The sequence below is a fragment of the Coloeus monedula genome, assembly GCF_965178545.1.
Source record: "Coloeus monedula genome assembly, chromosome: 7".
Taxonomy (NCBI): Eukaryota; Metazoa; Chordata; class Aves; order Passeriformes; family Corvidae; genus Coloeus; species Coloeus monedula.
Genome location: NC_138787.1, coordinates 9,043,679 through 9,114,614, shown reverse-complemented (window position 1 = coordinate 9,114,614; position 70,936 = coordinate 9,043,679). Strand labels below are relative to the sequence as shown.

The window sequence follows — 70,936 nt, the reverse complement described above, 5'->3', positions numbered from 1 at the left end:
GAGTTACACGAGGCTCCAGTGCCAGGGCCATGTCACAGAGCCAACGCTGTTGCTCAGGATGAACTTTAGCCTGGCTATGGCACGCACACCCTGTAACCCACCCCAACCTGTACCAGCTGCAGGGAGGCAGCACCACCCTGGGCAGTTCTTTCACTAAGCCACTGCCTGTGTTCACTCATCTGGCTCCCACATTGTCCGGTGGGGCTTCTGACCCCAGAGTTTTGTCTCCAGGGACAGCCCTTGTGATACAGACAGGCAAAAAGATTAATCATCAGGAGCAGATTTAGTAAAACCAGGTCATCACAAAGCTCCAGGAACTCTGCAGCTCTGAATTTTTCTCGAAAAGCACATACAGCTCCACTGATACATCAGCTCATACCCAATGAAAATCAAGCACAAAATGAATTGGGGTAACACTGGCATTGAATAACTTGGTGCTTGTAAGAATTTTTTAAGACACGCTGCTTTACATGCATATGGCAAGTTTGCAAAGAACATAAAGTTCCTTTGTACCGAGGCAGAAGTATTATCACACGAGTTCTCAACAGTCTGTTTTTCCTTTCATAGCTGGACGTGTCAAACAGACCACAGCCAGCAGATAAGAAATGCCTACAGAAACAAAGTGCAGATTAGAGAGGCAGCGGCAGCAGCTGAGAGAACCATCTACCGCAGCTGTGAGACAGATCAAGGGAGCTGAGAAAAGCTAAGTGCAGATTCAAACTTTACATGACATTCAATCTATTACATAAATAAATAGGGCATTACAAGGCTGTGAAAACACTGATTTTTCTTTCCTGCTCGTTAGCCATGGACTCTGTGACATCAGTTGTGGCCAGCACTGCTGCTCATGATGCCAAAAGGCACGAACACAAAGCAAAAATAAATTGGCCCCTTTCCTCAGCTTACAGCACAGTTTTCATGTATCAGTGTTCGTGAGGATACATGCATCTGTTTTCAGCAAACTGTCACAGCAACATTAAAACCTGGAACTATCGATATTGGGGTGCTCTGTGATTCAAAGACATGCCTGACGTGTAAATCGCTCCCTGCAATATACACGCTACCTAGAGCTAGCACAAGGACAGAGTTTGCATGTCCAGGAACAAATTTATGTCACACAGTATCAATGTAAGGAATGCAATAAACCATGCATGGACAAGGCCTGCAGTATTTTCCAGTGCTTTAGAGCTCCAAGTCAACTCTTATTAGGAATCCTGTCCTAACACTTTGTGTAAAGGAAGCTACGCAATATGAAGGGGTCACCAGTAGAGACCCAAAAAAGGCCAGGAGATCATGAATTTCCCTAATTCAGACAAACAGGGCTCTGATCAGGCATCCTTCGCCCACAGTGGTGAGCACCTGAGGCAGCAGCATCTCCCACCAGATGATAATCAGCATTTATGGGTACTCTGGGGGCTTCAGGCAAGCAAAAATGCTGCATCTGTGGCAAAACCAAAGACAAGCATCTGCTGACTGGGGTAATATGGGCAGAAAGCAGCACCAGCTAGGGGAACTTGATTCTCTTTAATAATGTATTGCTTGTTAAGACAATTGATTTGTGTTTGCAAGGGAGGAAAATTAGCTTATTAGGCATCAGGTAGTTCGGTTTAATTGTCCTGAATTTCCAGGTGGGAACTCCAACAAGCATTTAACAACAAATCCCTCTCTGTTTAATCTGGGTCCGTGAGCTGGATGCCAGTCGGATTCTGGCAGGTGCTTATCACATCTATGACAATGAGAATATCACCTGACAAACAACGCTCTGTGACCCCAGCTAACATTAAAAAAACTTATGACAGCCATTGAGATTTCTTAGCTGCTCCCCAGAAGAAAGGGCACAGAGCCTTCCTATTTTATCTGGGCTTTGTTCTGTTTAGGGACAAGAGCACCCTGAATACAAATGGCAGAAATCAGACTATGCAATTTTTTACTTTAGTGTCAAAAATATTGTTTAACAAAAACATATTAAAGACCACCTTCCTCTTCTTCAATATTACAGTCCTTTGATCTACAGCAATCCCACCCTCTGAAATTCACTGTTTCCAAAGCACATTCTTCTTGGTATGAGAACATCAATTCAAAATGAAAACATCGCATGAATGCAACTGTGTCCCTGATGTCAAAACAGGAACAGCATCTAAGAGTAAACACACAAGAGGTACATGTCATTTGTCCTTTCCTGAAAAAAGGAGTGGTATGAGGCTCTGAAGTCCATAATGCTCCTTGCAGCACAGCATCTTTTTGTATGGCTTGAACCGCTCTCAAGGACATTTTTTACCCACTCACAATAAGCCAAATAAAACGGTTTGAAATGAAATTGCCAAACTTAACAAAAAAACATTGTGGCAGCTTCAAACCTCCTCCCCCCCATTTCCTACTCCATCTCAATGTGGCTGCAGATACGTTTATGTTGTGATGATGAAACTCCTACAATGTACAGACAGTACAAGAGCTAAGAAAAACATCCAGGGTGCTATTGAATTTCAATTGAAAATGTTACAGCACTTAAAGTATCCAGTTATTTTTACCTGGGGTTCTGGTGATTAACAAGCTGTGAATGTCAGATCCATCTAACTCACCCTGAAAGCACTGGAGAGGGCACCAAGGAACAGGTCCTTAGCACCACTTACTGAAACAATACAAAAGCAAGAATTATTATTATTGCTAGTTCCACTATTGCACTTCAATTCAACTGAAAATCTGCCCTCCCATAACACAAAGGTAACTCAGGTGCCTCGGGAGATGAAACAACTAGCATTTTCTCCAGCTTAGCTTATATCATACCCCACAAGATGAAACTATAAGAAATCAACTTTCTCTATACGCCTCACATACACAGGTGTTTTAAGTCACAGCTCTGTCTTCTCCTCCCCTCCCCATGAAAGTGTCAGAGTGTTATGAATTTCAATTAAGATAAGACTGTGGTACTAAAGGCTTAACATGCCTCACTACCTAATATCACTGCACTGCATGCCTGCATGGCTAAGCATCAGGCCAAAGCAGGAGACAGTGTCTGCTTCAGGAAAAAGTGTGTAGTTGGGAATTACCTTCCAGTGGAAAATATTTAACCAGATGGGACTGTTATTTATATATGATGCGTCCCATTAGCAGTGACTAACATTTACGGTATGAAATATCTCCTTATTACAGCACCAGAGTTATGACATGTTTTTAATACTTAGCACTGTTTTTTTTTTTTCCTTCCCCAGCCCATACTTTCAAGTCATCTATGCAAGAATTACTGAACTATTATGGTCTGGTGACCTGCTTAGCACAAAGCAAGGCAGCAGCCAGAAGATAAGGAAGGGAAGAGAGGTAGTGGCGGGGACTGGAGTTTGTCACTGTGTTATGATTCATCACTAATTTATGTAGGATGCCGCGTAGCACAGGCAAAACCCAAGGACACACAGACGCATTTTCTGTCCTGCATATAGGTGGGGCTCAGTTCACAGGATTTCCCCTTCCTCTGACATTATAGATCTTCAAGGTTGCTTATCCGACAGGGAACATGGTTTGGAAATGCTCTGGGAAAACCCACAGTTCACCCCAGCTGAGGGCGGGTCAGTGCTATCTCCTCAGGACAGCTCAGGCTGCAAACGCCTCAGGACAGGAATTTTCTGGACCCGCAAAATTTAGCATGAGTCAGTGTGTGTTCACGCAAAAGCTGTATTTTCCTTCCACAAGATCTTGTGCTTAAAGTTACAGTATGTCCAGTGCATGCGTCTTTTTTAAAGAATATTTATTGCATGCCCAGCAGCACAAAGTCCTGGTGCAGCCATTTTGCAGGCAGGCAGTGCCCAGCTCCCACACCTGGGATAGCCTGGCCCCCATGAGGCCACTCCTCGCCCAGCTCCAGGCTGGCCAGCACTGCCATCTCTCCTCCTGAGCCCACGGACTCCGGCAGAAGCCAGCCTGCTCAAACGCAAGCTCCCCATGCCGTGACATTGAGGGGTGGCAGCCACGGCTGTGCCTCAGGATCGGCACTCGCTCTGTCCCCACAGCGATGGGAGCCCAAACATGGCCGCTCTGTTGCAAAGCGTGGAATATGTAAAAGCTTTCTCAAGAATTTCTTTGTTGTTTGAGCTTTGTATACTTCCAAGCCCAATCAACAAGAAGGGAGATATAATCTCTGTGAGACAGCAGCTAGCAGGCAAGCTCTGGGTGATGCCCAAGTGTTAGAAAGACAAATTACTTGTGGGCAGAATTGCCCTGTTAAGGTTTAGGGCTTCACATGTTTCAATGATCTCTGACCCAGGCAGATGTTACCAAAGCTTGGGAAGAACGATGTATCCTTGATAGTGCACACAAAAAATACAGAATTTACAGGCCACAAGGACATCTGGCAGAACCCCTAAGATAAGGATGAAAATAAAAAAGCCACCACAGAACTGGACTGAATCAGCTCCATCTGCCTAAAAGGTAGTTCTTGCAGGGACAGATCACAACCACCAACTCATGGCCACTCACCCAAAAAATGCCCCAAGCCAAAAGAAGAGAAAGACTGAGCATATGGACCAATTAGCATGGGAAGCAAGAGATTAATGAACCAACGGAAGATATAATACTAATTAATAAGAGAACTAGGTAAGTTGTAGCCAATGAACATTGAGGCTTTTGTTTGCTAAAGTGTATAAATAGTGAAAAGTTTCGGTAGTTGTGCTGGCCTTGGGGATCTGCCACCCAGCTCCCCTTTCTGTGCAGAACTGCAAATAAATCAAGTATCTCAAATCTCTGTGTGGATTGGCCTCTTGCTCACCGGGGGAAAGAATCTAATTTGAGAGAACATCTCCACAGCACCAGGCTGCTTGCTCCCATTGCCCAAACCTTCCCCAACAACAGCTGCCCTTACAGGCTGGCACAACCCCAGAGAGGGGCCAGGGCAGATCACCCAGCTGCATTCCACTCAGGATCTCTTCCTCAGCCCTTCCTGACTCCCTCAGGCTGCAGGCTGGCAGGGCAGAAGCCCCTCTTACCATGGCAGGCGCTAAAAGGGCACAAACCAGCTCTCCAGCACCCATCCACCCATCTGCATTCCCCTCATTAAGCCTCCTGTCAACACAGTCCTGCTGAGACAGTAGCTTTCAGAGCTGGTTGGTTTTCTGGCGGCACCTCAAGCCCTGGTTGAAAGCAATTAAAGCTGGTGCTGTGGTGCTGTGCTCCCGAGGGCCAGCCCTTGTTCCGGAGGTCAGGGCTGGCAGGGCGAAGCGAGAGCATGTCCAGCCAGCACGTCCGTGCTGGGGGTGTGTGCGGGCAGCCTGGCCAGGAGGCAGCACAGGACCACACCGAAGGAACCTGTCTAAGCTCGGGTCATCCAGATCCCAGAGAGCTCAGAGGAAAATAAATATGGAAAGGAAATTCCCCTGTGCCCATTTCTTCCTCCTTGGCCTGTCCATCAAGTTTGTCCCTGCTTTAACAGGATCGTATAGTAGGACTGGACAAAACTTGCATGAGTATCCATGATCATCTGGTGCTTCTTTTTAAAATAGGGGTGATGATACATATTTTGCCTTCAGGAAGGCTTTCTTTGCAGACATAAACATTAAAAAAAAAGGAAGAAACATGACCTAGACTACAGAAGAAATTCTGTTCTCAGAAAGCAATATCAGTGGTTCACTGTTAAATTGAAAGGATATTTTCCATGATGATCTGTCTGGGGTGACTTGAACACTTTCACAAATAATCTGGATGATGGAAAAGAGCATGCTTACTAATCCTGCAGATGACAAAAGCTTTAAGGAAATTTGACAACAGAATGAACATGATTTTGATAAAGCAGAAGAACAAATAGTTTTAAAAATGTAATCCAGTGAAGAAAAATGCAGTGGTCTACATTTAGTAAAGATAAGCACCTGTGTGAAATGAGGGCAAGGCAACGGCACAGGAATGTTTCTGGGATGTTTGTAAGGAATCTTTAAGATGTGTCAAAGTTATATTAATTCAAAAAGACTTAGATCATAAAATGCAGTATCTGTAAGAAATCCCTATGGAGCAAAAATAACAGAAGAGCCAACAGTCCTTAGCCCTTGGCTGAAATACTGCCCTTACAGAGCTACAGGCCAGTTGGAGAGAGCCAAGAGTATCAAAGGAACAGAAACTATGACAATGATGCATTTGTCATAATTCTTTCAGCCATCCTGCACAAAGTGCAGATTGAATGAAAACATAACTAGCTGTCAGGTACAAGGAGAACCTTCCAAAACTAGGAAGGAATCATCTAGGTATTACCTCCCGAAAGCAAGGGGGAAAAGTAATGACTTAAGATGTCAGTAGTGAGAGTTAGAGTGAACATCAGAAGAGGTGAGGGGATGCTCTTTAGCCGCAGACACCACGAAGCTCTAGTGAGATTGCTTGGGGAGGCTGAGGAGCCACCATCATCAGCTGTTAGTTAAAGCACGTTGGACAAACCTCCGCTAGGAAGGACGTACTTGTAGCTGGCCGAGGTGGTGGGACCAGACCCTTGCAGCACTGAGGCTCCAGTTCTGTTCTCTGGCAAGGGTGGAAGTGAGGGCGTTGCTGAGTCAAGCCTCCCCAAGTCACATCAAGCATCCACTCAGCTTTCTGCTACCCTCTGCCTGCAGGAATGGAAACACCAGGCAGTTTTAAGAGACTAACCAGTCCTCCGAACAGCGCTGCTTAAAATACCTCCCTCCCTCCCGGGGCTATAAACAATCTCGGCATATGAAATGCAAACCTGGAGTTAAGTCTCCGACTGGCCACAGGAAATACAAAATTGTATATTCTGACTTGAAGGGTTTATGCGAATCCAGTCAGAACTTTCTGAAGCGGATGCCTCAGATCAGGCCATTAAGTCCCTACACAGAAGCCTAAATCAGTGGCCTCATTTTCAAACACACACTGAGCACTCAGCAGCTCCTGGAGCATCTAAGAACAGATGATGATTGCTTGTCACATCTGAGAACTCATGCCACTTTGGCTCTGAAATGTCGACCTGAAAGCAATTTTCTATGCAATTTTTCACAGTCCTAATCTTGGTGTTTTGTGAACACTTTCCCTAGATTTTTTTTCCCCCAAACCATTATTTTCTTTGTAATGTAAAAATAAATATTTCACATTAAAGCAACTCCAAAGCTCTAACTTTAGAAATCTTCAATAGGTGCAGAACTTCAGGCTGAGAACTACAGCACGCTGAAGATTTTACCATATCAAACAAGAGTTTGCACTCCCACATCCCCTCCTGCATTCGTAATTACATTCTGACTCACATTATAATCACATTCGGGTCCCAGCCCTGCTTTGGCAATTTCATGGCTGCAGGCAGGGACATATCTCCCAACACACAGCACACATCTCTGGGTAAGCCGTGTGGAATCATTATTGCCACAGTCAAGGGACTGACTCCTCACCATCTGAATGCACCAGCTCCTGCACCTGGACTTCTGGCTGCAACAGCCTGTGGTGCAGAATCCTCAGCAGCCTCTTTAATTAATGGAGGTGCAAAAAAAGGAACAATGTTCTAGCATCAAATGGAGAGATTTTGTTACTGTCTCTCTGAAAGAATGCTGGATTTTTCAGAGCTTAGGGATAGGACAGCTATGCTCTAAGAGGGATAAGAATTTGTTACCTACTCTTCTAGTAGAACAGGAAAAATCAATTTTACACCCAAACTCTTCATATTTTTTTTTTTTTTGATGCAAAATGCATCAAACACATGCTTCAAACTGGAATTCCCAATTTTTCCCAGAGTTCATCCTCCACAAACTGTAAGAGCACATTTTGGGAATTTAGCCAGGAGGATGCACAGCCAGTAACAGATGCTTGCAATATTAATTAATGCTCAAAAATAGGAGAAAGGGACTCACTAAAAATGTTACCCTATTACTATGGAGCACATGAGTTGGGCCAGCTTACCCAGGGTAGCAGCATGTCCACAGCAGGAAAAGGAAGAGCTCCCGCTTGCTTTAATGACTGGTTTTCCTTGGATTATCAGTTGGCTTTCCTTAGTCTACTGAGTTTATCTCAGGTGGTTTATTTTAGAGGGCTGCAATTCATACAGCATCAAATTTGCTCTCCTTTCCCTCATTCATCTTCATAAACTTTACAAACAGTTAAGAGATCTATAGGGAACCACACACGTACCAGAGAATAAAAACCCTTACCTGACCTAAGCTACTTAGATTTCAGCTATTTTAAATGAAGTACATGTTAATTACAAACCCATTTATAGTATAGTAAAGATGTATTTCTTAAGAAAGCTTTATTTTATGCGTGTTTATGCTGTCCTCTCATTTCTCCACCTAGAAATCAAAATATCCCAAGGATATCCATGAACCATGCTGAAACTGGAAACACAGCCAATGAGTACCTGCTGAGCCCTCCTAGGTCAGATGCAAACGTCAACAGCTTCCCTTATTTCAGTAATTTTCTCTTCACAACTATTAAAACATGGGGGGTTTTGTCTTCACTTTAAAAATCCTACCTGACAATGAGAAAAAATCCCCTTCCAGTGAGTAAAGTCACCTTGACATGCAACAGCTCTAAATTCAGAAGCCGTTTCCCACTGTCACACGTGACACCTCCAGTTTCTCAGAATGAAGTCAAGCACCATCCTGCAGCCCCAGCTGCTCCACCTGAGACAGGAGATGGCCCCCATGCCTGTGTGAGACAGGTGGGGAGAGCCACGTGCCAGCACACGAGGTGCTGCACTGCCACACATCTGCCCAGGCCACCCTGCATGCTGCTGACACAGCCTGCCTCTGCAGTGCCTGAGAAGGCAACAACATGCAGAGCCAGTAAACATTTCCCCAGTCTTAGCCCTCCCTATACATATTCTAGTACCTTCTGAAAACAAATCAGGAGCTGAAAATAAACCTACAAAGGAATCAACACCAACAGGCTGAAGTAGCCACAGGTCTGAAGATGCAACAGTTCTGCAGGAGGCTAATAATATGAATATTATTTTAAATTTTTATTAATTATATATTTCAGGAAGTGATTTTGAATGCTTCATCTCTTACCGAAAAAGCTTTTGTTACTGTGAATTCTTTTGTCTGAAGTTATAATTATTTGGATCCAGACAAAGAAGAACCAGCAGTGCACTTCTCTTTTTAAAAATTTGGTTGTATTTCAGGGTGAATAAATAAATCCTAAACCGGACATATCTATTAGCTAGTCCAGTCAGAGATGTTCAAAACAATATAGGCAATGATAAGACATTTGAGTTTGCCCTTAAAAACAAGTCCTAAACACTGAGCACCATCATCAAGGAGCTGCTTTGAGCAGAAGGGTTGGCTTGTGGGTAAGTCCAGCCTGATGGCAGGGCTCAGTCTGCCCGGAGCAGCCACCGTACAGACCTCTTGAATATCTGCTGTCAGCCACAGGAGGGCAAAGCGAGCCTAACCAAACTACAGAGACCACAGTAAAGCAGCCAAACGGAGGCAGGATCACACGTGGGGAAGGGGAGAAGGTATCAGGACCAACTAAAGGAAATACAGACTCTTCCTAGACATGCTCGAGACCAAAGGTTTTTTCCCACTTATCATTAGCAGCAGGAGCCAGCTCAGGAAGGGCCATCAGACAGTCCAGAGATGAGCAGCCAGTCACCAGCAAAGGGTTTTGAGGACCAGACCCCACTTTGTGCAAGCCTGGTCCCAACTGGCAGCTCTCTGCACACCAGAAAATTAGGCCCAAAAACATCAATAGCTGTGGAGCCATTTGCCAATCAGAGCCCCGAGCGCTGATTTCCAAGTAAACTTATTTGGCCATGGCAGAGACAGCAGCTATTCATAATTCACCCTCAATCAAAAACAATTTTGTGATTTGAAAGAATACTCGTTTTTCATAAGCACTGGCATCTCCCCAGCAATCAGTGAACTCCCTGGCAGCCAGCCAGCCACATCCACTGGTGGCAGCAGTAATTCCTTCTCATTATAATGTTTATTTGTGCATAGATGTGAGTCAGGTGAATTCGCAGTATGCATTAGAAAGACAAATGTATCACATACAGCAAAGGGTTAGGAAGGTGACTCTGGAGATTTATCTTTCTTTTTGTCACTAGATGAAAGCATGATCCAAATACACAGTTCTCAAGATTTCGGAGCTCCCAAATTTATTGCCAGAATTCTGCTAGACCTTAGCCTTTTACTTTGGCCATAGATTTCTTTCAGTTTTCATTAAATAGATGATAAAGGTAACCAGTGTGTGATTTGTTTTGTAACTCTGTTGAATTTTATTTTTTAATTTAAACACTCTGGAAACTTGTTTTAAAAGTCAATCTTATTTTTACCTTAGATAAGGCAGATCATACCCAGCTTTGCTGCAGGACCTGAGAGAAATAAAGGGTGCTTTTTCTATGCATTTTTCATCCTAACTTAGGGCTGCTATATACTGGTATATTTTTTCCCCTCACTTGGACACATTCTCTTTTCTTACTATCAAAAAATCAAGTCTTGAGGGGACCCAACAGAGCACAAAGGATGCTGTGTTTTAATTTGTTCCTTGTGTGCTTACATCATCCAAAGGAAAAATTACTTCAGCACACACATGACCATGACCAGAAAGATAAAATGCTGCCTTCCACCTTCACTGGTAGCGCACTTTAACCAAGGTGAACTCTTCTCAATGTGCACGAGTCAACAGCCCTGGCCAAAACAGCTTGGCTAAAAATCCATGCCTTCCAGTCTAAAAAAAAAAACCCCAGTATTTAAAATGTAAAAGTCATACAAAACAAAAAGGCTTTTTAGAATGATCCTTTTCACCTTGAGCTATATCTCAAAGAGGCAAATCCAGGGGAAAACATTCCTTCATGTGCCACCTTAAAAATAAAAGACAGCTGGGAATAGTTGCCAATAGCACTCCAATATTATCACTCTGGTTTCCTCCAAAGAAATCACGGCCTCTAAAGCCAAAAAGCTTTATAATGACGGGTTATGTATCTTTGCCTTGTGGTTTTCAAGCCAGATGCCCACCCCCATTGAACACCCCTAGGCTTTCAGGCCAATTTTATTTGATGAAAGCAATCTGATCACAAGACTGGAATCTTGAGGCCTGAGGAAAATACTGACCATCATGAGACTGCCTTGCAAAGGAAGAGGGGTGAATTGTGAAGGGGAGAGGTCTTTAAACATAGAGGCTGTGTTTCCTATCCATGCCACTTGCGTGTTTGTGCAGGAAGCACATGCCTGGCTTCTCCCCTCGGGTGGCAGGCAGTTCAGCTTTCCATCTGAGAACTGAATTTGCAATTTCCAGGTGTATTTCAAAAGGAATTTGAAAGAGCCTCTGCTTGTCTGCAGGTATTTCAAACCCATCACTCGGAGAGGAGCTGAACAGCTGCTACATTAAAGGGAAAGCCCGTGCGTCAGAAGCAGAAAAGAGGAAGATGCTACAAGCAGACCTGAGCAAAAGGCAGCTTATTATTTAGTCATGAGAACGTAATTAGGAGTGTAAGAGCACTGGAATATCCTAGCAGACACTTTCTTTGAGGCCTCCACCTTGGGAAGGCAAGAGGGTCTGTTGCAAATGTGTCAAGAATCGATGTCAGCTCTTCCTTGTCACAGATCCCTGCAAACTTCCAGGGCTCCCACACGGACACAGGCTAAAGTAGGACCTCCTGAAGTAAACTGGTGCCACCATGCAGATTTAGTGTCAAACTAAACCTGAAGAACAGTGAAAGTAATAGGGAGGACTGACTGTTACAACACCTGGGAAAAGGTATTGAACCTGAGGTAGCCTGTCCTGATGCATTCAGGCCTGCTATTAAATTGCCCCAGTTGCATCTTCCCGGGTGGGGATTTTTAGCTCACAGTTCAGTGGGGTTGCAGACAGGCAGGAGAAACGCCTAAGGCAAGAATGGAAAAGAGGGATGAGGCAGTAGCTGAGGAACCAGGAAAGTGCTACTGGACTGTGGGATGCAAGAACATGCACACAGGCAGAACAAAAGAGTATTATTTCAAAATGATGGGAGGGACAGGAACGGCTGAGCCAGAGATAACAGGAGTCAGCAGGAGAAGGAGCTCGGGTCAGACAGAAGCAGGAGGACTTCACCACTGGAAAGTTTAAGTGACAAAGAGAGATACTGGGGGTTAGCAAATACAGGAAAAGAAGGGAAAGTCAGAGTCTTTCTATACAAGGCTGCTTTGAGGAAGGTCAAGCTCCTTGCATTTGGTGGGCGGGAGGGGGGGATGGATAAGAAATACTTCTTAAAATCCTTGAGCTGCTTTGTGATCTTTTGAGTTACCTTGGGTTGAATTTAATTCACTATTTGCTTATAATTAGTTTTTGCTGCTAGGCGGTCATATTTGCCATTTTGAGTCTAATTAATCATTAAGGCACCTGGAGTCTTTGTAATGACATTTGAGAGATTCAATATATAAAGGCAGGTTTGCTTTGGTGCTTTGGTTTGTGTCTTTGCTGAAAACAAAGCCGGGGCAGATCTAACATCATCCTGCATGCTTATAACACTGCATGCTTATAACCTTCAAACCTTGACAATCAGGAATCTTTATAAGCATTTCATGTGTGCACTTCTAAGTCAAACTGTATACTCAGAACATCTTTCACTGTAACTACTCATCTATTTGGTGCAGAAATAGATTTTTAAAAGCCAAATACACTACAAAGGATGTGAGGGAGTAAAAATACTTTCCTGTCCATACGTGCTTAATCAGGGAGCCTTCTCAGGCTGTCACAGCCAGTGAGATGGGCCTCTTCAGAGTAGGATTCAGCATCATCAGGGTGAGTTTTCTGAACATCTAAGACAGCAAACAAACCCTGGGGAATGTCATAACTCAGGGACTGACAGCAGGATAGAAAACCTTGGACTGTGTGCTCAGTTCTGCCCATTTTTACATGGAGCAGAATGTAGTGTCTGCTAAAGCAAGGTGTTCCCAGGGGGACAGGGTGCAGTCAGTACAAGGGGGAGGAGAAGGAAGAGGAGACTCAAACCCAGCTGGACTCAGACCAGCAGAAACCTTGAGGCCACACCCTTCACGAACTTTAAGTAGGTAATTAAGCATTTTGAATAAACACTTCGTCATCTAAGCAGACAACAGGAATTAAAAGGGTAAAATTTGTAACAGGAGAGTCTGTGAATATCAAAACTCACAAAAATTTCAGTTCTCACTGAGTGAATCAGACAGAATAAATAAGGCACATTTCTAACACTGATTTACCAGAGCTGCACTTTGCATTTTTGCCATTATGATTATAGTAATAGTTTTGACTGACAGAAGCTTTTTAATTAGCCAGATCAACCAAGGCACAACATCAGCATTTCTGAAAGCATCTGAAAAAGAAGCCTACTTTGGCAAGAAAAGCTTATTTTCATTTGAAGATTACAGGTTCTAGACAGCAGTAATATGTTTCTATCTGCCATTTCAAAAGGAAGACTTGAAAACATCAGGCAGTAGCACATGAAAGATTAAAAGATACAAGAAGATAGCTCAGAACCAATCCTGCTTCTCACAGGTCTTTCTTCCTTAATCCTGTCCAGCAACAGCCTTTAACAAGAACAGTATAACCACATTAATCAAGGATTATTAGCAAGAGATCTCAGCGCAGTGTTTTCAGCCATCCATCTCAGATGCACTCTGTGTTTCACTGGAAAGTGAACCCCCGAAATCGGCAACCGGAGAATCACACAATATAAAGTGAAGAGGCCCCTCCTGCTTGGCAGAGCAGGTTGTGTGGTGGGCCAGAGCCAGCAGAGAAGCTGGGGACCAGGGCAAGGTCTGCTCCTTCGTTACAGATCACTGCCACTTTTTCTTGTGGCTTGACTTCAACACTGTGCCGTGCAGGGAGGGAAGCTGGGAAGGGAGAGAACAAATGGCAGAAATACCAGATCTACCTTAACTTTTCTCTTCCAACCTGAGGAAGGCCTTAATTAAACCACAAACCTGGCAAAGTAATAGCATAGTAGAAAAGCTGTCCAAAGCCCATTATCTCCACTTCTACCACAAGCAATGTTCTTGCTGCTTGAGACCTGTTTGACCAAGTGACATATTCCTGAAGCACACTGCTTTTCCAGAAAGCATTTCTGCTTGCAGATACACTGCTTTCAATTAAAACTGCTCAGGAGAGCAGGCAGGAAGGCTGGACAGGGGGCAAGCAGGCACGCACACACACACACTATGGGTTCAGCAAATCAGTGCCACAGTGACCATGGGGGAAGCTAGTGGTTGCACCTAATGCTCTTGCAGAACACGACAAGCAGAAGCAAAATGTGCTCTGTCTTGAGAACACCACACACCTGGCTATTTTTACACCCAAACCAGATGTTTCCACTTTGATGAAAACAGTCCAAAATAGTTTTTGTTTCAATGTGAAACAGACACAGCTAAAAACTTTGAAAGCTGCAGCAAAGAGAAATCGTCATTCCCTGGACAGCTGGGACAGGGTGACTGCCAGCTAAAAGGCACGGAAACAAACCCTCATAGAAAATATTCCCGCAGCCAGACTGCACCACTTAAGTTTCTTGCTCCTCAGCTTCATAGTCTCCTTACATTGGGGTGTCTATAAGCATTAATTTCTTCTGTTGGGTGGACCTACTAACAACTACCCATAGGGACCTCTTTTGAAGAAAAAGCTAAGCCAAATACTTCCATATAATAAATTTAGACTCCACAACCACACAGTTAACCACTGGAAACACTAGGACAGAGTTCCTCTGGCAGTGGAGATCCTGATGGCCTTGTGCTCCTGCACACTATTAATTCTGCCTCTGATTTATACCAGATTTCCCCAACTGGCAACACAACCATTCACAAACCTTAAAGGATACATTTACAGTCTGATTGGCAAACTATGCTATTGTACATTCAGCATGCAAGGACTTGTTAGACACCCAGCTTTGGTTTAAATCCTCTTTTTCCTTTATTTTTAGCAGTCATAGCTCCTTTAGCTGACACCAGGGGCTTTGTCACTTCTGCTCAGCATGGGCAAGGTTTTCACTTTCCATCATAACCATTTAATGGCCCGCAGAACATGGAGACCAACAGTCTGATTGCTTTGCTGTCCTCCCCTGTTTTCTCCAGAGCTCATTTTGAGCGAGCACAGCTCACCCCTCTTGCAGCAAACCCGGGGCTCTCACCGACCTGGTCATTACCCTGGGGCATCCCTCTGCAACACAACCTCTCTAAATGCCACCTCCTGGGCACAACCCCGAGTGCCCATGGACGTGACACACATGACAGGACACTGCCTCTGCTGTTTTGGTACTAGCTAGATATTGAGAGCCATTATATTTAAGATTTAGCTTTTACTTCCAGCTGGCACAGGGCTCAGCCTTTCCTTCTCCGATCCCTGTAGCCTCACATGGACTGCAATCTTTGAAAAGCTGCTCCAGCTCTCCAGAAGCCGTAGCAAACTTGCACCACCTATCGACACAACAGAGCCGCTGGTTTAGGGCCGGAGGGGCAGTACAGAAATCCATGAGTGCTCCGTAGTACAGAAACTCATCACTGTACTCCCGGTATCCTACTTGAAATTAACCTTTTTTCCTCCTTCCCATGTATCCAATATCCCAAAGGCAACATCTTCTCCGATTTAATTTATTCCTACTGTATCGCAAACTCAGTTTACTGCACGGACCCCGCAGGGAAGGGGTGCCCATCCCCTGTGCAGGTTGCAGACATCCCTGTGGCACCTCTCCTGCACACTTCACAGCAGGCACGGACAGATTGCTATGATCAGAAATACTACATTATATAAAATTTTCTCCCAGCATCATCTCTCCTCTCTGTGCAGCAGAGAGCTACAGATACTTTGGGAGGCTGTCCCAGGTGGTGACACCTGCGGTGACTTCTTTGAATACCAGTCACAGCTATGAGCACTGAACACAATAGCCACACAATGCCTGCCAGCAAACAAAGGATGCTATTTCTTCCTCACCTTTGACCACCACTCAGTGCCCTCAGGTCAGGGTCTCTGCAGAGGAGGAATCTCAGTGACCTGAGAACACAGCAGCCTCTCAAAGTACAGAGCTGGCGTGACCGAGATGGACACGCATCCTGCCCAGGGCGCAGGAGCTGGGAAGCTTTTCTTTTGCTGCTCCTTGGAACCGGAAGGGAGAGGACAAACGCCCTCAGAACAAGAGCTCCACAGGAATACAGGGAGTCTGGCCAGGCTCTTCCCAGACGATTTAGCTGCTATTCAGCATGCCCCATGCTTTGACCACAGAAATGTACATTAATTCCACCGTAATGCGCTGAGCTTCCTACTGTGGGTATTGTGGATTTGCTCCATATTATAACTTGCAGGCTACAGCATTACCAGTGCACATTACATTTTTACTCCTTCAAAGCTCTGCGCTCCCTGGGAAAAGCTGGTTTTATTCCCATTTTTTCCCCTTGTACTCAGCCCACGCTCTGCTTTCTTCCTGCTCCGAATTCTTTTCCAAGAATCAAATCAAAGCAATGGTGGTTTTCAGATTAGATTTTTCAGCATTTTCAGATTAGGTCTTTAGAAGGCATTAGATTTAGGTCATTAGATGTCTATGACCCTCAGGGATTGATTTCACCTTGTTCATAAAAGGAACATGGGGAAAATGTTACCATATGAACACCAAGGATTTGAACACCAAGCACCTCCCCATTCCTCATAATAAATCCTTTTCTCAGACACACATTAAGTCACATCAGTTCCTGTGGAGATAAAGAAACAGGGGCAACATCCAGCAGATGAGACTTTGCCCAACAATGATAAAACATACAGAGCAGAGGGCAAAAACCAGCTGCTGTTTGCTCCTTTTGGTGGTGACACCATTCTCCACCCTCTGCAGTAACAGGGGGTTCCTTCAGCCCCTTCCAGGACTCATCCTTCTCTCCCACCCCTGCAGCATGAACCTGCTTTGATCTCCTTGCCAGCGAGCCCTTTGGCTCCCAAGTCTTTTCCAAGCTCACTAACAACATCCTGAAGCACACGTAGCTGATGGAGGATAAATGCCTAAGTGGGCACTGCTGCCGTCAGCTCGGCCCACGGGCTCGCAGCAGGCAGGATCCAGCTCCAAACCTCCAGTCCAGGAGGATAAAGCTCTGGCCACAGGGACCACACCTGAAGCCAGCCCAGAAGTGATGAGGAAGGGGAAAGACTGGAGAACTCTTTTGTCTGAGTCCTGTTCCAGAGTCTAAACATCTCCAAGAGCCACAAAACATGCACAGCAAACCTCAGAGACAACCAGAGAGGGGCCCCACGTGGCTTCAGAGTTGGTGCCATTTCAGAAATGCTCCAGTGGCCTCAAGCTCAGAAATTCTATGTTTTAGGTCATTTGGACACTTAGAAATAAGGTGGAACTTCCTTTCCTGACTGAAATAACACACAAATTCCAGGACAATCAACACCTGGGGGAAAAAAACCAAAAAAACACTGACTTGGGAAAGCTTGGGATTTCAAAGTTTAAATTTGAAGTTTATTAAGGTGTAAAACTGCTTCAAACCTGTATCAAGTAGGAGGCAGCCTGCTGGAGAAAGCCAGAAGTACAATCCAGTTCTACTCAGCACAACGTCCAGCTGCCTCTTTAATAGAGCTGAGACCATTTCAGTGTTTATGTTACACTGATTCATCACATTAAACTACGATACAAGAGATGCAAAATTTAGAAACTCCTTTTTCTGGCAGTCTTCAAGTCAGAAGGAGAAACCCCCTTTCACAACAGAGATTGTTGAAATGAATGAATGAATAAATGATTAAATAAAAAGCTATTTTAACCCTACTGGCCTGATCCATCAAACCTTTGAGACCCCAAGCACCTTAGTTGTGTGTTTTATACACTTACACCCAGGGTATATTAGTCAGCACTTGGAAGAGAAACTGCTGGCATCCAGAGGCAAATTTATTTCTTTTTTGCTGAGACTCAGCTACATACCATCTTTGACGCTCAGTTTTACATAGTGCAGCATCTGCCAAATGACAGCAGTCTCCAAGCACAGGTAAGAACCTCATGCCAAGAAAATACAGCAGTTATTTCATCGACAGTTTTGAACAAACATGTCTTAGCTTTTCAACGTACCTGCTAGTATTACCCAGTCCATTACTCTGCATGAGCTCTACAGCTTAAAAGGTCTGTCAGATTTGAGGTATTTTAATCCATTTTTTTCTAACTCTTTGTTTGATATTTGGAAAAAACGACACCATTGTCTTTCCTCATATATTGTATATCACTAGTTAATTGCAGAATAACCTACTGTAACCTAGAAAACTTTATTATTATTATTGACTCCTTCTTGAATGTTCCTTGCCCAGGTCACTCCCTTGACTGGGATAAAGTAAGCACCAAGTAACTGCAGTGATCCAGAAAGTACTCACCAACTCACGAGGGCCAGATTCTCATCTTTATTATAATACTGTTTCTTTCCAAAAATTATGTATGAGACAAGTCTTTTGATATTCAATAACCTGTTTACGGGAAATGACTCTACACAAAACATCAAATGACTTGACAGCAGATTGAATTTAAAATATGATTTTTTAAAATGCTTATGAAATTCATATTGCTTTAAATATAAATTAGCAAGAGTGCCAGAAGAGATGAATGTATTTCCCTTCCTGACTGCAGATAATTTAAATGTACAGTTTTACCTACATTACCTCTATTCATTGTTCTTTCCTGTTAAGGGATGAACTAGCTACTCTGCTGCCTGGTCCCATAGATTTCCGGGGAACATCAGGAGGTGAAAGGAGAAGCCTTTGGACAAGCACACTGCCATACCAGTGCCAGATCAAACCTGGCTATCCTAGATCCACAGGGTCCCAAGAGGAAAACAACATGGCGTGAGGGGTGGTATCATTTTGCTTTTCCAACCAGATTGTCACCTTGGTTCCAAGAACATTAACTGCACTACTGCGATGTGCCACACCCTTAAGGAGAAGGCAGAACTCAAGATTCACAGATGCTTGTGGTTGAGAAGAATGACAAAAATCAGAGGGTCAGCAAAAGCTTACAAAGTTTTATTAGTAAATTACTCACTTGGCATGAAAATTGCTACAATAGCCCCTGACCACCTCTGTAGGTACACACAGTGGGGTTTGGATAAAGAGGGAGCGTGAAAGGGAAGAGAGACAGAGAAAGATTAATTAAAGAGGAGGAGAGAAAAAAAGATTACCAGCCCCAGCATGGATCCAGCTGATGGGGTGTCCAGGGTCCTTGGGGTACCCACACACCTGGGCTTGGTGGGGGTAGATTTTCATAGGTAGGCTTTCCCTGCCCTGGAAATTCTCTCATTTTCTATGGAAATTAGTTATCATGCACAGTCCATTCTTTCAAACCTTTCTGGAAACAGGTCAGAGGGTTTGGGTTGTCTTGATTCCCCCTACCCCCTATGCCCACTTCTCAGCCTCATGCCTGTGCTTGTGCTATGCTGGGTTGTGCTTCTCCCCAGGAGCCAGAACAAGGATGTTTGTCCCAGGAAAAGTGCTGCCCTACCTCCGTAAGGCCCCTTCTCCAGCCACATCCTATTCTTTCTCACAGTGTGTTATTACCAACAACCCTTGGCTGTTACTACCAACAGTCTTTGGTTGGTTCCACAGCTCTCTGGCTATCAGTGTTTGAGACAAACACATTGGCCCCTTATCTTCTCAGTTTCTGCAACTACTGAACATGCACGTGTTCAAATTAAAAGTGAAAGCAGATCCTTATATCCTCTGACCAGTGTTCACCCTATAGTAACATCCCTCACCTAAAGCAGTATTGTGTTTCACAGGGCAAATTCCAAACCTAATAATTATAATATTCCAGTGTGAATTCTTCCCACAGCTTTAAAATAGAGTTGATATTCTTTATTTTCTGCTCATAAATACTCTGTGTTTTAAAGGTTTGCTGCCTGCTACTCCAAAGTGAAGCTAATGGTATATGTGCAAATTATTTTGAAAGGCCTCTGAGCTCTTAAGAGGAAATATGCTCAATCCTCAGAATTTTACTATCATTAACAAATTCATACAGGAAGTAACAACAATACACATCTGATGGTTCGTACTACTTTGACAGAAACCTTAATACTCACACAGATATACAGGCTTGCATAAAATCACATCCAAAATTTCACTTAATATTTGAATTCAACCTCATCCATGAGAAATAACCATCCCATTGGTTGCTTGTTTCCCATGCACTCAGCCAAACACCTCCGGATTTCTATTTTTGCAGTGGAAGTAAACCAGGAGGCAGCCAACATGATCAACCAAGGATAAACCTAACTGATCTCCACAGCCAGAATCCACATACTTGAGACAGAGTCCTCAAAATCCCAGCACCTGCACAGCCGTGTGCTATCTACACATCGGTTCCTGTTTCACTCTAAGTACAAAGTATTTAAAGACCTGGTAAAGTGCCACAGATGTGCAAAGATTAAGAGTGCTTCAACAGAGAGTGACAACTAAAATAAACCTCTCTGCATAAAATCAGCTCAGTGTATTTTTCTAGCCTCTATCAAATTACAGCATCCCCAAATTATGTTAAGAGAAGCCCTGTCTAAAATGTGAGGTGCTGTATTTCATCAACTATCTGAGATGACTCAGGATTACAAGCACTGAAATAAAATGGACATCCTGTTCCAGTTCCTTTAACTAAATTTTCTCCCTCAAATAGCATCAACAAGTGACTCAGTACAATGTCATAACAAACAGTGCTTGTGCTGCAGCAATGTACTTGGCAAATAGCAACTCTCACAAATAAAACAGCCACATTTTACTGTAGTCGCTAATCAAAAGATCTTCATTTTATCTTGGGGGGAGGGGAAAAAAGCAAATCATGTATAATAACCAAATGGCAAGTAAACAAATTATTTTCATAATAGTGGGAAAACTATTTGTCTGCATTTGGATGAACCTATAAACGATGTCTAGGACTGAATTTGACTCCAAATTGTGACACCAATTTTATAGTGAGAATGTACCGCTCATCAGTCTCACCAAGACCAGCAAAAGGGACATCCTTTTCTCTCTCAGATTTTTGTTGGAGTATTCCAAGCAACAATGCCAGCTAGGCCAGGGAGAAAATGGTTCATGGCACAGCAGGACCAGCCTGCGTTAGATCAGAATCCCTTGTTCAGGGAATTAACATCATTTGGGGCTGCCCACAAGCTGCACCTGTACACTGTTCTGGGGCTTTCTGACACACTAGAGACACAGGGTATCTCTCCCACATGTCCAGCTTCCAAGCACTGACTTTATTGCCACATCACTGCTATCAAAGCATCAAATATCTCCATGCTAGTGTCTGCACTGTGAGTTTCTTACATTTGGGAATCCTAGTAGAACACTGGAAGCCTCTTCTCAAACAGCATTCTTCACTCCTGAGCAGTCAGCCAAGTTACCACACATTACATTTTGCATTGTATCTGGAAGAAAAACAACAAAACAAACCACAACCTACATCACTAGAATACCCAGTTCTCAGTAAAAAATTCTGAATGCAAGAATAGGCCATTTGAAGAACCCACTCATTCCCATCAAACAAAAATCTCATTTAAAATAAACTTCTCACCTGTAGCTAGCTCAGTAATTAGGTGCAGATATATTCATTAGTTATAATTCAGAGATTACATGGGATAATAGCAAGCTCTAATAAGGAAAAATGACACTTGGCTTATGAACATGTGGGTTTGTGGCAATTTCCTTAAAGAGGAGCCTGCTTTATAAAAGCTATGGATACAAACAAAGTAGCAATTTTAATTGTTTACTGTGAGAAGTGAATATGAAAACAGTTCTCAGAAGCCCAGGAGACCAACCTCGCTGTTTCTTCCAAACATCAAGTAGTCATTTTGAAGCTCTTTTTTTTGAGTAGTGGGAGCCCCAGGAGATCTGTGCTGCCCCAGCCCAGCGAGGAGAGAGGCTGCAGCCTTTGGGGAGAGACCAGAGTACCTGCTGAGGCAGAGCCTTCACAGCAGACAGGTGAGACCCGGGCAGCCAGCACCATCTGGCAAATTGTGGGTTTGTTTTCTCATCAAGGGTGTTGCAACCCAGTGGCAGGGCTATGACTGGGTGGAGGTTTCTTTTCTTGCTGCAGACTAGAAAAATCAAAACCCATTAGCTTGTGTTTGCCTTCTCTGCAGCCCTTAATAACCTCCCTGTGAACCTCCCACTGACAACCTTCAGCTGTCCCTTGCCTGTCAATTCATCTTCCTGATCTGCATATTGGGGTTAGCCCAGTCATACACACAAAATTCCAGAAATACACAAAATCTTCCATTATTGAACACCTTGTTTCACCCTGACAAACAAAAGCAACATCAGTACTGCTTCCCCACATGACCCACCAGTTTTCTAGTAGATTTTTCAGCATCAGAGTTTCACCATGAGAGACAGACTGCACGGCAGCCTCCCTCAAAAATTAAACAGACAGCAGGGCATTGGATTTCACCACAAAACATAAAAGTACTAGCAGTGAAAAGTGAGCACAGATTTCGGGGAGGGTGTTGCCATATTTGAAGTGGATGGAGCTGCCTTTGTTAGGTAATGACCTATCCTTATGTGCCAGTGAAAAGCATATTGCCCCCTAGATTCACAACATTTATTTTTTTTATATCTAAAATCACATGGTGATGATGGTTTGGACATTCCCATGGATAACTACTTAAGTTTCAACCCAAGAAACAAAGTTGTAGTCTTCCAAATAGTTTTACAGTGACTTCATATTTAACTTGCTGCCCAGCAAGTCACAGAGCTTTTGGTCACCTCTAATACACTCATGTGGTTCAGATATGATGATATCAAAACAAAGGCAGTACTTGCAGAATGTCTTCCTCAAGTCACATGAAAGTTAGTTTTTTTAGCTCAAAAGAATTATTTGTTCAAACCCTCACAAACTTCATGCTACAGAACTACCAGAAGAAACATTTTGAACACGCATCAAGTAATTTATTCTACCACAATGCTACTAAAGTGAGGTGCTTTCTTAGCCGATTTTAGAAAGTCAGATGCATAGGAAAAAAACCCCAGATCTTTGTCTTGTAAAATTAAGTATTTTTCTGTTGGAGAGAGAGAAATACTGTTTTTAACGTAGATCTGTTATGAAAACAACACAGCTGTTGCTCATTCACTTACCCCCGCTGCTGCCATAGTCCCCAACAGCTGCAAAACCGGGCTCTGTCTTGGAACATTCCGATTTTGATTGTGACCCTCAATTGGGAATGCCCATGAAAGGGGGACTGCTGCCAGGGCAGTTAGCAGCACACTAGGATACCACCAGATTGCCCAAAACTTCCACATCAAGTGCACAGTCCAACTTTTTGACAGCTCAGATATTTCAAGCTACCCTAGAATGGCATTTGAGGTCCTAAATGCTGCTGTCAGCCCGTTGTGCTATTTCTGAGTCTCACCCACCCCTGGGAGAGCCCAAGAACAACCCCCTACTCTGCTGTCTACTAAAGTCATGCTTTTAATGAGTTTCTGCAACAGCTCTTTCTGCTGAGTAGATAACAAAAATCACCTGAGATTAATTACAGTAATAATGAAGAGCTGACCTTCTGGCAGTTAAGCCAGATACCTTCCCTTCTGAAAGGGCCCATCTCACAGGTGCAGGATGATGCCGTAGTTCTTCAGGGTAAGTTACTCTTCATCTGCTTAGAGATGTGCAATTTGCCTTATTTTATAGTCATAGTCTCAAAACAACCCAAACCAGTCTCATTTTCCATTTGCAGGACTCAGTGCTTTTTCAGAAGTAGAAAAACATTTATTTCCATGGTAAAGGGAGAGCAGACTTTGTTTTCTCCAGTATTAATGACTTCTGTCCTTGCAAAAAAAGATATAAATCTAGATGCTAGAGATAACCAGGAGAGGCAAAACTTACCCACCCTAGATTTAATTATTTTATAGCACAGATTAGGAAAAGATCCTGGAGTTGAAGTGAGACTGACATCCCCACTTCCCAGCAGAGACTCCTGGTGCCCTGGGCATGGTGAGGAGGAAGAACAGCAGGTGGCCTGACCCGTTGCCTCCTCTGCCCTGGTCACGCACTGCCTTTCTCCACAGGGCCTCACGTACCCCATGAACATCTAAAAACCTTCTAAGTATCCAGCACCAGAGCACTATACGGTTTTTGGGATGGCAAACAGCCACTAGCACAAGCCACAAGTCCAGCAGTCGCTCCTTCTGCCTCCTTATCCATCACTTCCCTCAAAAATTGGGATAGGAATAGGTATTTCCAAATACAGCCAGTCTGGTGAGACAGACTCCAGGCTTTGGTATTCAGAACAGCTCAGCCTTGGTTTAAGCAGATATTTTGTTGTTTGTTCAGCTCTTTTCCCTCATATCTTGGCACCTCATTGAAATGGGCTTTACTCGGCACTTACATAGCAGAGCTGTAAAGAAACCAGCTGGTTAATTTAAAAGAGTGCAGTCCTTACAGCTTTCCCCTCCGGGAATTTCTGGAAGCACACACACAAAAAAATTTATATTGTAACACTTTTTCTACCACATCATAAGTTCTACTTCCAAAACCGTACTCTGAGGGAAAAAAAGTCTCACTATCACTCTGCATTTTGCAGGGGCAAAAGGAGATCCTAAATTAAAACTAAAAAGCCATATAAGAGCAGGATTATGGTCTCACCTCCAATCCAAAGCCACAAAGAAGTTACTGTCTCTGCCAAGAGAACGTTTTGTCACTAAAATAGTTGCTGCTGCAGGCCAGTGTTAGCCCAGATCGACCACAGATCAATAGAGAACACCTGACATTCAGCTGGACAGGCCTAGGCCACAGCCCCCTGGAAGGGACAGGGACAGGTGGTGCCAAGAAGTTTTTATGATAAGGGACAAGCTTTGGATAGGGCAAGGCACGGAGCTGACACAGGAGAGAAGGAACAGACAGGCAGGGTCCTGAAAGCCCTTGGAAATGGCAGAGTAACAAACAGCTGAACCGCTGGAGCCACAGAAGTTCAGACAAGCCACAGAGCAAGGCCAGAGGCTAAGGAAGGCAAAAATAGTCTATAAACCTATTTCAGCTGAAGACATGAAAGCAAAAAGAATTTGAAGGAAGAAAGGGGAGTATTGCCCTGTGGGAACAATGCATATGTAGTCATACAGCTATTTCAGTGTTCCCTTTTTAGTAGGATCAGATATTGTTGTTTGTTGGACAGCAAATCCTTCCAAGGCCATGAAGCCAACCAAGAAATCCTTACCCAACCCTCGCTCCCACAAACTATCCATTAAAAAGCTACTCCACAGCTCTCCCTTGGCATTCTGCACCCCACTGCCCAGTGCAAGGCATGACGGTGACATTCCAAAGAAATCCAGCTCCACGCAGGGCCAACCCGCCAGATGCCAGAGGCACAGAGCTACCCCAGCAAGTCTGCAGAGTATTTACGAAGCCGTTTGCTAAATTATACAAAGGGAATAATTTGCAACGTAATGGTGTGTTTGCATTCTGAATATCTGATTTCCTGTTCAACAAATAACCTAAACACTCCCAACCAAATGAAATGTAGACAAGACTTTAAATGTTTGTAGAAAAGCACTCATCCAGAAAATTAAGGTCAACACAGAACAGATGGTGCCTCTGAAAAATGTGGCTTCAACATTTATCTTTATGTAAAATAAAAATCTTTTAAAAACCTCCGGCTGTTTGGTGACAGTCCTACTTGAAATATTGGATCTCGCACTCCATGGATAATAAAGAAGCACTAAAAAATGACTTCAAAATACTAAATCTAAATAAAGTTCTCTCAACTACTGTGCAATGAGATTTTTGTGGGCACGTAAATACATATCAATAAAATATAGATTCAAGCTCCTCTGTAACTGCCATAAATATTGCAACCGCTCTCTCCATTTCCATAAATATGACCCACAACTCCCAAGTGAGAAGCTTTTTCATTTGGAGCAGTCAGAAAAAAATGATCCTTTCTTCTCTATCAAAGCCTTTTGAAAGGCTGAATTTGAAGCCCAGCACATGGGGAGCTGTGAACAACTCGTTACAGTGATGCATGAAACACCTTCTCCAGCCTCAGCAGATTCCATCAATGGGATTGCAGCAAGATCATGGTTATTCTTGAGGGCAGGCAATGTCACACCCAGCTGGGGAGGGAAACAGGGGCTCTAATTGGGCAGGGCTGTAAATTACTTTGGTAATACAGAAAGGAGCTGGAACAAGCAGAAATAATGAGACAGACCTGTCAAACACCCAAAGAGTAATAACATGTTAGAGACAAACGAGAAGAAGTCGAGCACTGGCACAAGCAGCAGTGCAAGTACTCCCAAGGCAAGGTAAACAACAGGCAGAGAAGGCTCAGCAGGACACCAGGTGAGCACCTCCACTGAGAAGATCTTCTCAGGACAGGTAAAAAAGAAGACAGTCAAAGAAACCACAGAGCTGCACAGCAGGCAGCTCTCAAGTTTACAAGAAACAAAAAAAAAAAAAAAAAAACAAAAAAAACAAACCAAAACCAAACCCAGAGCCCTCATATCCTGAGAGAACCAAATATTTTTGGAAGATAAGACCTGTGGTACCTAAAAATACTTTCCTGTGGAGGCCTCCTCCTGTGCATCACCCTGCTGACAGCTGGGCCCCTCTGACAGGCTGTTACTTCTGGTCACAGGCTACACACAGCACCTGAAGATAATCCCTTAAGCTAATTCCTCAGGGGCCACCTGCGTGCCTGGACTGAAGAAGAAGCCTTACCAGCTTTGGCCATCAAAGCAGCCACAGCCGGAGCCATTTGCTCATACCACCCAAACTAAATCACAATTAGCCCAGTGACAACAGACTGCTGAAGCATATCCCCAAAAACACAAGGTAATTACAGATCTACTATCAGTTCTTGTTTCCCAGTCACCAGACGTCCAACAGAACAACCATGATCAATGCACCTCTTTTTTCCAGTGTGGCTTCCAGACATTTACATCTACTAGAAAGACTCAGATTTTTGTGCCTTATGCCTTCAGGTCCAACACTGATGAAGTTGCACAGAGAGCTCCCGCAAATCCTCTTGGCTAAAAAAACTACAGGAAGCTTATTGCAGCAATTTTCCCGAGCTGACACATCCTTCTAATTGGCTTCATGATACTGACTTACTGATGGTTTGGGTCCCACTTCATCTAGAAATTACCTCTGACTCCCCATACTACTGGGGAAAATAAGCTCAGCAAGAACATTTAGACTCACTGTCCCTAGCAATGGGCCCTGCCATCAGTAAAGCATAGCCAAAATGAAACCAGACTGGGCATTCTAAGGAAGCACTTGAAAGAATGGCTTTTGCACAGAAGTTTCTTACTTCAAGGTCATCCCAACCCACATCACAGACAGCTCTGATAAGCAACAGCACAACAGCTCACCAGGGACTTAAAAATAGCAGAGTTTATGAAGTTCTCTTTCTCTCCCTACCTAAGGCTTTTTAAAACTAAAATAGATATTTTATTTTCTTCTAGAAGAAGATTGTGTTGATTTTGTTGGTCCTGTTGCATAGCCAAGCGCTGCTGCTGCACATAGAAATGTTTACTTGCACCAGGCCTCAACTCACTATTTCTAAAAATAAAGTAAGTCATATTAATTTGTTCCTCAGCACCTGGTGTTTAAAGTTATTTCTTGGCAACTTCTGCTCTCGGCATTTAAACATTTTTCATATTCACCTTAAGTCTGACAGCGCTATTGGTTATCCTTCTCTGCCTCACTAATAATTTGGTTGATGGCATGCAGGTGGATTTCTCATAATTAAAAAACGCATTTGCAAAGTTTGCATTAGGTGATCTGAAAAAATAGAGCACTCCTTTCAAAGGTTAAATATAAGTAGGCTGCAGAGCTCCATGAAAATATTGCATAATTTAGAGATAAAAATAGTTTTGCTTTATTCAATCTAGGCTGGATAGGTAGATTTTTACTGCAATCAGCCTAAACCTCATCTCTCCAAGTTACATGCTCAAGTTGATTATAGAAAATTAAATTTAGTATTAATCAAGCTAGGAAGAAGGAAATTACAAAAATTAAGCTAATGCATAAATCATAGAAAAGAATGGTGGAACCAGCTAGAGGAGGTCATTTAATGTATCTTCACACTTGTCCCACACCAGAATCAACTCCCCCTCTCCCTAAGCCACTCCAGACAGTTATTGTCCAACTCTTTCAAAAAATTACCCACAACACAGGTACCAAACTCACCAGTCAGAGCCCTGCTGGGCCCCACCAGCCCTTCTGCTACAGGCCTTGCCATGGCATCCTCCAGCTACCGGGATTTGGGGTATCCCCCACCCCTGCCCTGGCAGGCACGGCCCAGGAAAGCAGCAGCCCCTCCCAGTCACACATGTCACTTTTGCTGCAGTTTTGGGCACAGAACTGCAGCACTTGGCACCACTGGACAAAAAAAAGAGCAAATCCAAAAGGGCAAGCCCAATTACCTAACTACAAAGGATCCAGACTTAGAAACACATATTTTTAAGAGTTTCCTGATTTAGAAAGAAAGAACTCTACATATTGGGTGTGGTTTTCAGCTTTTCCACACCATCCAGCGTCTTCCTAAATTATTAATTTAGCATCTGACAGATCTGCACTACCACTTTATCCCAGTTTTACCGATGAGAAACTACTGCCTGCACAGGACCTGATCCAAATTATCCTTGAAGTTGATGGGATCTCCCACTGACCCCCATGGGACATAGGAAGAGCTGGACAAGCATGGTTCCAAATTTCCCAAATAGCTGTCCAGTACTTTGCAAAGCCATTTCACCCTCTGGACATGAACCCAAAGAAAGCTTGGCAGAGGGCTCTGCTGACACACTACAACTGTGCTCCTGTGGAGTCGCAGTTGATGGCGTATTAAACAATTTTGTCTTTTATATGCAAATGTATTTAACATGTAGCAGGCAGTCAGCCCTACAATCCACTCTACACAGCAGATACCATCCCATTTAAACTTGTATAACAAGGAAACATTTAGCTCTGAAGGTACATTTAGAGCACAAGAATTTTCTTCTCTTAGCTACATCCTGATGTTTTCCTCCTTCCCTAATCTTACTTCCTAGGACAAGTACAAATCCAGACAGTCTTTATCAGCTGGGGGTGTGGGAGGGCAGTTTTAGATGAAGCTCTTGCAACTGCATTGTTTTCTTTATGAGAAAAAAAACCATCAGCAACTTTGAGAAATTAAAAACCCTAAATTAAGTCCTTAAGAGTTCCCCTTAGTCACTTCCAAAGTTTTTTCCTAATCCCTTTGAACTCTAGCAGTTTAATCAACAGCTTGTTTTGGATTAATCTTCTCATCCCAGTTACACACACACACACACAAATGTCCATCACAGAATAAATTAAAAAGCAGAGTCCCTATAAAGAGCCATAACAATTTCACATTCTCTGGAATCAAGAATAAAGGACTTAGTAGCATGACTAAGGCTGAAGTCAGAAAGAGCATCTCATAATGAACTCCTGGGACGCCTGGGGCCCCTGTGCTCCTCAGCAGGAAGGGCCAGGCTCACTCCGCAGCACTGCACAGCCAGGGGAGCACCTGGCTGGGGCACAGCTCCACTGTGGTCATCACCAGAGCTCATCAGCCCCGGGCTGGGCAGTCACAGCCCTGCAGCCTCCTCAGGAGCATGCACAGGTGCTGGACTGAGAGGTAATTCCCCAAATTAACGGACTGCAGCTCCTGAGCCAGCCACGGGCAAGGGCTGCAGGGAGACAAGGCACCTCCCGGCATCCCGTGGGAAAGCAGCGCTGGACACCACACACGCAGTGCAAGTAACTGCTTGGCTCAGGGGCTAAGAACAAAGAGTGTCTGACTGGGCAAAGCTACAAGCACTTGAGAAGCAAGGGAACAACCTGGCAGGTGAAAATACATGGGCCATGAAGGAGCCCAGGAGACTTCCCCAGAAACACTCCAAACCCCATTGCATTTACTAATTCCTAGTCCTATAAAAGCACTTCAGGAACTTCTGAAGAAAATTGCCTTCTGGTGGGGAAAAGATCCCTTGTTTTGGGAGTACGTACATAAGCTGCAGAAGACGGCCATAGCAGCCAGGTCATGACAAAACACAAGGTTTAATGTCTATGAAAAACAAGGGGTTTCAGCACCTGTCTACTGAAAACTCCCCTTCCAGAGAACATGGTGTACAGCCCTGCAATGCTGCCAAGGGGGTTGTCTGTGCAGACACTGCACTGAGGTATAAAAGGTGTTTTGTACCACCCATCACCGCTTTGCAGAAGCAGCATTCACTGCAGACATCGTTCCTGTGATTTGTGATGCTGAAGAGCAGCATTATTTGGAGAGCACAGGACTGCAACCTGCCAGTTCCAAGTTATGGCCAAAGCTAATTCAACGAGTTGTGAAGGCAGATTACATTTCACATGCAGCACTTGGTCCAGCATTTATATTTGTTCTTACAGCACCTTCCCCTTTTCACCGTGGACACGAAGTGTATGACTTTCCCCTGTGCCCAAAGTTAGGACATTATTTCACAGTACAAAACTGCTTTGCCACTTTTGAATCAAGGGAAAAGACTCATGCAGAGGATGGACAGAAAAACTACATAGATGACAGCAGCAGAAATACAGCAGCACTCTTTCCACTGCCACTTTGCTGCAGTCTGCCATCAGTCCTGGTGCTGGGGCAGGTGAGAGAGGGGGAGCTGCTGGTGGGTGCTGAGAACCGGGCATCTTGTGATTCAGGCATATGGGGGCTAGTCAGCTGCACTTCAGCACTGTGCACTTTGTGCCTGGATACATGAACACCTTCCAGTGTCCTTCTTCCTTTGGAAATTATCCAGAATGAGACTACCCTAAGTGCAGCCTAACCTTTAATAGGAAGACATCTGTGAAGAGACTCCCTTGACCTAACCCCTGGGCACCTGTGAACTGCCTTTTAATGTCAGTTGTTCACAACTGCTTGCTTGCATAGAGAGATGCATGTGTGTCTCTGTGAACCGAGGTGGTACAATCCAACAGCTGTAAGGCAGGCTCCCAGATTCCTCTGCAAGCTGAGAGCTCACTATCTTGACACTGATACCTCTGAGGGAAACAACTTTGTCATAGGTTCAGTGGAAGATCAGAGGACCTTGAAAAATTATTATATTTAAGTCCATGTCCATTTCAGGGCACAGATTTCCCCTGCAAAGAAGTAAAAATTTATTAATAAACTGCAACAGTTTCACATAAGAAACAGGAAAGCAGGAATGCTACTAACCTTGAGAACATGAAGACCAGTCTCTTGCTTTTTTCCTCCCGAATGCACATCAATCATCCACTTGACTGCAGAGTTTTAATTTTAGGCCACTTATTAGCATTAATCATCTCAATTTTCACTTGGAATTTGTGAACAAGTATTCTGTTTATTAGCTTAATAAAAGCTCAGATGCATAGAGCTACAAATATCAGGCACCTCAGCACACACTAACACAGGGTTGCCCTTGGTTTTAACTTCTTTATGCCACAGAGAAGACCACCAGGACTTGAGATCCACATGGGGGATAGTCCCCAACATGCAATCACCTGCACATATCACTTGCTAACTTTACAGCTACTACTGGGCAGCGTGGCTCTCACACCATACTTACATCTTATGTACCTCTGGAACACATCACAGGTACTTCCCGGGTCTAGAAGTCCTCTTGGCTTCCTTCTCACAAGCACATCAAATGTCTTAAAGCAACATTGCAGAAGAGGTTGTCCATGCATCTAGACTATACATCACATTTATTTAAACAAGTAAGCAATTTAAAAGTCCCTGAGTTACACGTCGCCTCCTTACACCATTTCCCCAGAAGTGACTGCACGCTTTCTGCTTCACCAGTGAGCACTGTTCTTCCACAGCAGCACCCAGAGGGGAACTCCTGAGGCATGCCACCCTCTTGTGTCCAGAACAAGTTTCACTAGTTCCACCTGCAAGTACCAGGAAAGCACTTTACCAGATTAGAGACCAACAGCCCTCAGGTGTCTGGGCACACAGGTCTCTCTAAACCTCCCTTCAGAAGTTTGTTGCTGCTGATGCTTGCATTTCAAACAAAGTTCAGTATTTCACACCAAGCAAGGAACTTGCACCAATTAGAAGCAAATTTAAACAAATCATGACAGAGTACCAAAAGCAAAAAGTATCAAATGTAAACAACTTGTAAACATTAGTAACACAGTGGTAGATTCAAACAACATGAATGACCACAGAGACAATTCACAATTCAGAAACAGCCTTTTGTCATGAAGTCTTTATGGCTTGACAGAAAGAAAGTTAGATTTGTTTTTGATGTGGTTAGTGCAATTTTTTTTTATTTGAGAGGTCAGTTAAGAAGAGTTAAACAGATGAATCCAGTAAGACACCTCAGTTTCTGAGTTGTTTTTGAACCTGATCTGAAATATGGCACTGGACTCTCATCTAGAGTCAAGGCATTTGTGATCTCAGAAATAAAACCAGCTATTTGCCCCTCAGGACATGGAGGTTGTGGGGCTCTTCAAGGGATAATTCATATTTCATATAAAACAGAGGAAGGAAAGCTTAACAGCATCAGAAGTGCAGCTGTGTGCTCAGCCAGTACCTCTGCAATCCACATACACAGCTTCATCTAATACATAATTCATTTGGAATGAAGTGAACAGAGGAAGGAGGAGTAGGCAGACTCACTGAAGAGACGGGTAATGCAGCATTTGAGAACAGTCCACTCCTGGAAATTCAGACTCCTGAAAAGTAACCTTGGGCTTTTACACAAGGAGTGACTACAAAAAGCATATTCCCAAACACTGTCTGAATTTAGGTCCTCCTATTCTGCTATCTCATGCAAAGCAAGAACAAATATCCAAGCTTCTATCCAAAGCAAAAATCAGTATCACTTTCCTTGACAGTGATAATGGTGTTTAGAGAGGATTTTTCAAGTAGTGTACACCCTCCTGGAACCAGAACCAAGCTTCAAGACACTCACCACATCTGCAGCTTTGTTCCAAGTTACCCCTTCCCTGATTCCAGAGACACCACTAGTCTGGCACCACCATTTCCTTACACTTATTGCTTTTACAAGCCATATTCATTCCCAGGACACCTGGCTCACCAGAGTTTTTGCTCTTCCCCTTTGTTTCTCTTCCAATAGGAAGAGCTCCCATTTTCCCTAATGGAAGTCAATGCACACGTGCACAGGACAGAGTAGACCTATTAAGGCTACATGGCTGACCAACAGAAACAGAAATACATGTATGTAACTGAAATTTTCTTCTGTTTAGCAAAGGGCACCAAGTTTTAACTGAGACACTTCCACATGTGACTCTTACTTCTTTGTATCCACCTTCTCCCCCTACCCCCTTTACGTATGGGGAAGACTTACTGTGCTTCCCTGATGCAAAACAAGAAATAGATCACATCAAGTTTGCTCCATACACCAAAAGGTAAAAAAAAACACCAAAGGACAAACTGGTTCACAGTTAACTATAAATAAAAGTGCAGTAAGTGTTCAAGTAGAGTGTAGAGTTTAAGCAAGCTGTACAACCACATTTGGCATAGTCATCTTTTAAAGGCCCTGCGTGGGTCCCTCCCATTACTGACGGCAGGGGGAAGAGGCTGAACACTATTAGCTGGTGCTGGATTTACAGGTCCTCGTCCATTGCCTCTCCCACTACCTGCATAAATGTGGCCGTGGTTATACGTGAACGGAAATCCACTTGCTTCAGGTCCAGTTTGTAAACCATTTCCTAAAAAGACAGAAGAAAGGTTATCACAAGTTCCATGGGTTGAAATCACCGATTCCTTACATAAGTTTAGCAATAGGCAATACATGGAGTTTGCAGTAACCACCAACCCCTGAAGACCAGAAAGAAAAGCCTCTCTGACACTGCAAGACCCCAAACCACAGCTTACCCTTCCTCTCCTAAACTACCTTCCCTTCATTCCTACACCACTTTCTCAGCTAAAGCAAAAAGGGTCACAATAGCAGCTTTAGAACACCAGCTACTGAGTACGGGAATTGTGTAGCCAGGCCAGAACTAAGGTTCCCCCTCAGCTTAACCTGTTCAAGGCCTTGAAGCATTTTCATATTTAAGATTCTATTTTTAAATACAGCACAAAATTATCTGGATAAGTCAAATACTGGAATTCAGATTACCACCACTGCCGTTTTCGGGAGCTAACCTGGCAGGAAAGCCATGGTGTCTAGCAAGACTGAAGTAATTTTTAAAGCCAATGTCTCAGGAAGTTTAAAAAAGCAGAATTTCAAGTCGTGAAAAAACTTTTTGAAAGCATCAAAACAATTTAAGGTTAGTCAAGACCCTTTACGTGATATAGGGACCCCAAATATTCTCATGTCCTTCTCTCCTACAGAAGAAATCCTGAAAACAGTTTCAGGAGATGTTCATGCTTACATGCTTGAGGTTCAGGCCCCTGTCTGAATGACTTTTTAGAGCCTAGTACACTTTTTTATCCCAAGAATGGAGAACCCTTGAAATAAATTTCTATTCCCGTTAAGTGCTTCTTGTCTTTTCACATCTACAAACTGAAAAAAACTTACCCAGTGGCCCAAAAGTACAAGTACCCATACCACTTGACGCAGAAATATTATTCTGTTCACCCTGTGCCTTTGGAGAAAGTTAAAAAAAAAACAAAAACAAAACAGAGACATGGATCAGAGAAAGAAAATTCTCATTTTCACAGAAAGGGGATGATTTTTCCCCCCCATGTTCTTACAGTGGCTCCACATGGAATTTATCTACTACTTCAATTACTGGCTCATTTTAAGCTATGTATCACTGAGTCCATTTTACCAGAAGAGTCACATCTGATCACAGACTAGTGTGAAATACTCAGAACAAAGAGCACTTTAGGCCAGAAGCTTCAGACAAGTTTAACGTACCAGTTTGTTCTGCCCGATGTGCTCCGAGTTGGGTTCGCTGTAGTTTGGCACTTCTGAGTACACCATGCAGAACCTGGGAAGAAATTAGGATTATTAGGAAGTTCTAAAGCCATTTTTTAACAGAGTTCTCAACTCCACAATTCACAGAGCATATGTTCTTGACACATCCCATCACCTAGAAGTAATTAAACCAGACCCCATGGTTCAGAGAATATCTGTAGGTATTAAAAGGCTCTTTGATCCCTTTATTGGCTTGTGGTGAGGCTGCCACATCGTCCTGGTGAGGGCATTTCAGTCAAGCAGAGGCAAGTATTCATTTACTCAAGGAGGTAAACTGGCCTAAATAAAACAGAAGGTGATGAAAGGGTTCCCTTTGTCTCTCTTCCAGCTGCACAATCTTGTCCAGCACCCACTCACAAGGTCACCCAAGGCACTGAGTCATCCAGCCTGCTCCCAGACAGGGATTGCATTACACCTCTAGAGAAAACTCAAACTCCCACATGCTCCCATGCTATGCAGTACCCCATTAACAATAACAGCACAGAGGAGTCCAAAACAGGCAATGAAATTCAAAGCATCCTTTTCCACTCAAGAAGACTATGGCAGAATAGGCCCATCAACTCACCACATGGAAATTATGGCACAGAGGAAGAAAGATCTGGATCATTGCACTGCTTGGAGTGGTTAAGCAGAAGTGGAACTCCCACCTGCTGCTGGGAGGCACAACCCAGATAAGGACTCTCATCACTCCAGCCAGCTGGGTGACGCTCTGAGGTAATAAATTCTGTACAAGAGAATCTGTAGATTTTTCTTTGTGTAATTCCATCTGAACACTGGGCATTTCTGAACCATACAGCAAGAGATGTAGCAACCCCAGAGCCCCACTTCCCTGATGACTGTAAGGTTTCCCACAGCACTTTGTGCAACAGTGGAAGTACTCTTCTGGTTAGAAAATGCTGCTATTTTTCCTGTTGCTCAAGTATGTTACTCATGTTTGTTCTTAGGCAGGAGCTGTTGCCCCAGTCTGTGGGCAGTTTAAAGCAGGTTTAATGAGGCTTGCTTCTGCTTGGATATGATTCACTGGAATGACCTTGCTCATCCTTCTCTGCATTGCCTGTCCCTCAAGGATGACACACATACAAAAGGCTTCCACCAAAATGAAGTGGTTAATCAAGATAAGGCCTAGGTAAGCAATGCAGATTCAGTCCCTTGTCATTTATCCACTTCCTCCTCCATGGTGCCAATGATAGAAGCTGATTTTCCTCAAAGTACCTACAGTCCAGAGAGGGTCAGAGCTCATTATATCCATGACCAACTGAGAACACACTTTTGCTGCCGTAAATTTCATTTCCTAAGAGCCACCAGGTCTCATACTTACCATGACACTCTGCTGAGAAGGGAAGTATGAACATGCAATACTTACTCCCCAATTTTATGCAGCTCCCCTCCTCGTCCCGTGTAAAGTGTCAGGCATCCTTTCCACAGAGATGCGTACCTGGGCAAAGAAAGGAGAAGTGAAGCAGTTTCCTAGTGAATGAGCTGACAGAGGAAGTGGAAGCATGCTATCTTCCAGGAAGTTGACAAGTATTACAGATCAGCATAGACTAAAAAAACCCCCAGGGCCCCCAATGTCACCAACACTAATGCTGTACAGATCCCCATGTACTACTTCTAGCAAAAGGTACCGGAAGCTCAGCAGACTCCTTTGACAATTCCAGGAAAGCAGCCAATTATTTTGAAATTGGATGATCTTTTGTTGACTGGAGCAACCCTTATGACTTGTCCTGCAGAGAACAGGCATTTTGCCAAAAGCAGTATCTGTGTTATATTCGGTGACAACTCTCAGTTCTGCTTTCAGCAGGAGCCAGGAAGAATCGCCTTTGCTTGCTGGAGAACTGCTACTGAATGCATATGATCAAAAGTGCTTCCATTCTTAATATAGGTCCTTACCAGATTGGGCTTTTCAAAGGCACAAGTTTGGCCATCAAATTCCAAGTGACATATAGAAACACACTGACATAGTTTTTCAATTGCAGGAACATTCCCTTACAAAGACAGTGTGAGTGCACTCTATTCTTTATAGTGGCACTTGACTTCAAGCACTGAAATTTGAGCCATACAAAACTTTCTGAGTAATTGTTCCCTTCAGTGAGGGGCATCACGTATGTGCAGAGAATGAGGAAAATGCAGACCAGAAACACAGGCACAGAGCAATGGAGTTAAAAGGAATGTGTGTGTCTTCTAGCACAGGAACAGGGAGCCTCAGCAATTGCACTCGCAGAGTCACCAATCTGGACAAGTCACCACTTCCTTATGCTCCACGTTTATCTCTGGAACAGAGATAACAAACCTTCCTCTTGCCCTTTGCCTTATCTGCTGAGACTGGGAGACATCCAGCCACACACAGGGCCCTAAAGAGGCACCAGGGAGGAGGCAGGTTGGCAGGAGAGGACAGCACTGCCAGTGCAGTGATAACCTTCTCCATACTTCAGCACCAGTAGGAAAGCACAGGCACTGTAACTGTAGATACCACCTTGGGAGCTTTCCACCCAGAACCAGGATGAGTGTTCTTCAATTCAAGTGCTACCTTTCACTTTAAGGATTCCCTCACTGCCTAACCTTTAATCACCAGCTAGCTGGGCAGTCTTGTGGCAGAAAACAAAAGAAAAGCACTACCAAACAATAAATGTAAGTCAAACATACATTTACTGGGAAAAGACCCAGCAAGTCATGTGACTAACAACCCCCAGCACAAAGTTATTCCACGTATGCAAGCATTTGTTTTTATCTCAAAAAGAGCTGGGCATAAAGCACTAAACTCCAACACTAGTTTCAAATTTACAAATATTAAGTGTAATGGCTTCCTGTAAATGGGTTCACCACCCAGTGACAAAAGTAAGCATCAGTGTCTGCATTTCCAGAAGAATGCATCTGCAGCTTGAAATTCAGCAAGGGGGAAAAAAAAGCATGTTTACAGGGGGGCCTGGATAAGCTTTTCTGCTTGTATCAGAGGGCATTCTGCACTATGAAGTCAGATTAGCCTACAGAGCTGAAATTTACCTGCCTTGCAATGGCAGCATCACACACTCAATTCTATTTAAATCTAAAATTGTGCTTGGAGAACCCTGTATGCCAGCATGAGGGCAGTTTTTTGAAGATGAGAGCCAAACCAGAATGCATTTAGCTTTAGCCATTTCACTCCCTCTGCAGTCCTAAGGGAGCATGCAATTCATGTAAATGAAGGCATGACTTTGCCACCCACCAGAAATAGTGATGTCAGCTCATAAATTTAATACATACAAGCCAAGCTCAGTTTTTCACATTAGAGGATGCCATGACTCCCCCATTTGTTGCACAGAAAACACCAGAGCAGCTACAGTAAGCCAGTCACAGAGGGGAGTACAGTAACGCTGCTGAACAGCATCGCTCTTAATTTGTTTTAATGTCATCTACACACAAGGCTTTGTGCTGGCCCAGAGCTCTGGTTTAGTTCCACCCATCCCTGCACTCCACGTGCTCTCCACGCAAGCAGCGTTCCCCAGAACCACCTCTGCTGAGGAGTCAGCCCATTTCGTGTAAAAGGACATTTGCATAGGAGGAAGCAGCTGTAGTTTTCGTGGCAAGGGTCATCCAATTTAAGTCCAGAACTGAGAATTACACTCAAATGAACAACTTAAGAGCAGCTCAGTTAGCAGCCTCACTGAGTCACCTTTCACCTACTTTTTCATAAAAACAAATTAACAGGACCTTATACACACTGCAGTTCCACCATGTCCTGGACTGCTGTAGGCCAAAGGATCAGTGTAATGGATTTCTAAAAGTGTAACCTAACAGGCATGGAGAACTCAAATCAAAGTGCCTGTAACTTTGCTACTGACAATTTAAATGACATGGAAAAGGATTTTCAGATTGACTCTAACATTCTTTCTCACAATAAGTTTGGGGGTTGGGTTTGTTCCTTTTTCCTCGTTAAGTTACCTCTGAGAAATTATTTGCAACTAACCAAATTAACACACTCTACAGTGTAGCCCTACCATGAATTCTTACAGTGAAACTGAAAGGGTTCTCCTCTGCCTGTCATTTTTGTTAAACTCATTCCAATGAAAAGCAACTTTTCTGCGTGATATGTAATCATCCCTTCCATTCATTAACGAGCTCACTGCCAGAGTAAAGAACTAGCTGGGAAGATAAGAACATACTTTGGACTTCCCCTGCTTGATTTACAGACCAGGACTGACTGTTGCATTCCCCCCTGCCCCAGAAGTATTCTCCTAGGAAGCTAGTCTAAAGCCAACCCAAATCTCTTCACCACCACGTCCTCATTACAAACGCAAGCCCCTCCTAGCCTGTACACTCACACTAGGCATGTTCTGGCCTGGGAAAGGTGGGTTCAATTTGGCGAGTGACCTTAGGGCGCTGGCTCGGTAACAGGGAGAGGGTCGGAGGGGGCAGCCGTGTGCCCCGTGGCCTGGAGGGGCCCCGCGGGTGACAAAGGGCTGCGCGGCCCGGCGGGCGCGGGGCGGCCCCGTACGCACCCTTTGGTCAGGCGGATGATGTCCCCCGGCTGGATGAGGCCGCCGATCTCGTCCCACACGCAGATGGTGATGCTGCCCGTCTTGTCCGCCACCTTGCAGGACCTCACCTCGTGCCCGTCCTTCGTCTTGGTGACTCGCCCTGCGGGGAGAAGCGCGGCTCAGGGGGGGCACAGCGCCGCCGGCCCCCCCGCCCGCCGTGACACGCGTGGGCGGCCCGGGGGTGGGGCGTGCCGGGCGCCACTTACCGATCTCCAGCACAATAAAGATGACATTTAAGTTTTTCAGTCCCGGTTTTATGTCTTTTATGAGAAAATACGTGTCGCTCGCCGCGCTCATACTGCGGCCGGCGCGGGGGTGAGGGCTAGCGGGGCGGGCCGAGCCCGCATCCCGCGGGGGAGCAGAAGCAGCGCGGGGCCGGGCAGGGGGGCACCGGCGACCCTCACAGGGGACGGGGACACGAGCACAGAGGGGCTGTGCAGTGACTGTGCGGCACGCCCGACCCCCACCGCTCCCTCTCCACACCGACACTACCGGCACAGAACCCACCCCACCTCCCTCTCCCGCCAGCACTAAGGCGCACACGTGCGCCGCGCTCCACTTTATACCGGCTGGGCGCCACCAACGCGGGAGCTGGGAGGGGGCGCTTGCGGCGAATGGAACCGTCCGGGGCACGCGGAGCGCCAGGACTGGGTAACGGGCGGGCACGAGCCGGCGCCGCCCGCTGATTGGCCAGCGCTGCCGCCGCCATCTTCTCCTTCTCTGGGCGCTGCCGCTGCTGAGCCGGGGCTGCCTCCTCGCCTGTCTTCCGCCAGCTCGCCCTGCCTCGCCTCACCCCTTCTGCCTCCCCTCACCCACTCTACCTTGCCTCACCCCCTCGCCCGCCGACTGACTTCCCTCCGGGGAACAGCCCCGCGGCGCCCCGAGTGCGGCTGGTGCGGCACAGCAGAGTAAGGGAGCGGTTCGCTGCCCTCCCACGCCATTTTAAGCGTCGGCTGTAACACCGAGAGGAGCGTTGTCACAGGTGTCCCAGAGGGCGATTTCCCAGTAGTTCCGCCCTCCTTCATTGGGATTTAAAAAAAAATACAGATTTGTTAGGGAGAAACTTTTCCGGGAGAAACGTGATCTCCACCAAGCAGAAAAGGCAGCTGTGGGGGCTGCGGGCACTTCAGGGCTTAGTAGGGCTGCTCCACATCATTCTGCTCCTGGGACCGAATGCTCGTGGCATGTAGGGGAAGCCAGGGATTGTACAGTAGCCTGCCTTGAGCCTTCCCGTGCTTAAAATGTGAGCGTAAGTCCTGATGAGTACTAAAAAGTATCTAAAACATTCTGAATTCTGCTAGCAGCTTCTTGAGGAGATGTGTTATTCCCTTGAGCTTGGCTACGGGTACGGTGTAAAACATGAAGGAGGGGCAGCTTCTCCAAGTAGGAAGCCATCGAGGTGGTGGACAAGCCCCCACAGCCTTGTGACATCCTTGGCTGGCTGGTCCCAAGGAAACAGCTCCATGCCACAGAACAGCCCAAAGATGTGCAGATGGTCCTGTAATTCATCTCTTCCCCTTAGGAAGGGTAGCATATCAGTGTACATGCACTTAGCTGCTCCTTGTCAGCGCCAAACCTAGCTAGCTGGGCTTTCTATTTGTGTGAGCAGAAATCCATAGATGACAGCAGTTGTGAAATGCCTGGCCACATGTTCTGCCACAGAGGAGCTCTGGCCCAAGGAATGTTGAGCAATGTTTGTTCGTAGGCAGCAGAGCAGCCTTGCTGGGTGCCGCTCAGGGCTCGGAGTGAAATACACTGCCTGCAGGAATCTGAAAGGAGGGTTTGCTTAAAGCCCCTGAGAGCTTAATCCACTTCTGTCCCGAATCCTTCAGTGAGAGCAGATGAAGGGAGTGACAGACTTCCTCAGGGGCCTATTTCGTGGTAGCATGAAAACTTTCATAGTCATCAACTGTATTTCAGTACATTAATGGCTTTAATTTAGTCACTTGGGAAGGATTTCAAACCAAATTCCAGGAATGACAGTGTCTCTGGCAAAGGTTGGGCAAAAATACTTTTATCTTTATTTAAAACTGGTAAAATTTTTTCATACATAGGTAGTTTTTCTGCCTTCACTTCTTCCTTTTGTCTGCCACATTTATTTAGAGCTGTTGGAAAGACTAATTTTGTATCCTGTGTTTTCAGCCCTGAGCACAGTAGATTTGGGGAGAACCCTTCCATTTTTCAAGAGGAAAAAGCACAAAACAACCAGTTAAGAAAGTTTATTCACCTCATGGCAAGCCTCGGGCAGAAAGGAAGTCACGAGTGTGATTAGCTGAAAAGCAGAAAACACAAAAACACTTCACCAAGAGCATGCTTCTGTCATGTGTCACTGGTAAGATGGTTTCAGGTGAACATCTGTCCAGGAAGGCAAGTGCCAGTGCTCCAGAGCAGCTGGAGAGGTGCAGAGGACAACAGATGTGGGCTCCAAGCCACCTTGCAGCCAGTATACCTGGAAATGCTGCACCAGGCCTGCAGCAGGGAGCACAGGGACCAGCAGAGAGCATGGAGGGAGATGGATTTATTTTATACCAAGGTTCCTTTTGAAGCTGGTAAGAAGAGGTTTAAACTAGAAATGACAATACAGCAGGAGGGGCCCAAGGAATCTAGGCAAGTTCAAGAGCACACTGACAACTCCCTGGCATGTTTGATTGAGGAACTAATAAGCAAGGGTGCTCTGTTGGACCTCAGAATCAAGGAAGAACTGGTTGGAAAAGTGAAGGTGGGTCAGCATTCAGTGCAGTGCCTTTGAGATGGTGGAGTTCAGGATCCTGAGAGGGAACAGTAGCACAAAAGGCAAGACCACAACTCTGATTCTGAAGAGCAGACTTTGGCCTCTTTAGGGATCTGCTTGTGAGATGGTCCTGGAGATCACAGCGTCCAGAAAAGCTGCCTGGCTTTCAGAGATTGCCTGCAAGTGCTGCAAAGGTCCATCCCAAGCACACGCAACAAGAGGGAGGCAGACTCTTCAGTAGTGCTCTCTCACAGGGTAAGAGACACAAACTGAATCACCAGATTCCACCTGAACACAAAAATACTTTTTTTTTACTGTGAGAGTACTCATAAACAAGTCAGTTGTGCAGAAAGGTGATGGAATCTCACTCCATGGAGATACTCAAAACCCAACTGGTTCACCATCCTTGCCAACCTGCGCTAGCTCACCAGCCAGTTTCATTGATTCTGTGATTCTGTGAAATATTTCCTGTTTTCTCAAATGCAAGACACAGCTGCAGAAAGCTTGATGTGTGTGATAGGAAGGCAAGGTTACAAACTCCTGTAAGGGGCTGGGACTGTGCTGGAAAGGCAGAGTTGGTCATCTCTTCCCTTACAAGATCCTTTCAGATTCATTAAATACATTGTTTACAGTGTCTGTTCTACCACTGATGAACAATTTTGCTCTGTTTGTTTCTCAAAGAGACACTTAAAATCTTGCTCATATTTTTTTTAATCATTCCAATTGCCAGCCTCTGAGAGTGCCCTTGGTATTATCTAGCAGTGACTGAAGGATTCCTGTTTGCTGTGAAGGTGACCTGCAAAGCAAAACAGTTTTCTCCGTCATGCTTCTTTATAATGTATAAAGAGAGCAGAATTATTATTAATTTATTTTGGTTTTCCAGCTCTTTTTTTCCTGTTTTGTTTTTGACCTCAGAACCATAAGGTTATGAAGTCACAGCTGTGGGTAATGGAAGCACCAGCTCTCTGACCTTGCTGGGGCTGTAGTCAGTCTTGCACAAACAGGAGTGCAGGGACTTTGATGCAGGTCTGTCTTCATCCTCAAGAGCTTCCAGCAAACACCCTGTAACAATGGATATGCCTGGAAAAGGAGCTGGGATGCCAGGACAGCGATATACACTGTAAAGAGAAGAGAGAGGTACATTGTCAATATCTTGGGTTCCCGACATTAAAAAAATGTTGATGAGTTCTGACTGCATGAATGGGTCACACTGAGAGCACCAAAGCTTTGCTCGTGCTGTTCACAGGAGTAACAGGGAGCACATCCAATGAACTGTGACTGCAGCCAAAGCAGGAGCCCTTCCATCTCTGAGGGAGATGGGTGTCTCTGAGGCACTCAGTGTCTTACCACACAAACCAAATTTAGCCTGCAGTGAATGTCTACAGCAAGGGTTCCACTGATGAAGTTAAAATAATTTCCAAGCTCATTTGCTTGCTGCAGAACATTTTTCTTCTGTATGAAAGATGCAAGTGTTTCTAGGCTGAGATCCACAGGGAGGTTTCAGTCCAAAGCAAAATCAGGGTTGAGTTGCTAAAAGAGTTCTCAGCAGTTGAAGCCTGGCAGAAGTCCCGTGCATCTCAACAGGGCTGGGATTTCACCCTCTGGCTGCAATGGAGTTACGCCAGCAGAGACATTGGTCCAAACTCCCTATTTCTGTCAGTTGCTCAGTATTCAGTGCTACTGGAGTCCCAAAGTAGATCTTCCCACAAGAAATCTGCCAGCAAGAGCAAAAGCTAATGTGTAATATTTTATTGTATACAGAGATTAAAAATGTACAGATGCCTGCAAATGCCACCTTTAACCAAGCCTTACCAGCCCATTACCATATGTCTGACAAGCCCCTAAATTAAGCTGCAGGTTCAGGTTTTTAACATTGATGACACTTCAGCTCCCTAATGGCACATCAGTGTGTGTTCAACAAGCTGGCAGCCAGTCTGGCAGTCTGGAGACTCCAGCAAACAGTAGTTTGGTGTCTTCAGCATCTCGAACACACCATATTCTGCCATCAGGGCCAGTATTTCTCCAGGGAAATATGGATGACGCCTGGGAATGCCACACAGGTTTGAGAGGAATTTCATCCAGAAGTCGGTGGGGCAGATGCATTGGGGAATCCCTGCTCTGTTGGGGTCCTGTTCCCAACACAGGAACTCATCCAAGCTGCCTGCTACCCTCCTGCCTCGAGGCAATGTACCTGCAAGATGCCTGAAGCAGGAAGGACTGTCAGGTGTCTGATGCCAGGATTCCAGGCAGCTCCATCTACCTCCCTAGCTGTTAGCTAAGAAAGCTGAATGAATACCAGGGCACTGTAAATACCGCAGGGAGGAAAAAAAAAAGTGCAAGCAAGCAAAGCAAAGAATCAGAATTTGCAGCATTCTTATTCTTTCCAGAGGAGCCACATGCTTGTGCTGCTGCACTAATGTAGCCTTTTCTCCCTGGGTTCCACACATTTTAGCAGATGTGTTCATCTGAGAACCCAGTCCTGCAAGGTGTTTTTGGAAGTTACTCATTTCCCTCTTTCGATGAATCCCACACACATCATTCAGATGACTTACATTAGATCGCTGATGTGGGGCAGTTCTAGGGCAACCTTCCTGCTCAGCTGTGAATCATCTTGAACCAGAAATTTGGGTCTAACTCTGCCTCATACAGATGGAGCGCATAGGAGCTAGTGCCTCTTCATCTTTTCCACTAGAGCTCCAAAGGACACGTCTCAAAGCCCACCACCACTCAGCTGCTGTTTCTTGGGTCTCTGGTGAGTGCTGTAGCAAAATCCAGACCTCTCAGCCTCACACCTTCATCAGAGGGATCTTTAGTTAAAAGGTTAACAAGTACAGATGGGGAGATTAGCACTTTCCCACTGTAGCTGTGCCAAAATAACCCACACTCTGTTCACAGGGACTCCAGTCACAGTCACCTAAACCAGTTCAGTAACTCCTGCTTACATAGGAAAATAGATAGCAGCTTTACGCCAACAAAAACATGGAGTGATCCCTTAAACTGCTCCTGCCGTGGCTGATAGAAGAGACAAACGCTTCAAGTTGGAGGATGAGGGCAGTTCCAGTGGAACGCCAGGCTCTGACAGACCTCTGCCTTCCTGCGTGAGCTGAGTCCCTTGTTTCACACACACAAGGCTCACACAGGACGGTCGGCACTGGGGAGTTGTCTGAAGTGGCTCAGATATAGACCAGTCAAATACCAACAAGGCGAGCCCTTGCCTATCAGTTTAGCCAGGGGAGGCAACATTTCAGAAGGCTTTGCAAATGCCTTCTCCTTTTGCCAGCCCTGTCTCTGCTAGGAGTGATTCCTGAAGTCCATGAGCTTGTCCCATGGCAGCCCTGTGACAGCAGCACGTTCCCTTGGAGATGAGAAGGATCTTGTAACTCTTCCACTGCAGGAAGGGTTTTGTTTCTCACCTCTTCTCCAGTGCCTGGGGGAGGTATGCAGACACACCACATCACCCTGTCTGCCGCCTGGCTCCGCAGAGCCTAATGGGCTGGAAGTTCAGCCGTGTTCTTGCATCATCTAATGCTGACCTTCAAAAGGAAACTAGGGGATTTATATCCAGGAAGGAGGCTTTGAAAATTTAATTTGGTTTGGATTTACTTTTTGAGATAGGGATTTGTGTTTCTTTTCTATATATATATATTTTTTTTTTTCCTGTAGCAGTGTTGGCTTCTTTCCAAAAATTTGGTGGGGGTCTTAACAATATGGACTTCCACCTTTTGCAAATCTAAATAAGCAATAATGGTGTGTTAAAGATGGAAAAAACCCCAGCCTTCCCACAGACGTGTTCCCTAGGCAGAGGAACCACTTTGTTCACACTGCCCCAGAGCTGGATGAAGGTGCCATGACCCCCACCCTGTCCAAGGCTGTCACCAGCCCTCCTCCCAGCCTGCGAGCAGTGCTCCGTGTGTGACAGCTGCATTCCTGTGCGGCAGACAGCGTGCCAGCCCTTCGCCAGCAAGGCAGAGGCAGCTACAGCACCTGGTGGGGGAAGGGGGTTCGGTGCTGGGATGAGTGACTGTGGGAATATTAACCCTCCCTCGGTGCTGTGCAACAAGGCAGCTGTGCTGCCGGGGATGTGGCTCACAGCTGACAGGCACCAGGCACGGAGCAAGCTCCTATCTGCAGAAGAGCATGTAGACACAGCCTCGCTTGTTTAGCTCTGTGTTAACAGCGAAAAACAAATCCTAAGTGGACTAAACAAATCTCATAGTGGCAAAGTGCTTCATCAATTACTAATTCAGCCTCTGGCAGACTAATAGGGAATAAAGCTGTTTACCTCAGAGTATGACACATTTTTCTTTCTTGCCTTCTCCCTGTGGCACCTGTAGATAGATTCTGCTGTGCAAAGCTTTGTGTCAGTGACTAATGAGTAACAATTGCTGCAGATTTCTATAAGCTGCATATCATCATTGCTATTTAAGACATTAGGAAAAGACCTGAGAATCATCTACTTGGGCCAAAAAGGGTCAGTAGGTAAAAAAAAATGTTCTTTCAGAACATTTAACCTGATGATGCAGCACATTTCAAGTACCACTGGCAAGAAGAAGAGGTTTTGTACCACAGCTTTTGTATTTTCACTTCCATTTTCTGACCATATATGACAACATTCCTGTCCAGGTGGGATAACAAAGGAAACTGTTCCTTCTGAAAGCCGTGAATATATGTGATATAAAATGGGGACTCCAAGTGGTCCTTTGGAATGAGCACCTCTGGGAAGGTACTGTTTGAAACCAAGTTGTAGTTTGGGATCTTTTAAAAGAGGAATTAAAAAGCCTTACTCACAGTGATAATATGTTTGTAGGAGCCATTTGACTGCATTCTGTGTTGTTGTCCCATATTATGTGAGGTGTGGGAGGGAATGGAAAAATAAACGGAGTACAGTGAAAGCTTCCTAGGACTTTCCAGCTCTTGCTGATAACAGACAGTTCAGGAACACAGGTTCCCAGATATTCCTGAATAATGCAGACAGGGCAGCACAGAATAGGAGCATGCAGCCAGTGAGTTACTGGGAAACAGGCATTGCACATTGAATTCAAACACAACTGAAAGGCTCAGGAGGGGCAGCACGGCCGAGTGATGTGGGCATGGCACACACAGGGACAGAGCTGGTGTGGGCATGGCACACACAGGGACAGAGCTGACATGGGCATGGCACACACAGGGACAGAGCTGACGTGGGCATGGCACACACAGGGACAGAGCTGACATGGGCATGGCACACACCAGGGACAGAGCTGACATGGGCATGGCACACACAGGGACAGAGCTGACGTGGGCATGGCACACACAGGGACAGAGCCGGCATGGGCATGGCACACACAGGGACAGAGCTGACATGGGCATGGCACACACCAGGGACAGAGCTGGTGTGGGCATGGCACACCAGGGACAGAGCTGACATGGGCATGGCACACATGGGACAGAGCTGACATGGGCATGGCACACACAGGGACAGAGCTGACGTGGGCATGGCACACACAGGGACAGAGCCGGCATGGGCATGGCACACACGGGACAGAGCTGATGTGGGCATGGCACACACAGGGACAGAGCTGGCGTGGGCATGGCACACACAGGGACAGAGCTGGCGTGGGCATGGCACACACAGGGACAGAGCTGGCGTGGGCATGGCACACACAGGGACAGAGCCGGCGTGGGCATGGCACGCACAGGGACAGAGCTGACATGGGCATGGCACACACAGGGACAGAGCTGACGTGGGCATGGCACACACAGGGACAGAGCTGATGTGGGCATGGCACACATGGGACAGAGCTGGTGTGGGCATGGCACACACAGGGACAGAGCCGGCATGGGCATGGCACACACAGGGACAGAGCTGGTGTGGGCATGGCACACACAGGGACAGAGCTGGTGTGGGCATGGCACACACAGGGACAGAGCTGACATGGGCATGGCACACACAGGGACAGAGCTGATGTGGGCATGGCACACATGGGACAGAGCTGGTGTGGGCATGGCACACACAGGGACAGAGCCGGCATGGGCATGGCACACACAGGGACAGAGCTGGTGTGGGCATGGCACACACGGGACAGAGCTGGTGTGGGCATGGCACACACAGGGACAGAGCTGGCGTGGGCATGGCACACACGGGACAGAGCTGGCGTGGGCATGGCACACACAGGGACAGAGCTGGTGTGGGCATGGCACACACGGGGCAGAGCTGGTGTGGGCATGGCACACCAGGGACAGTGGGCATGGCACACACGAGACAGAGCTGGCGTGGGCATGGCACACACAGGGACAGAGCTGGTGTGGGCATGGCACACACAGGGGCAGAGCCAGCCAGGTCCGCATGATCCCACAGCAACCCCAGGCAAAAAAGCTGTGCAACAGGCTTTCAGGTTACCATTGCATGTCATCAGCCTCAGACCAGCTGCATGAACATTCCCTCCTGGCATCCTACACCTACCTGCAGGTTAACCTTTAGAAGCCTCATTTAGGTCTCCAGGAGCTCCTCCACGAAAAGAGTGGAGTAGCCCCCAGGTACTCAAAGGGGATTTTACGCACACCAAACAATCTGTATCCATTGTCTCAGTGGATGCAGCTTCACTTTAGGAAAGAGGAGCATGATTCCTCCCTGGCACTGCTGGGGAAATGGTTATCCCAAGCCATCAGATGCCTTCACTGATTTCATTTAAAGTGGTTTGCCAGCTGGGTGCATTTCCACTATTGTAAAACTAGTACTACAGGAATTAACTATTGTTCCTGTTCTGCTGGATCTCCTTGACCAATAAAAGGCTTTAGTAATAGTAAAATGTAAAATGTAGCAAGTCACTCCATTCCCTTCCTGTTGCTATTAGATATGTGCAAAGGAGAGCTTAAGATTCGGTTCTTGTATGGACTAAATTTTTGTGTGTTTTTAGCCATGAAGACACTGGTGCTGCCAAGAATACTTCTTGTCGAGGTTATATTTAGAGCTTTTCTAAGAGTCTCATCTTTGCTGCAGAGTGGTATTAGATAATACTTAATAGAACATATTTTCTGCAAAAGAATAATTAATTATTGCAATTTAGCTTAACAAGAAAACACAAATAAATTCTTATATAGCCAGAGGACCAAAAACTCCAGTTAATTCAGCTTGCAGTTGTATTATCTATTCGTTCCATAGTTTCATTGTGTTCTCCAGGCAAGCCATACAATACCAAAATCTTAGCACACAAGAAAAGTATTTTGTATTGCAGGTATTTTATTACTGATAAAATGAATAGTATCCTATACCCATTTAGCATCTTCCATAGATGCTTCCATAGGAGGCACATCATCTGCGTGTTGTCATTTAGTCATCCATCTCTTACGACAGAGCTTCAGCTGCTGTGATGCAGAATTGAGAGACATCAACCCCTCAATAACACAGTTCAGTAACCCCCTAAGTTATATCCTGATTCTTGTCAGATGCCATGTAAAAGAAGATCCGTAGTGACACACATCATGAATATTTTTGTACAGGTTTTCCATATTCAGGCTCATTTTTATCTTGTGTTAGATCAAGAGTTTCTAAAAAGTTGCTATAAACCGCACTTTAACCAGATGTTAATTTCAGAAGCTTGATGGCACCGTTCTGGTTTTGAAAACCAGCCCTATGTTAGAACTATAATGAAACTCTTCAGTGTATATGTATTAAGAAACCTTCCCATGGCATTTGTCAGCCTAGCTACCAAGGTGAAATCATGGCCAGAGATGTACATCTGACCATCCCTGTACTTCTGCAATGCACAGGGACCGTGGGGCAATACCAAGATCTCATTGCTGATTTGAGTTTGTTTGGTCTGTCAGAGACCTTCTCAGCACAGCCCCTGCCATAGATGCTCAGCCCCAGAAAACCCAGCTGAATTCCCTGCAGTTCCCCTGAGCCTTCTCTGAAACCTGCAGGGCAAGGGAGCTCCCTCCTGATGGCCTCCCTGCATGCCTGTGGAACTGTGGTGTCATTTCCCTTCTTGCTGTTTAATTTTCCAAAATGCATCTGTGCCAACACTACTGGGTTTCTTTTCCAGCCAGATAAGAAGAAGTGGCTTTTCCTACTGCAATGTGTTCGCTTCCTTTGAGTTAGAAACTGTGATCTTTACGTACATTTATTTATCCCAGTCAATGTTGCTGTATTTCTGAACAGGAATATCAGTAAATCCTGAAGAAGGTTAAAAAACCCAAGCAACCACTATTGTATTGTACTGTATTGTCATGCCAGGTTCTCTCTCCCAGGTTTTTTATCCTTTACCTCTGCAGTCACCGAGTCAGGTGGTCACTACCCCAGAAAACACACATCTCAGCTTTGCAGCTTTCCTTAATTAGCAGGTGGCAGAGCAACACATAATTAGCCATGAGTGTTGTCTGTTTTCAGCCAAGTGATGCACCAGTGGAGGGTGCGGGGAGCTCACATGGAGCATATGTCACACAAGCCACTCCATACTGGCATTACAACCATGCAGGCTTTTCCTGGGAGAGCTCACCAGCTTACCCAACACCTCAGCAGAGAGGTGTAAGACACTCAGAACATCATTTTGATAGCCACCCTCTAATTTCATGGTCTGGATCTGGCATGGAGGTACCTGGGCTGCACATTGCAGACCAGGTGAAGGGCCATATCAGAAGACTCAGTCTTTGTATCAACCATCACTCCCCTCAGCCCAGTAGCAACACTAATACCATTGGCAGGACCCCCATTGCTAAAGCTGCATCCTTCAACTGAAATCAGCAGTGGTGGATGATGCAAAACACTTGCTTTCTTTCATGTCAAGACCCAAGAGTGGGAAATACTAATTTTTACCACAGCTTGAGCAAAGATATGTCAAAACTAAACAGTTTCAGGTTTGTGGTAATTTAATCATATTCCTTCCATTTGTCAAATGGAATTTAAACAAAAACCCAAACCAGTTGATTTTGGTTCATCTTGGAATTAACCGGTACCTACCCAAGCTGCCAGAGTACTTCATAGACACTATAGCTAAATTATTTCATGTCCCTCTTCTCCTACATGGACCATGTCCCCCCATCTAATTTTCCATCCCACTGTCCTCCCTCACCAGCGACAAGGCCTCATGTGATTTCCTTGGCTACGACACAGCACAGGAGTCACTGCCCTGCTGGAAGTCTCTGCCACGGAGGAAAATTGAGAACACACGGTATCCAAGCCACCAGTTCCCATGGACACTGTGCTGCTTGGGCAGGGGACTTCTCTTCCTGGCTGACCTGGCAGAAACAGCCTCAGCATTGCAGAGCCATGATCTTTTTCAGCAGGGAAAACACCTCACCTGGGGGAAAATGTGTCAAAGTACCACAGTTCTCCATGGGACAGAATTTGTTGTTACCAACTCTCCTGCCAAAAGCCCACTCTGCCCTGTCCAGAGAGGGTCAGCAGGGAGTGAAGGCTGCCCTGCATGTGCCCTGCCAGCAGGGAAAGGGACATGCATCAGCAATGACCAGGAAAGCGGGGTAAAAACAAAATCCCCAAACACAGTCTGACATTGAATGCCAGAACACCATCAGTGGAGCTTTCCTGGGCTTCATTATCAGGCCTGACAGCTTTGCACAAACACTGCCAGCCCGTGCACTGCGTGGCAGTGTCCCCAGGCTGCCTGTCCCCCACGACACAGCTGTGCTGGCCCAGCACACACCTGAAGCCAGCAGCCAAAGGGTTCATTCTGCTCACAGGGGTATCACTTCTTTGAAGAATCAGTCACTGAACACCAGGTAGTTTCCACAGCTGGTAATTAAACTGATTTGGACATCCAAAGGGCAGTTCTCTTGCCAAAGTGCAGCAGCTCCTGGCAGCCAGCCCTCCCAGCTCTCCTGCATCCTGCTGTTGCTATGGCAGCACGCAGGATGTGCACCTCAGTGCTTATTAGACTCCAAGAAACATTTCCCATGTGAGTTGGGCTGCACAATCACAGGCACATAACTGTTGAGCCATCATGGTATGAAAATTAGCAATGGCCACAATTACCCAGAACTTGAAAAGCTGGAAGAGCACTCATCTTTGTGCATTGGCCGTCCCCATTTAAGGATTTATCTCTTGACTTGCAAAACACTCCAATAAGCACTGTCTGCTACAGGTAAGCAGACATCCTTTTTGTTTGACAAAGGAGCCCCCTTCCCTTCCCTTCCCTTCCCTTCCCTTCCCTTCCCTTCCCTTCCCTTCCCTTCCCTTCCCTTCCCTTCGCTTTCCTTTCCCTTACCTTTCCCATTACTGTAATTCCTTTAATATTTACCCCACATGCAGTGTTTATTCTGAGAGTTAGAAAGGAAATTCATCTGCTGTGGCTGTTCTAGCGAGCCCTTGGATTGCCAGCAGCAAATGTAAACTCCAGTGTGACCTCCTGGGTCTGTAAAGCCTGTTGCCCTCAATCGTACTCTGCCATTTTAGTTTTTTAGGATTCCAAAGATGCCAAAAGTAATCTTAGTTTACATTAAGTACAGGTCAAAGACACTCACTGAAGCCAAGAGAACTACTTGCACGAGTAGGGCCTACTTGCAGAGAAAGGATTACTGGTAGAAATGGGGATTAAAAGACTGAAGCCATTGGACTTTAAGTCTCTCTTTTGCTGTGTCAGGTCTTGATTATGTAAACTGGCCACTGGAGCTGAAAGACTCCCAGGATGACGTTGCCTGGAGATCACAGTCCCACCTACATTCCCCCAGGGCTACGCTTGGGGCTTTTAAAGTTTTTGTCATTTTGGAGGACACCCAAGCCTAATTACAGTAGGGACTGGGTGCTGCCAAAAGCACAGAAGCTGCTCAGAATGTCTTCATACTGTAATATTGCAAAAGTGGCTCGCTGAAGCCGAGCAGTTGGTCCAGGCTGTCTCCCCGCAGAGGGGAATATTAAGGAGTGAGGCAGTGACACAGCACACATGGCAGCAACCCTTTCAGGGCTGTCACAATACCCCGCACCAGGATAGTGTGCACTAGCTGGCTGCCACGAGGGTCCTCCAAAACACATGGGGGACAGGTCACTAATAGGTGCAGGGTGACCCAGTGTGTTGATCTGAGACATTTGCTGCAGAGGGGGAACACTGCGATGTTATGTCACACAGCCACTGCTTTGGGCCAATGACTTGCCTACACTCTGGGATGCTGCCCTGCCTTCTGCTTGTTAGCTGCAGCACAGGGAATTTTGCCCAGACCATGGCCTGGGAGTGTGAAATAGAGTGGCTCTGATCTCTTTCTTTCTTTCTTTCTTTCCTAATTTCAACTGCAAGCAAATCTGTCTTTTACAAGGCATCAGTCACCAGTGGACTCCGTGGTCTTCTGCATAGGGTGGCCATCAGAGCTCTGATGTCTGTGCTGGATGGGGGCTGCCTCTGAGTAGGACTGTCCTGCACACATTACCTCGGTCCTGGTTTCTCTCTGGCCATCCACAGTGCTCCAAGGAAAGACCTGCAGCCTGGTAAAAACTGCTGTGCTGGCAGAAGCCACAACTTGTGTGGAGTGAGAAGGAACAGTGGGGAAAAGGTCCACACAGGAGCAAAGCTGAGAGCCTTTTCCTATGAGCCTCCAGCAACAGCAGTGTTTTAAACCCCCACGTAAGTGCAAGCCTATATTTCAATGCCTGCAGGTTGCTATGGACAACCAAAGATTTCTAAACTGTTGCAGAGCAGAGCCCCAACACTCTGTACACTGCAGAAACACTTGGCATTTCTGTTACCAAGAGCTCCATGTTGGAAAGTAAGGAATACTTTTATATAATAATCACTTTTCAACTGAAGATGTGGAATGTCCAATCACTCTGAGGTGAAACTGATCCCTCAGGTAACCCCCACCCATTTAAATGCTCTAACACCTGAAATCACCTCCTCAAACATGCAGCCCCTTCAGATAGCCCACACAACGGCAGGGGCAAACTATATGGAAGCAAGTTGCTGGGATAAGAGCAGGTTCTCAAGAATGACAGGGGAATTAATGGGGGGAAAGGTCCGTGGAGTCAGGTTTCGCCATGCATGTAGTCGTGGCTGCAGAAGCTGCAGCTCTGTGTAGAGAGCAGCCTCTGACTGCACGCACAGCACTGCACACCTGACCCACAGGTGGGATCTCTCCTTGCAAAGGGCCCACCACAGCCAAGACCTGTGTTCCCTGGCCACCCCTTCCCTTAGGAAGAGGAGCGTCCTTCCCAGCTGGACGGGGCATAACAGGGCTACTCTTATGTGATTGCACACACAACAAGGGCTGTTCTTAGAGCCATGACGAGTGAGCCAGGGACAGGATACAGAGCCTCTAAGACCCCTCATCCATCCAGATGGCATCCTTCATGTGCAGCACATCCTCATCTCACACGGTTTCAGGAATGAAGAAAACACACCCATAAGTTCTTTCTTTGGATCTATCTCACGAACATTAACACGGTGTTACTAATGCTGTGCCTTCTGGATGCAGGGGTGCTGTTGCCTGCAGTAAGAGCAGGGCAAACAAGGTAGAGCAAAATGATCTGCTAACATCCTGCAAGAGGTCTGTGGCAGATCTATGGCAGACTTGGGTCCCCAGAGCCTGCTGAAAGCATTGCAGTTTCTATCAGGTAAGATACCAAGGTATATCTATCAGGTATACCAAGATAACTATGAAATATAGTTACCCCATTTTAAGAGGGTGAAAGTGCCTGCAGAGTCTGCAGTCACAGAAACTCATCCCCCACAACCTCTTGCTGTAAGCACAGAAATGCACTTTCATTTGGTCTAAAGTGAAAACTGTGATACGGGAATATGCAGAATAGTTAGTAGAAGTACAATCTCTGAACAATTATTTGGCTTGGCACAGGGAAAATGTCAAGGAAAAAGACCTAGGAGTAGGTTTTGCTTATCCTACTCCATCTATACCCAATGCATGTCCTCCTCTCTTTCAGCAGATCTGCAAAGTGCCACCTAATTTATCTTCCCACCGACACAGGCACAGAGAGCACACCTCCATGATTAATGGACTTTTACACTCAAGGAGTTGGTTACATTGCAGCAGACAATGAGAAATTTGATTACCACTAATACGGTATTGACACAAATGTCAATGCTCTAAGATACATAATATCATTTTGAATCAAGGATCCCTTTCATCATTGTTATTTTTGTTTGCTTCTTCCACTTCAATAAGCTGTTGCTCTGTGTATTACCCAAATACTCCAGACTAAAACTACCTGGGGACACTTCAGTTTTTATGTAACACTTCATTAAGTAGGAGGCACCCTTAACAAAAAGGTGTTTGTGCTCACATAGCCCCGTTATCATTTAAATACACAATACTCCAGCTGAAAACTGTGGTCAGCTGATGCCTTTACCTTAGTGATAACTAATCTGTTGTTTTATCAAAGTCAAATATAGCAGGAAGTGGAAATAATGGCTTTTTCTTTTTTGTCTCTGGAGAATTGTACTGATCAAATCAGCCAAATCTTGGCCAGTCAAAAATTAAATTGAGCTTGGCAATCACGTCATGTAGCCAAACAACCGAGGCAGTGAGATCCACAGGTGGGATCTCTCTTTGCAAAGGGCCCACACAGCATGAACAGAGGCTGCAGCTGGCCAAGGCTTGTGTTTCCCTGGCCACCTTCCTTCCCAGCTGGGCAGAAGCACAACCCTGCTGGGTTCTCTGTGGGACAGTGACTCAGTGAGAGGCTGAAGGGCTTTGGACTCAAATGTCTTTACTTGTTGTGGATTTCCTTGGCCAGGCTGCTGGTTTTGGACTGTGGGACCTGACCTGGGCTTTACCTCCTGTCTCCTGCTTCTGGCTTGGCCAATGGAAATGGGTCCATGAAGACACCCAGTTACCCTCACCGAGCAGCTGTTAAATTTCCGTATCTTCAAGAAGGAATTAGCTTAGCTTCTGACACAAAATTTTGATAAGGACTGGAGAAATAGGCAGGGTAGGAGAAGAAGTAGAGTTTCTGGGGACGAGGGCTCTTAGTGGCACCCATGCAACCATTAAAGTTCTTAAACTCAGCTTGGAGGCTGAAGTTATACCAAGCCTTGAAGCTGATCTCATTTCTATCCAGAACCTAGAGCAGAGCAGAGGAAGAGGAGCAGAAGGCAGGAGAGAGACAAGCCTTATGATCAAGTGGCAAAGTTCACTCATCACTTTAAAGTCTAAAGCTGTGCTTCAAGAAATGAAAGCAGAGCCCAGGCAAAATAAACACAACAGAGCTTACCTGGGAAAAACCCGACTGGAAACCGGCAAAACCAAAACACTTTAAGAGCTAAAGAAATGTAAAAATAAGCTCTCCATATTTTTTATTAATATATTAAGAGTTTAAAGTCTGTAAAACCATTTGTAACCATGTGAAAGGAGCAAAGTATGAGATAAAAATGCACTGTGAGGCTGCTAAATAATGTCCTTGTCTCTGTACTGCTGCAGGATGTGATGGGGTGGCATCTGCATCCAGCCTCCTTGGAGCAATGGACTGAAGTACTGTCCAGAGGGGGTGTGAAAGGAGGACACACAAGCTCAAACTGATAAATAAAACAGAAAAAACCTCCCATGATGTTTCTGCTGCTCATGCTGCCGGTATCAACTCCATTAACACAACCATTTTCTTTTCTCCTTCGGACATTATGGCCTTGTTTCATCTGGTAAACGCGTTACACCTTCTGGCCAATAATTACTTACATGGCCATTTCTTTCTTCCTCAAGAACTAGAAATTTTCACAACCCAGTGTTATCACAGATTTATTATTTACTGGTAACAGCACATTTAAAATCCAAAAAGAAGGAACTGAGTCACAAAGAAGAGCAATTTGATACTACCTTCAGGCTTGGGAGAGAGTAAATTCTGTAAATCAGGAATACAGTCTAATAGAATATAGAGAAAAAGGCTGATTCTGAGTCTGCCCAGGTGCTCTCCAGCCATGGAAAGTCACAGGACAGCTCTGCTCTTCACCACCTCCTAAGGATTCCCAGATCATATTCCAACTCCCAGAACATTAAAAGGGAGGCAACAAAGATCACTACACAAATGGCTGGTCATTAGTTCAATCTATCAAACAGCCAGAGACAAGAACTACAATTACACCAGTGAATATAAAAACTGTATGGAAATGCCATCCTTTTCACACTGCAGGCTATGAAACAGGCAACAGCTGTGACAAGGAAAAACATTCCCTTCCTCATCACTGGGGATTTAAAAGACCGAGTTAGACAAGAACCTGCCTGGTGAAGGCAAAGCCAGTCCTGCCCTGGGGCAGAGGGTAGCCTGAATGACTTAGAAACAATGATATCCAAGCTGTTTGCTACAGTCATACAGGTGCAACACTTCCCCACTGCAGTACTGACTGTCCAGCACTCTGTCTGCTGGCAGATGAGATCATGGTTACTACAGTAACCACGGTGGTTTTCTTTTCTAAGGGAGAGACAGAGGAGGTTTTTTCCATCAAACTGTAAGTATGCTCAACTCAAATGCTTAAAAGCCTGCTGCTGCCAGGCTCTGCAGATTAGCCCTGAACCAGACAGTAAGAGCAAAGTTTGGTCCATGTGTGGGCACTGGTGGCATAGTACAGAGCTGAGCACTGCTCTCCCAAGAACTTTGGGGGAAATTTTTTTTTTTAAAATGCCCCCCCAAATCTCCTCCCTCCAGGTTTTAAAAATGGCACATTGAAACCTAAGTGAAATAGGTACAGAGACAGAGAGCCAGGATAACCAAGAGCATTAAGGGTTCTCCTTGGCAGGCTGGGAACAAGCTTGGTGTGAGACTGGGACTTGCTGTGCACCCTGTAAGTCAGATACAGGGACTGCCCTCTGCAGTGTACATCAGACAGTGTGTGGGTGGCATGTTCCTCAGTCACTGGGACTACTTTACAATTCACGCTGCACGTGTAACTAACCCTGCCACTTACCCCTACTCTTTGAATCTAAGTGTGAGAGCTTGATCTGACACATTTATCCTTATTTGCTTTAAACATTTCTCCATTGCTTTACGTTTACCTTCTGTAAGAGAGAGATAAATGTTATTCTTCCTTTGGTAACCTACTAGCGCTCTATTGGTACTCATATAGCTGACAGGGATAGTCTCTAATGCTCCTAATCCTCCAGTCCTTATTTGGGGAGCCATTACTTGGGAAAAATTCATTTTGAATAATCAGACTTGGCCTAAAATTGAACTGAAGGAGAATTTATTCACCCCAGATGAGCCTTAAATGCTCACCAGTAAGAGCAAAGGCTTTCTAAACTGGCCCTTACTATGCAAGTGGGACTTCACACCTCCCATCCCAGTGCCGATCAACTGCAGAGATCATCCCAAGGATATTTCTATTGCCAAGTAAATACAAAATTTTTATGAATTTATTGATGCCTGGGTTTATGCCTTGTATCCCATTTTCATTGCCATATGTAAAACTTGGGGATTTTCCCCCCTGCTCTGTGCAAGTCTTCCACTGGGATGTGGTTCTTTGTGCTGGGCACATCTAACAGCATCACAGTCCCTTTGTCCCCAGCACATAGTTTCCCATCCTATTATATTTATGTCTTTGCTTGACTTTCTTTGCCAGCACATTTGTTGTGAGAATAACAGCCCTTGGGGGCAGATAGTTCTTATATTTTCTTCATGCCTAAAATAATTGTACCTACTTATTAAAAACCTCACTGACGGTATGACAGTACTGACAGTATGATACAATAACCTTTGTGATTTATTTATCTTTCAGTGAGCTTTAGAGAGAGCTACTGCCTCTTTTCCAACTTTGTACTGTATAGTCCATCATCAAATGCAGTGCTGCGCTCTGATGTTTGCAACATCCTACAACAAGAAATTGGTCTTTGAACTACATTTATTCTACCCTTATCTAGTTGATTTACTGGTTCCTCAAATATTTGCTTCCTTACACTATCTTAATTGAAGATTCCTCCTGCCTGTATTTCCCTTCACTGCTATTCTACAGAGAGCAACACTCTCCAAACAGCACGTTTGTGCTGTCTTCCCCATCTTTGTGTACACCACCTTTCCTACTTTTTTCCATCACTTTAGCCTTTAAAAAACTCCAAGCAAAAGGTTTTAAAGGTACCAAAACCAGCTGGATTCTGTGATACGTTTTTCCTTTTCCCCAAGGAAGGCCTACCTTCTGAAGGCACAAGCAAAACATTTATAGGCAGTAAGGAACCTTGTTAAGGTCCCTTGTCCTTGTCTTTTTCTTGCCCAGTATTTTTCTGATAATTTGGCGTGCGAGGCAAGAAGGTGCTGCTGATTCCAGACCTCTGCCCTGCAGTGTCTCAGCTCTCACAGAGCCCAGCTTGGAAATCAGGAAGAGCCCCAGCAGACTGGGACAGCAGAGACAAGGTTTCTCCAGACAAACAGTGAGGCTCTGCTAGCTCAGCCCTGCTATCAGGTGGATCTGTACCTGCGAATGAAAAGCAGATGAAAAGATGTACAAATTTAATCTGTTGGATGGTGTTTGTTTTTTCAGTCAGGTAACTGGAGTATGGAATCTTGCATCACAGAGCAGGCTAACAACCCAAGAGTATAAGTAAGCAGTAACAAAAAGCAAAACAGAAAAGGAAAGGTTCTTCCAGAAAAATACCAAACAGAAAAAGCAATTCTTAAATATGTTAGAGGCAGACACATGCAGGGCTGGTACAACTCAAGGGCAGTGACTAACAGCTTCACTTTATGATCTCTTCTGCACCATACCAACCTCTTACATAAGGTAGTATTTATTGGCAAGGATTTACATAAATCAGTTCTAAGCATTCCTTTGATTGATTTAACCCTTTTAGGTTTTTGCATCTTTGACTGCCTCCTGTTTATCCTCAAAAGAGAGAAGGGGCATGGAGTACCTGATTCTCTCCTCACACTATCACAGTGTGTGGCATGGCACATGACAGCACTCCTTATTCTTTTCTAGTACCTGTTAAACTTTCCCATGGCTACTAACACATTTGCAGCCAAATTTTGAAGCTTCCTTTAAAAAAAAAAAAATCATCCAGAACTGTGTCTTGTTGGATTTTTAAAAATTATATCCAAAGAAGGCAACTAATAATGAGCACAAATAGGAAATCTTTGCCTGAAGTTGCTAATAATATTCTATCATCTTATCTTTAAATTCTTTTTTGTGGATTAGAGATGCTAATAATTATGAATCCCCCCAGCTTCGTTTTATCTAGTACAGTAACATAATCAAAATTATCCTGCTCTAAACTCTCTATAGCAAATCCTCTTTTTAAAGCCCTTGTTCAACGTTCTCCTTCATTTTAATTTCCTTTGCTGCTGCTTATTATGCTGAAGCCTGGCATCTGAAAACTGAACTGTAGCATTAACCGTTTTTTCAGCACAGACCATACCTATTCTTTCTGGTTATTAATGCTGTAAGTATATTTTTAAACACCAGGCTGCCTGCAGTGAAATGCCTTGCATTCCCATTGTGTTACTGTAAGAACCATTATTATGGAGAAATGATTGACTTTGTTTAACACACTGTTCAAATAGTCTGCAGAGATGTCTGTGGTGCCAGTGTCATTCTCTTGCTTTAATTATAATTTTAATCATCCCTGATCTTCCATTTGTTTGTGCAGTAAGATAATTATTTTTTTCTATCACAAAGCACTGAAACGATGTCTTAGTATTATATTTTTTATTATTGATTTGTGCTACACTCCTGCTCACTCACTCCCCTACATCCTCTGTTTCCAGTGCTGTTCCTAAAACCCCACCATCTAATGGTGCGTCCTGAAATGGCCTGCTGCATCTTAAACCCCATCTAATTTCTTTTGCCTCCTGCCTTCTGCTCATAACCAGAGTGCTGACTCATTTAGTTTTGGGCTCGCTACGCCCACCTGTAGGGGAACAGAACAGTTCGGTACAACCCACAGCTTTGGGAATTCTCAAAGCCCTTTCCTTGCTCTGCGGCCAATAACCTACATCAGATGTCCTTCCCAGCTTGTGGCAGACTGCCCTTTGCTTTTAGGTCTACAAATTCCCACAAGAAGGGAGATGCAAGAGCGAGGAGCCCAATCTCCTGGGACATATCTGCCTTTAGCAGTACTCCCGTAGTATCTTTGGCAGGCAGATCCAGGGGAACTTGCTCTGCTCTGCCACCAGGACGCCCTGCAGTCCCACGATGTGACACCAGCCTTGAGACAGCAGACTGGGGCAATGCACATCTTTCAGCACACAGCAAGCTCACCTCAGGCTGCAGCAGGGCACACAAGGCTCAGTTGTGAAGGACCAACGTGTTGATTGGTTCCTGAGGTCACTTCAAGCCCAGCGGAAGCTCTGCCAGGGGATAGAGGCACCCTCATGCTGACCACAGGCACAGCAAGGCATCATGCCCAGAGGTGCCAAGGTGACTGTCGTTGCCTTGCAGCTGGTGGGGGATCTACCTTTGTAACCAAGCTTATCCTGAGATAAGGTATAGCTGTATTTCTAATTGAATACCCAGGCATGCAAGGGGAAGCACTGAAGCCCTATTAGCAGCCACCCTCTGTGAAGCAGAAGATCCTGTAGCAGCATACTGTCTGTAATTACAAGCCACTGAACTATGGAATGTCAAAAATAGCAGAAAACATGGGGTTTGTAGAATTTGCTGTATGAGTTCCTCAGAAGGAGATTCAATGATAGGTTTTGACAAAACCTGTCTTCCCCTGAATATAAATGTCAGGCTGCAATCAGCAGATCCCTGCTGGCACAGACTTACGGGGGCAGGCAGACGGCAGCCGAAGTTCACTGCAAAGGCACAGCAAAGGAACCTGCAGCAGCTCTGGGCTGGGTGTGGGGGCTCAGCATTCCCAATCTGCACGTGCCACACACAAACAGGTGTGTGCTCTTCTGAGATTTTGAGAACATCTTCAGGCAGCTTAAAAATCAGCCTCATAAGAACATGCCTCAAGTCTGAATGCAGAAAATCTGGAAAACACCTTAAAACTCATGCTGGGCTGACTGAACCTACTGCTCCCCACAGCCTTAACTCGAGGAGGGACATGAAGGACTCCCTAGCCCTTTCCCAAACCTCAGCTGCAGCAGACTCCCTGACAGGCTACACCTGGGCAAGGGAAGCATGACTGATTGTAGGGAGCAATACCAGGGCTGCAGAACCCGACCCCCAAGTCTGCTCAGCCACCTGCAAGGAATACCTGCTCACCTGCCTGTGTTCATCTGAGAAGTCAGGAAAAAAAAATAACTCTCCACCTGATTATCTGATTAGTCTTTGGATGCCTGTGCACACTAGAGAGCCTGCAGGTCATCTCCCGGAGCCAGAAAAGAAATATTACTTAGAAACAATTAAAGAGAGGCTCAGGCTGTGATGCTGGATTCATTTTTTTAAAAAATCCTTAAGCATGGCAGGTATTTGGGTATTGATTATTAGTTCATGTCCACACCTGGAAATGTGGCAAATTTCTGCTACTTTTCTGCTCCTGTAATTTCAATGAACAGGTGTTAGACGTGCTGCCATGTCACTTGATTTTCTGCTTTTATCTGCTTTTATCTGTGGGTTTCTTAGCTCAGTGTGAAGGGTTTCTCATCCTCCAGCGGGCTGCTGGCAGCTGCCTGCCCTCTCCTGGCAGCCTGGGGCTGCAGAGAAGGGACTTGCCCATTGGGAGCCGGTTTCATGCAGACACGGGGACCCAAAGCAGATCCACACAAAGGTTCTCGCAGGCTGCAGTGCGCACTGGAGTCTTCCAGTGATGGGTTTATCTTGCGATGTGAACTGTACCAGAATATTACGCTTTCAAATGTACCTGAAATAAGATAAATATTGCAGCGACTGTAAAGCCCAGAAAGGTAGAATCAGAGCAAGGAGAGAGGGGCTTTTCTCATCAGTAGCTCTGGTATTTTACATCCAACAGCAAACAACTTATCTATTTCCAGAGCAGCTGTACCACTGATGTAAATACACCAGGTCAAGTACACCCAGCAGAGGTGAATATGGTCCCCAGGTAGCCACAAAGAAAGCATTAAGCTAGGGCTAAATACACTGAGCATGTCTTCCCCTGTCTGACATGGGGAGCAGGCACCAGAGCAACCTGAAAAAAAGCAGAAGCTGCACATGGAATAAAGATCTCACTGCCACCAAACCTGGGGCAAGGTCGTGGTGGGGGTCTCAATCTGCCATCTTTTAGTTTAGAGCTGTCACAACAGGCCCTGCTAAAATTTCTCTTCTCATTCTTCTTACAGGCCACCTTTGTGTACTGGAAGGGTGCAACAAGGCCTCTCCAGAGTATTCTCTTCTCCACGCTGAATAGTCCCAGCTCTCTTACCCTGTCCTCAATGGAGAGGCACTCCATACTTCAGACTCCCTCAGTGGCTCTCTCTAACTTTCAAGCTTTCCTCAGAGAGGCTGTTCTCTAGCCTTCCTTCCAAGTGACAGCAAAGCTGAATCAGATGTGACTTAAAGAGATGACTGTTAGCTTCCTAACAGTCCTGCCATTCCTTTTAAAGGCCATCCAGAACAATCATCTCCTTTTCTTTGCCTAGGTGGAAGACTAATTAGCACCCAAACCACCAACATGTGTGCTGAGAGCAATGCTGTGGTTGTGAGAGCCACACACTCTTCAGCTTCCATTTCACACTGCCTGTCCAAAGAGATGAAATCATTCTCACCACATGCTCGAATTCACATATCATCCTCAATCAGTTTGACCTCACATGGCTATTGGCAGGGAACAGCCTGTGCATCCTGACTGACACTAGGGCCAGAGCAGAAAGAAGCTGATGCAGAAGAACCCTTGTCTATCTTCTGCATTGCGCTCTCTTCATAGAATCATAGTATGGCTTGGGTTGGAAGGGCCTTAAACATCACGCAGTTCCAACCTCCCTGTTATGGGCAGGACACCTTCCACTAGACCAGGTTGCTCAGAGCCCCATCCAACCTGGCCTTGAACAATTCCAGGGATGGGGCAGCCACAGCTTCTCTGGGCAACCTGTGCAAGTGCCTCACCACCCTCAGAGGGAAGAATTTATTTCTAATACCTAGTGTAAACCTACTGCCATTTCTGCAGAGGTTGTGCTTTTGCATTAAACACTGTCTTCCTTTTAACATTGCTCAGCTGGATTTAGCACTGTATAAAATGATTATTGCATTAAAAATAATTGTACAAAAAGCTGCAGCAGGCAATGCTTAGGACTGATATGTCATCATCCTCTTTTCTCCCTTGCAAGACATGAATTAAAAGCCAATCCAGGCACAGGTAAAAGGCTAACACCAGTTCCCCAGCAGGGAGAGGAGGGAATGCTCACCTGGATTTAGGCAAGGACAGGGGCAGCTGTGGGGATGGAGCAGAGCACCACTTACATACCCTCACTGTACCTTCCACATTTTGCCCACTCCAGCACAACAGCATCATCCCCTCACCCACTCCTGTTCTGGGGGCTGGCACCTGAGGAGACAGCGATGATCAGCTCCTGCTGCTGCTGCCAAGCCACTTAGCTTCACAGGATCTCATTTACCAGCTCCCCACAGGGGTCCAGCATGGGCTGAGGGCCAGGCAGGAATGTCTGGAGCCAGCACTGCCATTCCTGCAGCCCTGCTCTGCTCTGAGCCCCCCACACTCTTCAGGGAGCAGACTCAGCCTCAGGTCCCTGAGCTCTTTCATGTAAGACTGTCCACAGCCTATATTTCATATGAAATATTATGCTTCAGACCTTGAATAGGGTTCAGCTGGCTGAGGACAAGCTTCAGAGCCTGCTCCAAAGTCTGTGAAGCTGATGGCAATGCAGAGACTCTCCCTGACTTCAGGGAGATGAAGTCCCAAGGGAAGAGCAGGTTGATCACTGACCTGCTTGCTGTGCAGCACAGGCTGAGAGGGAGCTGTAGCATAAATCTCTTTGGTGCATCAAGTTACAAGTGGCCTGATGCTGCAGATGTTACAGGAAAGGTGAGCATGAGGTCTGGGTCTCACAGGGGTTTTTTTTGTTTGGATTTTGCTGGAAGCTGCTGTTATGCAGAGACTTCTTTGCTGATCTGCTTTTGCCCTAGTGTTTGTGCTTCAGAGTCACTTAATTCAGTTAACAAACAAATTCCAAACTCACACAAAATCTTGGCATTTCAGAGCATTCCCATGCTCATCTATATCCTCCTTGCTAATATTTGCCCATTTCCTTCCCTCTATCCCCAGCCACTTCACTGCTATAAAGCTTTCTCATCACATTCTTTCCTTAGGCTTTAGGCTCACAAACAAGCACCATCCTTTCTTGTAGCCCCTGCAGAGTACCAGGATATAAAGGACAAACTGCAGTGCCGATACAAATATCAAATTAACAGACAGGAGCAAAACCCTTCATACAGAAGTTTTCACGGGAAAGCCCAGGGACAAAACACCACTGTGTGTTTCTCACCACACACATCTTCCCAGGCTTTGTTAACAGCCCCTGTTTTTCCAGCCCCTGACTGAGGAACTGGGCCCTGAGCTCTCTGACTCTCAGTTGTACACTGAGGGCAGAGAACAGCAAAGCAGATCACACAGCATCGAGACACAGGCTGGGCAGGGCAAGGACTTGCGTCATCCAAATTCTAATAATTATGTAAGTAGAGGCTCTCCCCCACTGCTGGCGTGGGCTAAGGAGGTACACAAAATGCAAAAAAACCCTGTTCACAGAATATTATTCATGCTAGCCTAACATCTGTTACTTTTTAACTAGGTGCTTAAAGAAGGTTGTCAGGCCACACAGTTACTCTTTATTAAAATCTTGTAGGTCAATAGAGGAATAACTACCCTTTATTGAATAGATAAATTATACATACTAACGAAAATTCATCATAACTGAAAAGTGAGGGGCTCTTTTCTCCAGCTCTCACAATATCTTTTAGCATACTGTGTAATACAGAGCTCGTGTGGTTTCCATTATGGAAAAAATGGTTTGTTGACTGTGACAGGCTGCAATTAGACTCTAATACAAAGCAGGGCCAGTGTAACACTTGGTGTTCATGCACTGTGCATCACAATGGGATCTCAGTCTTGTTGCCTGTTCCTTCTGCCTCCCATAATGACCATCATTAACAACAAGAGTGGGTAAAAGCCTTTTCTTTGCATGTAGTCGGCCTACGTATTCCATAAAAAGGAAGTGATGTTACACTGACCCTACCAAACATGAATGGAGCTAAGCAATGAGCTGCTCTCTGACATTGTATTTGATCATGGTCTGGGCCATGCAGGAATTTAAAAGAGGGGAGAAATTACAAGGTCACACTGGAGAAAACTCAGCTGTGTATTTCCTGGACTGGAAGGAGCTATTTGCATACTTGGGTGCAAGAGGCTGCAGCAGCCAACACAGAAGATGTTGAAAGAGACCTGCATATGGAAGGAGGCACAAGCACACCGGGTGTTATCTGGGCAGGGCTAATGTGATCTCTTCTGAAGAACTGGTGAGGAAGCTGGCAAGGAAAGGGCTCTGAGGGGCTGTCACAGCGGCTGTGCTAGGGAACAGCCCCTGGTGACAGAGCCACGTGGCAGCAGGGTGAAAGCTCTGGAAGGTCATTTCCCATCCCTGGCTTTCTTTGCTCTCCTCTACCAGCAGCTCCCATTCAGATGCTGTGATAAAGCAGGTTTCTAATTTGCATTTTCCAAAACAGGCTGATGGTTTGTTTGCTTTTGTAAAATTCTTTCCTATGACCTTGGCTGGAGAGAGTCCTCAAACTACTTCTGCTATTTGACGTGAGCACTCCTAAGAGGACATTTTGGCAGTTCTCAGCCCATGCACGTCAGTGGCAGATACCCCGTGGCTCCCAGGTTTCAGGTACAGGAACTCAGCCTTTCAAGCAAGCCAGTTTGATATAAAAAACCCCACAGTATAGATAGGAAATAGAACATTGCATGTGTCTAATTACTGTTCCTCTGCTGCCCCAACAATTAAGAGCAATGCTAAACGATCTGAGGGCTGTCACCCTCATGCCCCAACTGTGTGTTCTGAAGGGTTGATTTCACACTCAGAGGGGCACATGGTACATGAGGAAACAAAGACCCCTATTTTTTCCAAGGCAGTGACTGACTGCTTGTGAAAGCCCATGCAGCAGCTTGTCACAGCCTCTGTCAGTGACAATGCTGCCAGACATCCAAAAGTGACAAGCAAGCATCCGAAATATCTGCAGAAAATAAAGCCAATCACCAGGGCTAGGATTTTCCAAGGGAAATTAAGTGGGACAACCTTACTGAAGAGTGGACCTAAAATACTGTGAATATTGCTGTCTTGCTGTGATCATATTAACTTTAATGTGACTTAGAATAGACCTGACAAGCCCATATGTGATCCAGAATAGCTTCATACAATGCAAGATGCTTTTATTCATTTCCATTAAGAAGATTTCCTGCCTCACACAGCCTGACCGCAGGCAAGGTACAGTGCTAATGAGAGGGGGGCTCCCGAGCACAGACAGGCGAGAACGAGCAGAGCTGGGTGTCACAGAGGACACAGAGCCTTGGAGGAGGATGTACGAGATGTATTTTCTATTGAAAAACCTACCCTCTTTGTTCGAGGAAATCTTAAGTGGTTTCATTTCTCTGCTGCAAACAATTCACTTCCTCCTTCCTCTAGCACAAGGGAAATGCGGGGATTTTAGGCAGAGCAGTAACCCCAGAGAGAGGCCACCTCTGAAACACACCTACGTACACCAGTCACTCCTGGCTGCCTCAGAAATTCTGGTTTGCTGCTTGACCTATTTCTGGCTTCAGCAAAGGAGAAGAAAAACAACCCACCATTGATTTTGCACGTTGTTGTTCTGCACAATAAACCAGTCCAAACCCCATGTTTATTTTGCTTCCTGGGGATATGTCAGAGAAGTCACTGGAGAAGTTACAGGGATTTAGAACAGGAGATAAAGAGAACTTGTTTTCAGTTGAAGAGGCTGATGCTTCCTAAAGCTACCTACCTGCCCCAGATGCCCCCTTCCTACAAGAGTTTGGTAAAAAATAAAGCTTATATATGCTAAACCCTGTGAATTACAAAGTGGCTCTGATTCCCCAGAGGAAGGGTGTAGAGCAGGCTCTTAAAGACAGATGACAAATGATAACTCTCCATGCAGGCTGCCAGCATGAAGCATGGCCACAAACATCCTTTGTCAACAGTCCCTTCCCCTGCCCTCACTGCCACCCCAGCCCAGCCAGCTTTTTTCTCTGCTGCCCAGGGGGATGAGCCCTCCCTTTGCCCATCCTGCAGCATCTGGGATGTCCTCCACTGGAAAGCTGCTCTTTGCTAACTAGAGAAGAGCTGCTCCCGAGCCCCTGGATAGGCAATCACATGGAAATCTCCTGCCGCAGTAGCTGTTTTGCCCAGCAGGAAACCCTGTGCAGGGAGAAATGCTGCCCAGGAAGCAGGTGGGCACATTGACGTCTGCAGAACCCCTCTGCAGACTCCTATCCATGCTGGATGCAGGTCTCCAGGGAGGGCTCGGGCAGGCAGTGGGGAGCAAGACATCATTTCTGTCAGGTTTCAGTCAAAGGCTCTAACTTTTAGTACTTGGGTTTATGGTGGGTAGAGGCAGCACAGCAAACGCTGTTAAGGTGCGGTTCCCCAGGCAGGGGCGGTACTGCAGGGGATTGCTTTTACATCAGGTGTCACTCGCTGGAGTCCTGGGCATTTGCTGAGATCACAGCACTGGCAGCAGTCACCTCAGAAATTAAACAGGTGACATCCACCCACACAGAGCAAAGTGAAATGCGAAGCAGGGGGCAACACCATGACAACACCCAGCAGCTGATTTTTTTCAGCACAACATGAACGCAAGAACAGACAGGCTGGGCAAGAGATTTTTCCAGTGCCCTTCTGTGTCCCTTGCAATAGCCTCATAGAATCACAGACTACCCTGAGTTGAAAGGGACCCACAGGGGTCATCAAGTCCAACCACTGGTCCTCCACAGAACAACCCCAAAAATCACATTGTGTGTCTTACAGACTGGGAAAGCAAGGAGCAAAGTTTCCCCAGAATATTTTATCTGAGGGTTTGAGGAACTGAAGCTTCCCTCTGAGACTTATGGCAGAGGGCTGGAAATGCCAGTGTGCCCACACAAGTCCTGTGCTAGGAAGCATGGAAGTGACATGCCCTTTGAGGCTGCTCCAAGAAGAAAAGCTGGGGCTCACAGCTACAAGGAAGCCTTGTGAGATGGCCCTGTGGTGACGAGTGCCTCTGGGAGGTTGCAGGAGAGGCAGGCATTGGACAAGGGTAATTGCTGCCCACTCAGGGCCCTGCTCTGCAAATCTCCTGGCTTAGCAGATGCAGGTGAGGGGGTGTCTCAGGCAGGCACAGGAGAGGGAGCTGCAGGACACGCTGCTCCTGTTCCCACATCTGCTTCAGGAACCTCAGCCCAGCCACCATCATTTGCCCATGGTTAACACAAGGCTTAAAAGAAGCAGGAAAAAGCTGATCAATCTGTGATGAAAGAGGCTGTAAATAATTCATGCAAGGGACATGGGGACAGGACAATCAGCTGTCATTAATGAAGTCCTGGGTAAGAGAGATGAGGAAGCAAAACACTGCACTCTCACCTGGCTCCTGCAATTATGCAGTAAGCATAATTAATTAAACAGAGACACCTATTTTTGGAGTTAGGAAGATACAGCAAGAGTGCCTAAAAATCAGATGCTCCTAAAAGAGAGTGGGGAGGGGGGCTACAGAGAGCAAATGCCCTGCCTGGAAGGCACCAGCAGGGGCCTGCTGTGCTCTCCTGACCACTGCCAGGAGGCCATCTCCCATCTGGTGGTCACAGCAGCACAGGGAGGATCCTCTGGCAGCAGAATAATTGAAGATTTTGTAATCCAGGGCCTTTTCCCATGCCTGAGGACAAACTGCTTGATCAGCACCTTGCAGTCAAGCCTGAGCTATCAGATATGTTTGGCATTCTGAGAGGTGAGGAGGAATTTCAGAGGGGCTGGAGAAACAGCAGTTTCTCCCTTGCCAGAGGCTGTGTCTACTGGTAAGGAGACAAAAGAACATCCAAACTGAAAACAAGCAGCTAGGTGGGAAAATCCCAGAGTATTTTCCTAATGGGAAAAGTCAGGAAAAGAGGTTTAAAAAGTCCTCATCTCCTAACCAGACTTTTTTTCCCTCAGCAATTCAGACACAGAAACTCCCCTTCAACTATTCCTTCTCAGAAACTGAGGCTGTAAAATCTGCAAAGGGATGCTGCATTTCACTGAGGAATGCAAAAAACCTACCAAAAGGGATGCCAGAAGGAAAGTGAGCCACCACCAGGTGCCTCCCTGATGAAAAACTGGTTGCACATAATCCCAGTCTGACCACACCTTTTGGGGAGGTTTCAGTCACTAGTGGTGCTTCCTTGCTCACTGGCCCTCAGGGGCTTTCTCAGCTGGTGCCACACCAACTTCCCACATAGATGTCACACAGGAGAGTAATCTGTCTGTGACAGCAGTCTAATTTTGTCATTGCTGCTGTGCAACATGCATGGGAAGCCACTCGAGGAACTGGTAAATGATAAAGATCTGAGGCATCTCTGGACAGCTATTGCCATATCTCCTTTGGGACCAGCTAGCCTGTGGGGGCACAGTCAGACCCAGAAGTGTCCCAGCAGTACGGGCTGTGCCCAGATGCACATAGGATGATAATGAATTTCTCAGTTACCTGGGTGAAATGAAACATGGGGGTGCCTGGGAACCCTTCCTGCTGTGGGTGTAAGTCACCCCACATCCCACCCCTGCCAGACCCCAGGCAGTTCTCACTCTGCTCCTTGTTCCTCTCTACAGCCTCATCCATTAACTGAGCCTTACACAGTGACTAAGACGACCAGTTTCTCAGGCTGTGCCAGGATTGTTGCTGCAGTTCCCATGTAGGGCAGGAGGACCCTAGAGACTCTTTCATGTCTGCATCCTATAGCAAAAAAAAAAAAAAAAAAATCTGTGAAGTGATAAGATGAGAAAGTTGTTATCAGTCGTTTCCATGACTGCAGACACCGCCTGCCCAGCGCTGTGGTTGCTTTTCCTCTGGTGCTCACAAAGGCTCCAAGGCTATTTTTTTCCTTAGGCTTGGAAATAAATCACTCCAATCAGTTGCTTTTCTTGAGGTGCTCCAAAACAAACTCC

At 45.5% G+C, this 70,936-nt stretch overlaps 1 protein-coding gene across 3 annotated transcripts; it reads right to left on the bottom strand.

The window, feature by feature from the left end:
- Nucleotides 1–29,973: 29,973 nt before the first annotated feature.
- On the bottom strand, nt 29,974–39,770 carry NABP1 (nucleic acid binding protein 1). 3 transcript variants are annotated; one of them, XR_014226557.1, is made up of 8 exons: nt 39,464–39,770; nt 39,219–39,357; nt 36,107–36,178; nt 34,684–34,756; nt 34,342–34,408; nt 31,417–33,529; nt 31,047–31,111; nt 29,974–30,970 (listed from the first exon to the last, which is right to left on the bottom strand). XR_014226557.1 is itself a non-coding variant. In XM_082284753.1 (6 exons), exons 1-6 carry the CDS (start codon nt 39,552–39,554, stop codon nt 33,342–33,344), a joined length of 630 nt encoding a protein of 209 aa, XP_082140879.1. In that variant the 5' UTR covers nt 39,555–39,770; the 3' UTR covers nt 29,974–33,341. The 3 variants fall into 3 exon arrangements, 1 of the variants encoding a protein (XP_082140879.1); XR_014226556.1 differs by having other exon boundaries at nt 31,047–33,529; XM_082284753.1 differs by having other exon boundaries at nt 29,974–33,529.
- Nucleotides 39,771–70,936: the final 31,166 nt, after the last annotated feature.

Bases quoted from the DNA above. Each gene is read 5' to 3' on its own strand.
- NABP1 (XM_082284753.1), bottom strand. From the start codon at position 39,554: ATGAGCGCGGCGAGCGACACGTATTTTCTCATAAAAGACATAAAACCG. The intron at 39,358-39,463 runs GTAAGTGGCGCC...TTCTCCCCGCAG, and splicing joins CTTTATTGTGCTGGAGATCG to GGCGAGTCACCAAGACGAAG. The intron at 33,530-34,341 runs GTAAGTTTTTTT...CTGTCTTTTTAG, and splicing joins TTGTACTTTTGGGCCACTGG to GAAATGGTTTACAAACTGGA.